The sequence below is a fragment of the Trachypithecus francoisi genome, unplaced genomic scaffold, assembly GCF_009764315.1.
Source record: "Trachypithecus francoisi isolate TF-2019V2 unplaced genomic scaffold, Tfra_2.0 Lachesis_group7, whole genome shotgun sequence".
Taxonomy (NCBI): Eukaryota; Metazoa; Chordata; class Mammalia; order Primates; family Cercopithecidae; genus Trachypithecus; species Trachypithecus francoisi.
The window spans coordinates 17,473,618-17,545,706 of NW_022681472.1; the positions used below are offsets into that span (position 1 = coordinate 17,473,618).

At 37.5% G+C, this 72,089-nt stretch overlaps 1 long non-coding RNA gene and 1 pseudogene across 2 annotated transcripts; both read right to left on the bottom strand.

Annotated features, from left to right (window-relative positions):
- Positions 1–19,918: 19,918 nt before the first annotated feature.
- LOC117079354 lies at positions 19,919–21,848 on the bottom strand (annotated as a pseudogene). The gene has a single exon (XR_004435382.1). The product of XR_004435382.1 is annotated as a serine/threonine-protein kinase PLK1-like (transcript).
- Positions 21,849–29,739: 7,891 nt separating this feature from the next.
- LOC117079355 lies at positions 29,740–58,793 on the bottom strand. Its single transcript, XR_004435384.1, has 4 exons — positions 58,569–58,793; positions 32,512–32,578; positions 30,570–30,685; positions 29,740–30,111 (listed from the first exon to the last, which is right to left on the bottom strand). It is a non-coding gene; the product is annotated as an uncharacterized LOC117079355 (long non-coding RNA).
- Positions 58,794–72,089: the final 13,296 nt, after the last annotated feature.

Sequence of the window (72,089 nt, forward strand, 5' to 3'; positions counted from 1 at the left end):
CAGGTGACCAGCAAGAACAGATGGCATGAGTAAGTGGCCACAGCAGCCACCTGCAAAGCCATGCTTCCCCGGGCATAGCAACTGTAAAAATTGCAATAATAAAACGAATCAAGCAGAAATCCACCTCAGCTGCAGCTGCTGTAAAGGAAGTTGACTGGGATGACTCTGGAACTTGGACCCCAAACAGAAAACAGCTGTTCCCATGAGAGGCGCTTGAAATGGCTGTTAATTCCATACCACCTAGAAAATTAATGGGAACACAAAGAAACCACCCAAGGCAAATAAAGGTCAAAGAGCTTTCTGATTGTAAAGACAGCTACAGAACCAAGCAAAGGAGGAAGCTATTTGTAGAATGATAAAACCACCACCACCACAACAAATTAATCTTAAAGATCCTCTTTGATGTCAATTCTAAGCATTTTCTTTTTTTTTTTTTTTTTTTTTTCTGAGACGGAGTCTCACTCTATCACAGGGGAGCTGAGTGCAGTGGCCGGATCTCAGCTCACTGCAAGCTCCGCCTCCCGGGTTCACGCCATTCTCCTGCCTCAGCCTCCCAAGTAGCTGGGACTACAGGCGCCCGCCACCTCGCCCGGCTAGTTTTTTGTATTTTTTAGTAGAGACGGGGTTTCACCGTGTTAGCCAGGATGGTCTCGATCTCCTGACCTCGTGATCCGCCCGTCTCGGCCTCCCAAAGTGCTGGGATTACAGGCTTGAGCCACCGCGCCCGGCCCAATTCTAAGCATTTTCTGATGGAAAGGCCAAGAATGATCTCTCTGCATATGGCACGAAGGACTCTAAAAGGGCTTAGAGAAGAGAATGAGCTTTGTGTTTACAATAGTGCTGTGGAATGGTAGTGCAACTATTATCAACTAACATTTTTCTCTGAAACTCCTACAGTGAAATATTTCTACATATAGGTCTTATTCAAACCTCCTTCCCCAAAGTGCAGATCGGTGGATCCTTTGTGTCTCAGGAATCTGGTCAGGCTCAGTGGGAAGTGGGTGTAGAAGGGGGTCAGTCCTCCACAGACTGTGCTTACATGACCCACGTAGTAGGTTCATGGGGAAGAATTTTCCATAAAAATCAGGCAGATCATCCAACTGATTTATTTGTCAGAGAAGCTAGAGAGGAAAGATCCCGGTATGAAGCAAAAGTACAGCTCTTAGGAAAATGGATGAGAGCAAGTGGATTCTGAGCAGAGGAAAGTCTGGAAGCCTGGAGGGATGCCCTGCCCCTAAGAAAGAAGCTTACTATTCAATAATCTTAAGCCTCAGGCTGGGCAGCTGAAAATGAGCCAGACTAAACCTGGACTGGAACCTTATCTTTGTGGGTGTGTACTATGTTACCTAAACAACCCAAATTCTCCTGTCTTTTGTTTGTCTAGCCCATGATTAACCCTTCAAGCATGCATAATGAAATGAGAAAGAGGGAAGAGAGCCAGCCTCACTCCTTTGTGAGTGACAGTGACTACCAAGGTGCCTTCAATTCAACCACCAGGTCTTGCAATAGTAAAATCTCACAGCATCTCAAATATCAGCTTTTTGTGTTCATATAAAGGGCCAAGGAATGTGCAGTTAGTTGGCATAAAAAAAAAAAAAAAAAAAAAAAAAAAAAAAAAAAAACTATGTGGACAGTTTTTCAATGCTGATTACAATAACTTTAATAACTTTCTATTTTCATAGTACTTAATTGTGGGAAGCACAAATTTTTTGGAATCCTTTGTGAGTTCTTGCAGTATTTTCCTGAGGCAACAAATACCTTCATTGCAGGTGTTCAGATGATCTATTGTAAGAAATTATACTGAGAAGCACCCAGCACATGTCTCGATCTACATGAGCACTGCCCTGCACTGATGCTGGGTGGTCCTAAGTGGATGTCCAATGCCTATGAAATCGCAACTGCCTTTTCCACAGCCTTTCAGAACATCTGCCAGTGCTAACCAAACAAATCCTGGTGTAATTAGACAGTTCTAATGTAAATGCTTAATACAAACATGGCATTCTCATCTGATTACTTTGCTGCTGCCAAAAAAAGGACGTAATTTAACATTAAGCCTATAATTAGCAAATAGTGCTCTTTTGCTAGGATAAACAAAATCCCTTGCATTTTGACAATAACTTTCATTCAGAATTTAAATTAAAATAACCTAGATACTCATAACCCTACTTTGAAGAAAGAAACTCAGTCAATATCATTTAAGTTACATTCAAAAAGTAAATTCGAATCACTACTTTTCAAGAGTTGATTTTACTGGGAGCTGTTACTTTGTTAAAAAATTGTTTTTATTAACATGGTAATCTTTATTAGTAACATGGGGATCTTCATTAGTAACATGAAAATTTTCATTCCGCCTTATTTTTATTTTCAGTTTCTTGGTGTATTTTTAGTGGTTGCAGAGTATATATCTGTGTATTAGAAAGTTTATGGATTTTATGGTTCACATTAAGATAGCAAAGGTATAAGTAGTATAAACAGTCTTAATACGCATCTTCTTCTGGTTGCTTCTATTAAGAAGAAGAGGTACCCAGAGGCTCCATCTTTTATGTTCCAAGTCAAGGGAGTCGATTAATCCAGTCTGGATTCTCAATGTCTTAGGGCACTTAGTCCTGTGCTGCTGTTGTACAGGTTTCTGTTGGTGTTCAGGGAAGCTGATAGCCCTTATACAGTGCCACAGATTAGGAGCTGAGCAGAAGCTGTCATTTTGTTCTACAGTGCTTAGCAAGGACAAGTTCCTGGCATGACCATGACAGTGAGTGCCTAAGATAGAGTGGGTGGAAAAGGTCCTGTGGAGAGCAGACCAAGCAACTCAGAGTCCAGTGTGTGGGAAGGATCAGCCACATATATACTGAAGTTGCCAAGAATCAAAGTAGAAGAGAGTCTCCTGTTTCATAAAAGGAATGTATCTTAGACTACCTGTACTGCTGTAGAAAAATGCCCAAGACTAAATAATTTATAAAGAAAGTCATTTTCACAGTTGCGGAGGCTGGAAGTCCAAGATCAAAAAATCGTGCCTTGTTACTGCATTCTCCAGCAGGGAGGAATGCCGTGTTCTCAGGCAGTGGAAGGGATGAAAGGGCAAGAGAGCTCAACAACTCCCTGTATCCAGCCATTCTACAGCAGCATTAATTCATTCTTGAGGGTGAAGTCCTCTTGACTTAAACATCTCCCAAAAGTCCCCAGCTCTCAACACTGTTGCACTGAGGATTGCTTCCAACACATTAAGTTCGGGGGACATATTCAGACTACAGCAGAATGATGAGAACCAGTAACTAGAAACAATAGAAATGAATGAAAAAAAAAAAAAAAAAAAGAAGTTGCAAAGAGATTGATTGGATATATGAGATTTAAATCTTGCAAAGCCTTTAGAAGAAAGAGAAGGATCAAAACTCCTAAGGTTATTAAAAAGAAGAAAAATCAGAGAAATCATGACAGCCAGGAGGAGCCTAAAGAGCTATGACAATAAAATGTAATGTGATAACCTGGATGGGACCCTGGAACAGAAAAAGGACAGTAGGTAACATCTAAGGAAATCTGAATAAACTATGATCTTCAGTTAACAATAATGTATCAGTGTTGGTTCGTTAAGTCATTGCCACTTAGGAATGTAAGATGTCAGTAGTAGAAGAAACTGGGTGTGAGGTATCGGGGGATTCTCTCTGCCAGTTTCTCAATTATTCTGTACATATAAAAATGAAGTCTTTTAAAAAAACAAATTAACTAAAATAAAGGATTCAATGAACATGTTTAGAGCAGACTATATAGAGTTGACAAAAAAATCAGTGAGAAATCAAAATATCAAGACAGATCAGAAGATAATGAGAATGAAGGATAAGGAGACAAAAAGATCTAAAATAAAGAAGAAGTTAACAAGTTAACAGGCAGGGTGAGAAAGTCTAAACACGAACTTCTGCAGGAGAGAAAAAAATGAATGAGGCAGCAGTAATATTACAAAAGATAATGGCTTAGAATGTTCCAGAAATGATGAAAGATCTCAATCCTTACATTTAAAATCCCAGTGAAGCCCAAGCAGGTTAAATAAAAAGAAATATATACTAAGACTCTTAGTGAAGCTGTGGGAAATCAAAGAAGATAATCAAAGTAACAGCCTTTAGACTAACAAGTAGCTTCTCTAAGGCATCCACAGCTGTTGAAAGAAAAAAGAATAATATCTCTGACGTGCTAAACGAAAAAAAAAAAAGGTGACTGCTAACCTTGAATTCAATGTGCAGAGAAATTATCTCTCAAGAATCAAAGCAAAGGGGGCAGTTTTTTCAGGTAAAGAAAAATCGAAAGTATATGCTACTTTAGGTCTTGTTCTCTTTTCATTGGTTAAATTGTATAATTAAACGAGGATGTGAGAGAAATTACCACCCCTAAATCTTTGGAGTCTTTGATGATTTTCCTAGCTCCTACAGTATCCCCTAACAAGAGAGATATAGAGATGCATGCTGTGCTGCTGTTTGGTAGATAAGGAGCTCCAGGAACCTCCCACTGGCTCTGTACACCTTTGGTCTTAGTCTGTCAGCAGAGACAACAGTGTAGAGATGCTGCCTTCCCCTAAAGATGTTAATTCCAAATATGCATTCGGGAGCTGTAAAAGCAACCATAAAATGGAATTGAAGCCTTTCAGCTTTTCCAGAAAGCTAAAGTGAAAACTCTAGTTTTTTCCTGATGCCCATAAGACCCAAGTAAGGCTGGTGGTATGTGGCAGTGTTTGGGGGTTCCAGGAATTAGATGAATTAGGTGAGACATGGTGCCTCACAGTTCTTAAACGATTTGATATTTTTATTCCATTGAAGAATTTTCCTAGTGGGTGGCTTTAGGGTCCTTTGAGTATGGCTAGGAAAATTCCACAGGTCATCACACATAGTGGATACACTGCAAGGTTCATTCTTAAGTCCACCCTGCCTTCCTTTTTTCAAGTTCTTTGATGCTAACTATTTCAGGATTGGGAATTGAGACAGAACTGAAACCATTTATTACGGTGGCTCACAACAGACTTTCATTCCCCAGACCTGAAATTCTTTTTTTTAGTTTTGATTTGCTTCCAGGAAACTAATGCTCAATTGACTCATGGCTTTGACTTGACATTTGTTACTCTAGAGTATGGAACATTTCTTAATTTTTATGGCAGAAGCACTGTAATCTCCCAAAGTCTCACCATAAATAGGAACTTGATTTTGGAGAAGCACAAGTGGGAATTTAATTAACTAATATAGTTGCCTCATTCCACAGAGTGCTATATTCCTCCCCAGGTTTACTGATGGGAATTGTCACTATCAACTGCCTTATTTTTTGCCTGGAATGAATTCCAGCTTTCTCTTATTTAACTAATGGGCTTTTTACCTGTACTATTGTTAACCCGAGTCAGTTAGGGTTTATAAATGCAAGCAATAGAAATGAATATTAATAGTAAGGGAAATTTATCGGAATATTATTAGATGAGTTCATAGAGTAATTAGGTTACTAGGCTCCATTTTCGGAAAACATGCTGGAATCAACGAGCTCTGGAGAGCTAGGTAGAACGGATGACAGGCGTCTCCAAGAGCAGAGTGTCTGAGTCCACCATAGTTTGCAGTGTAAGAGTTAGTATGCACTCAGAAATTATCATTGTTTTTGTCAACCATGATGTTTCTTTAATCCCATCAAACTTCTAAACAGAGCAAAAATTAGATTTTACATACAGCATATATTATTGGCAATTGCTCCATCAAAATTTTTGCAGTTTTATTGCAAGTTTATTTTGACAACATCTTTAAATGGACTTTTGCATTCAAATGTTTCAATCAGTCCACTAAGAGACAAGAGAACAAACATTTAAGAGAGTGAGAATTGTGTTATTTTAAAACCAGTTATAATTAGGCTACCTCTAAGCATGACCTTTTCAAATCAGCTTATAAATGTTCCGAAAGTAAGAAATTGAGTGGTAATTGGAACATGAGCTACTTAAACTTCTGTTAAAAAAAATTAACTATAGGTTATCTCTCATTAAAAGTACATTAGAATACCCTGGGGATAATTTTCTGGCTCAGGAAGCAAATGTCTTTATTAGTTTTGTAATAGGAAGCAAAGTTGAGTTATCCAATACCTAAAGCTAGACAATCACCACTGGAAAAGCTTTTACAAACTGAGTTCAGGATCTAAAGAAGTGAAAAACTTTGTAAATAAGAAAAAAAATTAAGAGTGCAGATTTGAGGAATTTAGGATAACGTGTAAGGACAAAGGAGACCAGAAGAAGAGGATACCCCAGATCTTAAAAGTAAGCAAATAATTCACTATTCCTCTTTTCTTTGTCTGCCAAGGACATATCAGGTAAAGCGGTGGATAAAAATTAATCCCCTAGCTGGTAACTTCACAAGGTGAAATACTCCATGCAAAACTTCAGAGGCTTCTGCTATAAGAAACAATTTCTTCCTACTAGAAAAAAAGAGTGAAACCCTTGAGTTGCTTGTATTATAAGGAGCTATATTTAGGAATGTCTTGTAAATGGATAGATAATTACAAGAGGTTGTCTTGATTGATTGAAGAAAAGTCAGACAACTCTAAATTTGAACTGAGTTAATAAAGAATAATTTTTTCCCCAAGCTCTTTCTGTGGTACCATTTGTTTGAGTAACTTGAATTTGACTGACGATTTCAGAACAGATAAGAAGTGTATCCATGTCTTAGTGGTAGCAGTGCTCAGGAGATGGTGATACAGGAATTAACAGGCAAAATTAAGACGGCATGTGGTAGCTCGTACCTGTTAATCCCAGGGATTTGGGGTCCAAGGCAGGAGGATTGCTTGAGGCCAGGGGATTGAGACAAGCCTGGGCAACAGAGCAAGACCCCATCCATAGGAAAAAAAAAAACTTAGCCAGGCATGGGACGCTAAGGCCAGAGGATCACTTGAGCCCAGGAGTTCCAGGCTGCAATGAGCCAAGATCAAGCCACCACACTCCAGCCTGGGTGACAGAATGAGATGTAGACTCAAAAAAAAAAAAAAAAAAAAAACACATATTTTTTTTCAAAGCCCAAATTGTCTTCCCACAGTTGTAAAACTAGTTTATGGCCAATGGAGAAGGTGAAAAACTGAAGCACAGCTTTGTAAACAAATTCAGACTAATTTTATGATCCTAATAGCTGTCAGCCTCAGATTTCCATTCTAAGAAATAAAAGTGTTAAATAATCTCTGAACACCTTTTGGATTTATGTGTCTGTGCTTGCAGTTTAACTCACTAAAAATGAATTATCTCATTATGAAAAAATATTGTTAAGTATTTTGTTTTACCCTTTTTTTTTTTTTTTTTGGTCTAATATTGTTGAACTTCACACTTATGTTCTGTTAACACTAGAGGTCAGGCTAAGAATAGTCCTGTTTCTTATATTATGAACCACATAAGATATTATAGATACTTCAGATATTTTGACTTTTTTTAGTTAGAACTTTTGAATTTCCACTATAATTGTTACATTACTCATTCACGCTTTGTCAATCATAAAGGTAATGAAAGTCTTTTTCTAAACACTAAAAAAACTAAAAAAATAAAAAGTTTACCTTTGTTGTGTGTGCTAATATTACAAACAAAAATTCAACAGATTTTTAAGTAAATCAACAACTTACATTTTCTTCACCTAAATATACCATTATCTACATTTTCCTAAACTTACTCATTTATTTTTCTTTTACTTTTTCATATTTTACCCCCCTGCAGAATTACAAGCACTATGACAAAAGTAACAATTTACCACAACCTTGAAATAACCTTGAAAATCAAACAAAAGCAAAAATAAAGATGCAAAATTAATAGCATCACTTTAAGTAAGCTTAAGGCTCTAGGTAGCCTTTTGAACTTGCCAGGAATTTGGGTGAACCTTATACATAACCAATCTCACACCCAAATGCACACAGAAATAGACTTAATACCATTTTACAGAGAATTAGTAAATTCTTTGATGTCACACTTGGTAATCTAACGTAAAGCAGGGGAAGGTATGAAAATGTGATTAAAACTCAGAAGAGAAGGTAAGAATACATTAAGCTAGGGCTTATGGGCCATACTAGGTAGAACTGGTCTCTACACAAATATAAACAGATAAAATATACTCGTTGCATTTCAGAAATAGAGAACTTCTAGCCATTGGGGGAAAAATAAATAAATGCATCGTGTGTGTGTGTGTGTGTGTGTGTGTGTGTCCCATTCATTCATTTAGTTCACACGTGCCTACATATTCGCAACTAAGTCTTTTTCTTTAGGCAGCGTAAGATATGCATGTAAATCTTCAAGACATTTTTACCCCTAAAACAGAAAGTTCTTCAAGAAATTACTGTATCTTCAAAGAACCAATGTTATCAACCATCTCCCTAAAAGAAAGTCTTTGCCTGAAGAATCACTAGATAAAAATCAAGATACCGTGCAGAGGACAGGGGCGATTTTCCTAATAAGGTTGTTGTGTTGAGATAAATGCACTGAGCTGCAGGTAGAGGACCAGCTTTCCCGATGAATCATTTCCAACAAGCCCTGACCAGCCCTCTGCACTCTCTTAGCACTCAGGGGCTGGCCAGCCTGGCATCCAGACTGTTTGGATCAATTGATTGAATCAATTGACCTTTTATGTTTTTTTTTTTTTTTTTTTTTTTTTTGAGGCGGAGTCTCGCTCTGTCGCCCGGACTGGAGTGCAGTGGCCGGATCTCAGCTCACTGCAAGCTCCGTCTCCCAGGTTTACGCCATTCTCCTGCCTCAGCCTCCCGAGTAGCTGGGACTACAGGCGCCCGCCACCTCGCCCGGCTAGTTTTTGTATTTTTTGTAGAGACGGGGTTTCACCGTGTTAGCCAGGATGGTCTCGATCTCCTGACCTCGTGATCCGCCCGTCTCGGCCTCCCAAAGTGCTGGGATTACAGGCTTGAGCCACCGCGCCCGGCCTTATGTTTTTTTTTTAATTGTTTCCACAATTTTATTGTTTCCCAAATTCCCCATCAGTGTTTCATTTTCTCCAGAGCATCTTTCCACACCAGACACGTGGAATACTTTTTCATCTATGGAAAATGAAGACTCCTCACAGGTAGAGCTTGGAGGTGAAGGGTTAAGAACAGGTCAGCTACTCCCATATCATTTCTGTTTCTGCCTAGTGAACAGGGGAAACCCCTACATTCACCTATGTCTTTTTTTTTTTTTTTTTTTCAGAAGACCTCTGCATTCTCTCTCCTAATGGCACGGTTAAAATAGTACTCCCCGTTTTTTAAGTCAAGAGTTCGTTTCTCAGTACTGCATTCACTCTTTTTTTTTTTCTTTGAGACGGAATTTCGTTATTATTGCCCAGGTTGGAGTGCAATGGCGCTCGCGCAACCTCCGCCTCCTGGGTTCAAGCAATTCTCCTCCGTCAGCCTCCCGAGTAGGCATGGGCCACTGCGCTGGCTAATTGTGTATTTTTAGTAGTGACAGGGTTTCTCCATGTTAGGCTGGTCTCGAACTCCTGACCTCAGGTGATCTGCCTGCCTTGGCCTCCCAAAGTGCTGGGATTATAGGCGTGAGCCACCGCACCTGGCCTGTTTTCACTCTTATTCACCAACCATACCGTATACAAGTGAGGCACTTTTCATTATCTTCGTCCTCTTGATCCTAAGCAGTTCTTCCCCTCAGGCTTTCTGAACCACAGGGTGGTTATGCTCCTGCCTCTAACTTGGAACAGCCTGGTCCATACCTCCCTAATGAAAAGAATGTGATTGTGCCATCTAGAGTTCACAGTAGAAGCAGATAGCAGCACCAAAAAAACACATTTTTTTTCTCTCTGTATTGCATCCTTGCCTAGCAAGATTAGTTTTGAGTAACTTTGGAAAGTATCAAGTTGGATTGTTGACATGAACATCCAAATACGTGTCAAGAAAGAAGCAAGTTAAATATATTCTTTGCCATTCTGCAACTGATTATACTCTAGAAGGCACAGCACTGATATAAATCATAAGATGTTCAGCTGCCTTAGCATTATTAAGAAGGGATGACATTACACAAATGTGATTTGTATATTCTTCATCTGTAAAAATATTCATTGCTGGGTTCTTTATATATATATATATATCTATTTATATGTTTATGAAAAGTGGCTTGGAATTTACTTATTAACAAAAAGTAAATCTACTGCAGTGGTTTACCATTTAAGAAGATCTTCCTGCGGATCCGTTTAGTGAGGTGAAAAAATCTCTTATTATTTATTTATTCTCTGGATATGTAGAGGATATGGGTTTTCGATACATTTATGTAACATGAATTATATAAACACAATATTTTGCATTACTAAAAGAGATGGGTTAAAAAAATAAAGGTGTAATCTATTGAATGCTGCCAAGTATCCAGCTCCATACCAAATATATCATCAAATTTTCAAAACAAAGGAAACAGGTTCTTATATGATTCTCAGTTTATAGGGAGTGGCACTGAAGCTCAGAGATTAACTCATTCACCTACAATTACAGTGAGTATAGTGCTAGGCAGAGCTGGGATTCAGAAACTTCTTCTATCTGACTGTGGAAGGCCAAGTTTGAAACCCCTCTGTTTATCTCTCTTTCTCTCTCTCTCTCTCTCTCTCTCACACACACACACACACACACACACATTCAAATAGAAGACTTTTCAAAACACTGATGGCAGTTGTGGCTGTGTAGAAAAAGAACTCTCAGTCCATCACTTTCCCTGCCATTCCAGGTGCACGTACTTAAACCAAAGATGACAGAACAGGGTAAACTGCTAGTGGGCAACATAAAAACACCAAGGGTATTTTTTCTTATAAGGAAATTTAATCAACATAAATTTAGTTGAAATTTTCTTATAAGGAAATTTTCTTTTCTTATTTTTTTTAGAGAGAGAGAGTCTCACTCTGTTGCCCAGCTGAAGTGCAATGGTGTCATTACAGTTCAACCCTGAACTCCTGGGATCAAGTGATCCGTCCTCCACTACAGCCTCCTAAGTAGCTAGGACCACATGTCTGCACCAGCACACCTAATTTTTGTTTGTTTGTTTTTGTGTAGAGATGAGGTCTCACTCTGTTGTTCAGGCTGGTATCAAACTCCCTGCCTCAGGCGATCCTCCTGCCTCAGCCTCCCAAAGGGCTGGGATTATAGGTGTGAGCCACTGCGCTCCTGACTGAAATTTTCTGTTTGCATTGGAAAAACAGAACATGCTAATGCATAACAATTTGGGAACTGGAGGAAAGGAGAAAGGCAAAAAGTCACCAAAAATATTACTGTCAACAATTCTATTTTTGAGGGTTTTTTTTTTTTTTCAAATCTAGTTGTTTTCTTTCCAATAGAGATATAATCATGGTTTAAAAAATTGCATTCTGATATTGTATATTCTTTGTAAACACCTTAAATTAGGGCATATTCATTCTCCAACTTTATTTTCAGTAAGTTAAATTTACTAGTTTTAAAAGTTAGTTTTTTCAACATTTTATTTTTATACTTTATTTCAAACTCACAGAAGAATTACAAGCATGGTACAAAGAACTATTGCACACCACTTACCAAGATTTCTTACCAAGCTTCACCATTTGTTACGTTTTGTCCCATATGATTTATCATTCACTCAATGTCTCTTCTCCCTTTCTCTTCCTCTTTCACTCCTTTTCTCCTATTCTTGTGTTCCTCCAACACCTGACGAAAAAAGTGGGTTGTGAAACCTTTAATTTTTGCCAGTTTCAGAGCTGAGTAATAGATCCAGGGTAGTTATTTTTTATTTTTCATTTTACAAGTGAAAGTGAACATATGTGTAAAGATCATTTTAAATATTTTCTTTGTAAATTCTTCATCTTTTTGCTCATACTTCTATTGCCTTTTTCTCTTCCCCTGGTTTTAAATATTCCTTGTATTATTAATATTAGTTCTTTATCTGCTATATGTACTGCAAAGTATTTTCTTTCAATTTGTAATTTATCTTTTAACTTTGCTTATGGTGATCTGGCCATATAAAAGTACTCTATTATTTGTTTTATTTGATTAAATTTATAGATTATTCTTTTATTATCCTCATATTTTCAGTGTTATTTAGAACATTTTTTCTGTACTCAAATTATACAGGTACTTATTCTTTTATAATTAACAATTTCAGGGGTAGATACTTTGAGAATATGTAAAATTCAGTTACTCAACACATTTTAGGTCCATTTATATCAATATAAAATCATAGTTTCCTCTTTTAATAAGTGAGCTGAAATATGTTACTATGATTAGTTATGTGATGCTTACATTGTAGTACACTGGCTTTTGTGCCTTTTTGACATGTCCCCATCATTATTTGGGTGCTTTCATGCTTTCTGGCACCCACACAAAAATGCCATATGTCCCAGCCTTGGATTCAGTCACTTCTTCAAAGAGCCGTGGTTGCTTTAGGTGGAGAATGTTCACTTCTCTCTGGATGTCATCCTCATTCCAGCAGCTTCAACTACTGACTCTGGGCCACCACGGCTGCCTCCCCTTTGTAGAATGGTCATCTGCCTTGTTCTGACGCACTAAAGAGCTTGCAATGAATCAATCTGGAAGGAAAAAAAGAGACAAGGGAGGAAGAGGAAACAAAAAAGAAAAAGAAAGTAGGAAAAAGTTAGTTCATTTATTTTCATACTTTACATTATTTTGCTAAAATGGTTTAAACCTATTAGTTTTCTTCTGATTATTGCTTTGAATATATATAATATGTAGTCTATTTTTATCATTATGTTAAGATATTTTGTATTTTAGTTTGAATTATCTTCATACATGGAGATTATTTCAAGGGTTTTAAAATAGATTTTCTTTTATATGTACATTTTTTAAGTGAAAGTAGATTATGGAGGTGTCAGTATTTTCTATTTTATTGCATTGCAGTCAGAAAGTATTGTTCATAATACTTCTATATTATCCAACTACAGATGTTTTCTTATGGCTCAGGAAATCATTCATGGAATTTATAATCAACTTTTAATATTCCATGTGCACTGAAAATAAAGGTGCATCTTCTGTTAAGTAGGTATACAGTTTGTTTTATATTTATACAGTGTACCTTATCTTATTGATTATGTTATTTAGGTCCTCAATATCCTTTTTATTTTAATCACTTGACCTGTCATACTGTAAATGATATTCAGGTCTTCTCGTATTACTGTCTTTCTATCTGTTCTTCTTTCATCTTTTTTCATCTCCTTTAATTTCCTGAAGTTTCTCCTCTGTAAAAGTAGCAATGTATAATATCATTTGGTGTGTAGATAGTCATAGTTGTTACTTCTATTAGCAATTGTGGTTTTTATTATAAAAAACGTCTTTGTCACACTTAATTTTTTGTTTATTTGACTTGACTTCACTTAACAGGATCATAAATCCTATTTTCTTGTTGTTTGCATTTGACTGATACATCCTTGAGTTGTCCTATTAGTCTTTTGAATCATGTTTTTTAGTTATCTTATGTCCAGAATTATAGCTTAGTATTTTTTTGTTAGCAAAACTCAAAGTTTTCTTTTAATAATTGAGTTAAGCCAATTCATACTTATTGAAATGACTAATATAACCCATTTTATAGTTCCTATAACTTTATATAATTATAATTGCATCATTATTGTATGTATTATATTATATTTGTTTTGTCTTCTGCATTAGTTGTATTTACTTTATTCTTTTACATTTTAAATTAAATTTGATGTTTAGAATAGTTAGTATTTTCTTCTAGTGGTTACTTTTTTACTTTTTACTTTCTAATGCTTTCAGTGTCTTGGTTTCTTATCTAAACATTTACTATCAGGTTTGTTGATTTTTAATAGTATCTTTTGACTCCTGCCTATTGCCTGTATAAAAATCAATGAGCTTATTCTATGTTCCTCTTTTGCTTTTTTCCATTATTTTAGTGCATTATTTTTACTTTATCAAAATACATAACACATAAAATAACACTCGTTCGCCATTATTTCACCTTCTTCCCCACTTTAGTCGTAATCTTAGTTCTATACTTCAATAAATAAGTGCTCATCATGATGTCTTTTGCTGATGATCCCCCCACCCCTCCAGTCATTCTTGGTTTTAAAGCTCTGATAGATTAGATTCTTCAAAAAGAACTGTGAGCACTGTACAACCTGGGTTGTTGAATGTTTACAATCATTTTCTTCACAGCCTTGATACTTAAATAGTAGTTTTGTTGAATGTAAAATATTTGATTCACTTTTTTTCCCATGAAAATGCTGCTATATTATTGTCTTGCTTTTCATGTTGCTTTTAAGAAATCTGATTATCTTGTCCTTTTAAATTACTGATCCTTTTGCCTATAAGTCAAAAGGATTTGCCTGGTAAGGATTTTTTAAATCATTACAGTCTTATAGATTTATTAACATACTTCTTGGGGCTGGTCATTGCTAAGGTCTAACCTTGCCACTTCTCTCCCCTTTGAGGGCATCCCATGTCAAAACACACCTCACCAAGGCCAGTGAGGGCAAGAAATTCAAAGGTTCATTACTCATTCAGGGAAACTTAAAGTAAAGGAGTCCCTTTAATGTCATTTGATGTCAAGATCAAGGGAGAGAGATGGAGATCCTGGATGGGTACACAAACACACGCACACACACATCCCGGGAATATATAAATAATGCCAAAGTAGATTAATTCTAGAATGGTGCTAGTGTGTGAGAAAACAGATAACAAAGATTAGCAGTAGTAAATAGGGCTAGGATAGTCTTTGGTTCTCTTTCCAGTAGGTGTTAACAATTTCGCGAAATGTCGTTTACTGTGACTTATTCCTTCCAACTTTATTTCTCCACAGTCATTTCAAGAAAAGTGCTCAGGAACCTATTAGGTGTCTTCCATATTTAAAAAGAGTTTCCGCCGGGTGCGGTGGCTCACCCCTGTAATCACAGCACTTTAGGAGGGTCGAGGCAGGCGGATCATGAGGTCAGGAAATGGAGAGCATTCTGGCTAACACGGTGAAACCCGGTCTCTCCCAAAAATACAAAAAAATTAGCCGGGCGTGGTGGCGGGCGCCTGTAGTCCCAGCTACTTGGGATGCAGAGGCAGGAGAATGGTGTGAACCTGGGAGGCAGAGCTTGCAGTGAGCAGAGATCTCCCTGCTGCACTGCAGCCCAGGCGACAGAGTGAGATTCTGTCTCAAAAAAAAAAAAAAAAAAAATCTTTATTTTATCTCCAGGAATTTTTATACTATGACTTTTTATATACTATTTTTATTTTTATATATGACTTGTTTGCTATTAGCCTGCTTTCTACCTATTTAGCTACTTTCCTTCTCACTCTTTTTATTTCTTATTATAACTCATTTTCACTCTCTTGGTAATTTCCGACCTTTCTCCAACGTCCCTTATTAAGTTTTTACTCTCCCCCGGGTTCCTAATAATTTAGTCATCACTACTGATGAAATGTTGTCTTCTCTCTCCTGCCCCCTGTTCCTCATCCCCTCTCATTCCCTTATCTGCTTCCTTCTGCTGCTTCTTAAAATTCAATCAACTTTCATTTCATTTCTTCCTTAATATATGAACTTCTTATTCTTGTTATATATATCCACAATTGCCTGTCTGAGGCTGTTTAATTTAGTTTGAAATATTGTGTTAGACTCTTCTGCTTTGTGGTTGGTTTCTTGAGAGAGAATTTTCATCAGGTAAAATGTCTGCTTCTCATTTTGTTTTTCTTTTGTAGTAACTGTGTAGATAAAGACTGTTTACATTTATGCAATTTGTGGGCAGAATGCCAGCAGGTTTGGTTACAAGTTTCCTGTATCAAGAGCATCTTCTTAAGTCAGTGTTGGCAAATGCACTTCTTTACGAGAACAGATGAGATTGGGCACGTTCAGGGTGGTATGGCCGTAGACTGCACATCTTTAATTATTGCCCTTGTTTAGTTTGTTATTTGGTTAGTGTGAGAAGAGCCTGAATGTCCTGGATTTTATTTTATTTTTTTCTAGCAGGATCACAATATTTTCCCTTTTGCTTCTTTTCCCCTTTTCCTTCCATTCTCCAAAGGATGCCTCTCCTTTTATTGTACTCTTATTCTTTGGAAGCGTTGCCTCTCAATTCAGCCACCAAGCATCCCGCACACTATTATATCCCTTCCCTGCAGCCAGTGCACTGATTTATCAGAAATATTTTTCAGTATTTTCACACTTACAGTGGACGCTTCCTTTCTTGCCGGGGGAGGGGAGTGGATTTTAGGTCAGTTGTAGTCTCTTTCTTCTCTCATTCCCTCTTCTTCAGCAGTGTTTCCAGCATCCACCCCTAGCCCCACCTTTCTGCAAAATTTGAGAGATGGCTCTGCGAAAATAGGCAATTTTTTTTTGTACTTACAGTGAATTTGAAGTTTGTAATGTTCTCCGAATTCTAGTTATGCTATTTGCCTGATTTTATATGTTATGTTGAGCAAAAGATACTACAAAGGAGTGGCCAGTGGGGATAATGCAGTGTCACAAAGCCAAGAAAAAAATTTTTTCAAGAATAAGGAAAAGATCAATATGTCAAGTGCTGCTGGGAGGTTGATTAAGTTGAAGGCTGAAAGCTAACCATTGGTTCAGGCAGCCTTGAAAAGTCTCACTGTTGAAAAGCCAGCACAAAAGACCTATTGACATGGGATCTACAAAGAAAACAGTGTGAGAAAGTGGATACAGTAAATGGAGCAACTACAGAACACTCATTTAAGAAGGCTTATTATAAAAGGCCAGATGCACATGTGGTAGTTAGAGGGCACTGTGGGGTCAAGTGTTTTTTTTTTTCACCTTTAATTTAAGCATATATACTTACAAACGTGCACATATTTTAAATATAGCTCTTGATGAATTTTCAGAAACTCAACAGGCTGCAGATCAAAGAAAAGAGCATTACTACATCCCCAGAAGCCCCCAGTGCTCCATGCAGTCAAAAATTACCCCCAAAAGTGCAACCCCTATACTGCAGTCCAACACTAGAGGGTTAGGTAATCTTTTCTTTCTGGTTTCCTTTGCCGTGCATTATTTTCTGAGAGAATTATTCATTTTGTTACAAGTAGCAATAGGTTTTTCATCCTCACTGCTATTTAATTTTCTATTGTCTGGATATATGTACTATAATTTGTTTATCCATTACAGTGTTGAAGGGAATTTGAAAAGTTCACAATTTTGGATAATTATGCATAGTGCCACTATGTGCTATTAATAATTTCTTAGTTACTAGTCATATATTTTCTAGTACATGGATTTTGGTGACTTATGTATGAATTTCCATGGGGCTTACACCTGGGAATCAAATTGCTGGATCACAGAAAAGACATATATTAAGAAACTATGGCCAAAGTATTCTAAATATTTTTTATTGAAACACTTTATAAGCATTTCAGTTGCTATTTTTGCTAAAACTTAGTTGCATTTTCATTTCATTTTATCAATTGTGATACGTTGTTATTTGCATTTTCCCGATGGCCAATGAGATCATATATTTATTGGCCAATTGGACCAGATGTAGTGTCTTTTAAAATGTGTCAATTGTCAACTTTTCTTTTTGGTTAGCTCTCTTATCCTTACTGATTTTTAGGGTTTGTAAACATTCTGTTTATAAGTGATTTACTGGCTGAAGTATATTTTGAGATGTGAAAAATATTAAAGTATGTTTTATACTAATAGCAGTAATTTGGTGATTCAAGAGACAGAGAGAATAACTGCAGCAGAAAAACCCTTGAGTTAACAATAGTGGATGGGACCCAGGATAGTCATAGCTGACTACAGAAGCTCTATAATATTTAAATTTTTGTTATAGCTAAATGTTTCTGATATTTTACTATTATAAATGTGATGAATATTTTAACTCAGCAAAATTTTACCTATATATTGGGTGATTGTCACTTTCTAAATATTGGAAATATTGATTAAAAAATGAAAAAATTAAGACTTTTGGTGCAAATATATAGGTAAAGGATTTTGTGCTGTGTGCATTTGCTTTCTGTTATAAAGACATTGCCACCAAGCCATGTTATTAATTCTTAGAATACTGTCATTGTACATTTCACTTTTACTTTTTAGTCTGTTTTTCTCCTTCAGGTCTTTTGACTAAATCCATTTTGCATTATTTTATTAATTATATTGTTGTATCTTTTAAACTTTTAACACTTTTGTTGAATGTCCTAAGCATATTCCAACCACTTCAACATTTTTTGTTTAATTTTTTACGTTTTACTTTTTGGGTTTATTTTAGCAAGTTCTAGTTTGTCTGAATTTTTACATTTCTCTTTTATTTCTTGTTTATTTTAATTATGGTCTTTACATTGTATTTTTATTTTTGCTAAATATACTTTTAGTTTTTCTTGACTAACAGAAAATATATTAGAGTAGCTATTTAAATAACTCATACCCTAGTTTTAATAGTTTTAATCCTTTATTTGGCCTTCATGGATCTTTGGCCCTTTATATCTCTTTTTGTAGCAAAAGACATAATGCAAAAATCCATGGTCTTTGCCTGTGTAATTATGAATCAAAAGACAGGTCATGCAATAGTTGGCTATTTAACAAAAGAGAGAGGTTGACTGATAATTCTATTGATGAAAGGTACCTCTCTCGTGTATAAATTTAATCAAACAGTAAGTGTTCAAAAGATACTTCAGATTTCTTTTATATTCCTATATGCTAAGGCAACATTGACTAGGGCAGGGGTTATACAATTTTGGAATAAAGACAGTTTACTCTTTTGGAGATTACCTAACAAACACAAAACAACTCTTAAAAAAGTAGCATGACCTTGGCTGTTATTTTAGAGCAAAAAGAATCCCGGCCTCATCTCTTACTTTAACCCTCAGTTGTACTAAAACAAGGGTGGACTCCTTAACAGTGTTGCTCGTGACTTTGGAAGAAGTTTTTTTTTTTTTTAAACAAGTCTTGTGTCTTTGCAGCCAGGTGCAGTGGGCTCATGCATGTAATCCCAACGCTTTGGGAGGCTGAGGTGGGAAGATCACTTGAGCTCAGGAGTTTTTGTCCAGCATGGGCAACATGCTGAAATCCCATCTCTACAAAAAATACAAACAAAAAGTAACCGGGGGGTGATGTGCGCCTGTAGTCCCAGCTACTCAGGGGGCTGAGGTGGGAGAATCTCTTGAGCCCAGAAGGTTGAGGTCAAGAGGCTGCAGTGAGCCAAGATCACGCTGCTGCACTCTAGCCTGGGTGACAGAGTGAGATCCTGTCTTAAAAAAAAAAAAAAAGCGGGCTTCTTTCATTGTTAGTCAAGGAGTATGGAGATAGGTCCTAGTGACCTAACATTGATTATCGTTTTTTTCTCAGTTTTACTCCAAGATTTCCAGTTTCCTTCTTCATTACAGAATGGTATTTGTTTCACCCTGCCTCACAATATAATTACCCTTTCAAATCCCCCCTTTCTGAACAATTATAGATGCTTGGTCTTCTACATTGCTCATTATCAGACACCCAAAGGTGGGAGCTGTATATGATTATTATTCTCAGCTGATTTACTTCTCTGTTTGCATGCATCTCCCTATAAAATCTAGTCTAGGAGCCAGAGGACTTTTCCACCACACACACACACGACAAAGTTAAACACGAGATGCAACCTACGTTAGGTCTGCTGTATCCAGCGAGCAGTGAGGTCTGTCAAGTCATGGCGATATACCTTCACTTTCCACATCTCCCTGAGGCAAATAATAGGTTATTTCTATACTGAAAAGACTGCCAGACTATACTTTCCAGTGGCTAATGTAATTACAAACAATTTAGGTTTTTTTTTAACTCCCCTCTTTGTCTCTATTTTATCCTTCTAAGTTGCCTGGATTATAAATAAACTAAACCCACTTTTTTTTTTTTTTTAGAAGATTCACATCTGTTTAATGTATATAAAACCAAGGAAAGGACAGTCCCGGACTCAACAGAAAAATATTCTGTGAAATTCATATGGTGGGATTGAGGGGGAAGGGACAAGGCTATAGAACCCACATCCGAACATGTACAAAAAATAACTTACACAGTAACCCCCATCCTCAAGGATGATGCAGATCTGCCCAGTCCCCGGGGCTCGGGGGCACACTGCAGACATGGCATTGTGGGAGACAACCAATGTGGGCGCCAGGTGCAGGTGGGAGTGACGAGGGCATCAGTCAGGAGGGGTGGGCGGCTATTAGGAGGCCCTGAAGCGGTTGCCGCCAGAGCACGAGCTCACCAGCTCCTGTCCACCTTAGTGTGGGCGTAGCAGCCAGCCCCTTGCAGCAGCCTTACTCCTCCACGAGACTCAGGTGGTTAGGTGTGGAAGTTCCGCTTCTCGTCGATGTAGGCGACAGCTGCCCTCGGTGGGCACAAGATGAGGTTGATGTGATCCTGGAAGAAGTTGATCTGCACGCTGCCGTTGCTGAGGTGCAGGATGATGGCGCTGCGGGTGCGGAACCAGGTCCGCAGGTAGGGCAGCCGGGCGAGCTCATTGCCTTCGCGCGGCGTGATGTTGGCACCTGCCTTCAGCAAGTGCTCCCTCAAGTAACTGCGGACATATTTAAAGAGTGTGATCTTCTTCATCAAGGAATTGGGATGGGGATTCACGGTGAAGTAGGACTCGGTGCCATCACACTTTATGTACTGCAGGCTGTCACCATTATTGAAGAGCACCTCCACGCTGTTATCCACAACTGATACCCAGGAAGGAATGTACTTGTCTGAATAGTCCATCCACTTGCTGACCCAGAAGATGGAGATGCGGGCAGGATCCTCAGCCTCCTCTTGCCTGACCAGCCCTCCCTCCGAGGGCTTGGAGGCATTGACGCTGTGCAGCATGCAGCATGTCATGAGGTGGCAGTCGACCACCTCACCCGTCTCTGAAACCGCTGGTTCTTCTTTTTCCCGGGGACTCTCAGGCAGGGTATTCTCCAAGAGTTTATTCGACCGTGAGGGGCTTTCTGTTGCTGGGGTTCGGGCTGCTGGGAGCGATGGAAAACCTCGGTAGAATGGTCAGGCAGGTGATGGGGAGACTGGCTGGGATGTAGCCAGAAGTAAAGAACTCATTGTTAAGCTGTTCGTTAATGGTTGGGCGGGCAGTGGGGTCCGTCTGAAGCGTCTTCTGGATGAGGAAGGCGACCACAGGGTTGATGTGCTTGGGAATACTGTATTCACTCTTCTAGATTCGGAGGTAGGTCTCTTTTAGGCAACAGGTGCCAAAAGGTGGTTTGCCCACTGACGAGGTATACATGATACACCCACTGGACTGCACATACACCTTAAAACTATGCCCTTTCTTGCTCAGCATCTCGGGAGCTACGTAATTAGTAGTTCCACACAGGGTCTTCTTTCTCTCACCGTCATATTCGACTTGGGTTGCCAGTCCCAAATCCCCTGTTTTCACCTCCAGATCCTCATTCAGGAAAAAGTTGCCCAGCTTGAGGTCTCGGTGAATAACTCGGTTTTGGCGCCGGTACTGGCAGCCAAGCACAATTTGCCTCAGACTACATAGTGCCGGGCTTCAAGTTCAGTTAGGGCTTTCCTCCTCTTGTGCAGCTCCAGGAGAGACCTCTGGCGGCAGAGCTCCAACACCACCACGAACACAAAGTCGTTGTCCTCAAAAAAGCCGTGGAATCCTACGACATGCTGGTGGGCGAGGCTGCGGTAAATGGATATTCCCATGGACATCTCCTTAGTGCAGCATGAGCAGCAGAGACTTAGGCACAATCTTGCCCGTGAACACTACCTTGGTGTCCGCCTCTGAGAGCTCGGAAGCACTTGGCAAAGCCGTCCTCGCCCAAAAAGCTGTCCCGCACATAGCGCTGCCGGCTGCGTGGGTCCACTAGGACCTCCGGGATCTCTTTCGCCGGTGGAGCAGCCTCTGGAGCTCCCGGAGCTGCAAATCCGGGGACCCCAGCTTTCCCAGGGATTGCCGGTGCCCGTGTCACTTCCCCGCAGTCACCGTTGCAGTCATGTTCCTGGAGCTGCTCAGCAGATGTGGATCCCAGCAGAGGCTCCTCACCGCTCCGCTCCTCCACGAATTCCTAAAACCAGTTTCTTTAAGGCTTTTGGCTCTTTCCTCTCTGGTTGTAATGGAAACAATATAAAGGACCTGGCCATGGCAAGCCTAATTAATAGCAGGCAGTGGCGAGAAGTGGAAGTTCATCACATCCTCAACTTCCACTCACAGGCTCAGGTAAACATTTCATAGGTTTCCCAGTTAGATTCTGACATCAGTAAGTTAGAAACAGCATGACTTCACATTGATAGACCTCTTGCCAAAATTGTCAACTAACTTGTTTTTACAAGGAAAACTTTTTATCCCTGATATCATCTAATTCCTAAAAACTGGCATAATTATTTCTCATGACAACACCTGGCTTGGTAAAGACATTGTTAAAGTCAGGATTTCAGGACTGGTCAGTCTAAACTTGGAGAATTGTCTTCCCTAGGCTGCTCATTTCCTGACAGTTTGTGGCTCCAGGAGAAACATGTCCGACCAATTTGGGTTTAATAAATGAATTCAAAAGAAGCAGCCACCAATCAAAATCTAACACAGAAATATTAATTGTTGCTTACTCAGTGAGGGAAAATGGTGCTTGCAGGATGCAATGTCTTTGAATAAAGCAAACTGCTGATCTTCTACAGGGTTTGGACAAGTGAGATTGATGGACACACAGAAGCAAGACCTGTTAGGGATGTGTCAACCTTTAACTGTGGAGAGTTAGTTATTTAGGTGTAGCTGTTGCACATTAGTAGACTCCCAGAAGTGTGGATCTATCACAAAATGCTAGGCATCCAGAAGTGTTCTTACTGATGTGAGGTTGTCACTGGTCAGTTAGAATTGTTTCACACCAGATCTGGTAGTTGCTTGTTACGACAGCTAAAGAATAATCAGTGTTTTTTTTCTAGATAATTAAAATGTTTTGCTCTCATTGAATATTTTACATACTACTGTGTACTAGCATTATACATGCTAATGTTTCATCTAATTGACCATATTTTAATACTTTGAGGGATGCTGTCTTATGACATTTTATCCCCATTTCCTATAGCATCTTGCATAATAAGTTATAATCACAAGCCCTAGTGGGGTAAGACATACTACGTGGCCAAACTCTTCAGGAATTTAGCAGTAGTGCTGCCAGAGGAAAGAGGTCCAGTATCCTTTTAACAGGTTCAAGGAAAATGGATGGGAAAATAAAACTACAGCCACAGAGATGGCTATAATTACATCATACATAAAATATAGTATACAGTAAACATATGGAAGGCTAGGATAGAAGTCAAAAGTGGAACCTAAAAACACTCTTCTGTAGACCCTTCTTTGCTTGTATGGCTCCTTAAACCTGCCTTCATCTGGGATCTCATCTGCACCTACAGGTCTGGTCCAATTCCCTTTTCCAAAACTGACCTTCTTTTTCTCTGCCCCATCAACCTCTCCCCAGGTCAGCAGCACTGCAACATTATTCACATCTAAAACCTGGCTGAGAAGTTCATCTTTTCCAGAACACAGGTCTCTTCTTCCTCTCCATGAGTCACACTAGGATTGAACACTGTGAACTTACAATTATAGCCCTTGAGTCTCTGCAGACCTTGCCCTTTCATTAATGTTAACTTAAAATATTAGGGATTTGCCAAGGTTCCAAACCCACCTGTGGTTCAGAGACTCATCTTAAGATTCTATACTCTGTCTAGAGACTCACCTTGAGCTCCAGAAATAGAGCTAAAACTGCGGAGACTTCATGAATATCTGAGAATACCTAGTGGTGTGCTCTGAGATCAGCCCCTCAGACCAAATAATCTTTCCTTAGGTCTTCAACTCTAGGAACACTAGAGGGTCCCAGGTTTTCTTTCATCATGCTACTTCTGTATTTTTTTGAGCATCCTTTTTATAGCCAATGCAAGCCTTCACAGGATATAGCTAGCTTTTATGAATTGAAAAGATTGACTAATTCGAAGAGGATACCTTGTTTTGGTGTTATGAGACATTACTACAAAGCATAATTTATAGTGCTCTGTAATGACGTAAGCATTGCTATAGTGAACATCTATCATAAATTTAATAGGGAGCAAGTTTGTCAAATAAATATAATCATTGATTAATGTCCAATTGAAAACAAATGGAAGGAAGGTATAGTAGGTATTGTCAAATATTTATATTCAATATGAAATATGTAAAGATGATATTAATAATGTGGTTTTGGACTAGAGTATAAGAAGAGAGTGTAAATTTTTCTTACAGCTTACTTACACTTTGTGACAGATGACGAGTAATGAGAAACCAAACCCAAAGTGAACTGGAGCAATAAAACATTACCAGTTACACATTATTGGCCCCTGGGATTTCCCTCAGGAATTCTAAGCACTAGGAACACACCAGAAAGCCAGGACTGCAGTACCTTTCTAGCACTGAGCACAATGAATATCTATTTCTTGGATGAATAAAAGAATGAATGATTTGAAGAGATTCCAAGATGTATTTCATTTTGACAATGAAAGAAGAAAAATATGGCAAACTGGGTGTAATGCAGAAGTTAGTATTAGGGAAGTTTTACACTTGGAAGAATTAATAGAGAAAGGTTTCTTTCATATATGTATTTAATGAAGCTGAGAAGATCAGTAAAAAAAAAGAGAGCTGGAGTCACTGCAGCTCTATAATTTTAAGAGTTTATAGACAAAACACAGTTGTTTTGGGAAATATGGATAAGGGTCTTTGAGCTAACAGTCGGTAGCATTTAGGGAAAAGAAATATGGTTGAAACAATAGTTTGTACATATAAGATCATGCACAAAATTCAGAATATTTTCATTTACTTTTACTAACATCTCTAGTTAATTACTGGGCTCTTGTTAACCCACAACTTTATAGTGGAACTAAACCCAATATAAGATTCTAATGGCTAAGATGAAAACAGTTCTAAGGATTTTTGCTATAGAGACGGTAAGCAAGAAAGTAAATGTCTGCAAGAGAAACTATAGTGATAATGTTAGAAAAAGTTGTAGTGAGATGGGCTCTCCTGTCCATTGATAGTGGAAGCAAAAATTGTTAAAATTTTTCTGCAAAAATAATTTGCCGAACAAATAAGTTATTAATGCCATTTGACCTGGTAATTCCATTTCTCAGCATCAATTCTGAAGATAAATTTAGACAAGAATTCAAATAAAAACAATATGAAAGAATGACAAAGTATCTTGATACAAAAGTTCTAAAATAGAAGTAAATTAAGTATATTATGTTAGATCAATACAATGAATTACTATACTCTTACTGACTTACATTTTTGAAGTAATTTTGGTAAAGACAATGACAATACTGTGAAGCTAAGAAAAAATATGTGTGCTGTATTTTTTATATGTGTGCTAATATGCAAACATATTGACACAAACATATATATCTACATAATAAAATCAAATATATATATCATCATGTTAACACTGATTGTTTCTGTGGAGATAAATGTTACCTTCTTTTTTTTTTCTTATTGTTTTCTAAGTTCTCTAAAATAAGCTTAAATTCTGTGTTACAATTTCAGGAAAGGAAGCATCAGGATTGAATGATAGCCTGAGGGAAAAAGGAACAGAAAATGATATGTCCTAGGGTTGAGCCTTCTTAAAGACTGCCTAAATTTCTCTTTCGGGAGAGGAAACATAGTTTCTACTCTCTGATATGACCGTTGGTATTTACTAAGATTAAAAAGGATAATATATTAGCGTATCCCACAAGTCACTAACCAAATGTTTTAACATCCCTAGAGATAGCACAATTAAGGCAGATTGGAAGATGATTAAATAATATCATCCAAAGTAACAGAAAAAAATGAATACACAGAAGTATTAGTTGATGAAAGTACTCTGTAAATATGATTTGAATGTGGAACACAGGGGTAAAGAAGCTATACAGCCTCTGATCCCAGCCAAGCATAGTACCAGATATTTTACATGAATGTTCATTTTGCTAGTAAGAGACAAAGGTTTTCATAACTGAAACAGAATTGAGACTCTGAAAGTAAGTATGTACAGAGAAGCAAATGTCCTCTAGCAATTGTCTTCAGACTTGGCATAGTTACAGGACACTTACCCTGATTACCAATTACATCCCCTCATTTTCACGACAGACAAAAAGTGAGCGTTACCTGCCATCGGGGTTCAGATAGGTACAGACAAAAATGTGGAGAGAGGGGAGGGTACTGGAAGTCGGTCATCACATGCTTTCAGTGACATTCTTGATGTAAGTGTCCAACAGTTGTATTGTTCTTAACACATGCAAAGGACATTCGAGAGCCCCAAAAGTGGCATTAATTATTTTATGTGTTAGTTCAAGAAATAACTGCATTACCCACACTGTTGATGGTAAAAAATAACCTTATGTAGAAAAATCATGGAACTAGAAGACTGTAAGTCACAAAATCATTCAGTCAAGGTGTACATTGAATGTGAAGGTGTTTTAGGGCATGTTAACACATTTATTATACTTATTATCTAACATATTCACAAACAGAATATATGATAAAAATATATTATCTTTTGAAGGAGGTGGTTCAAGACTAGATGCAGCTTGTATGAACCTCCTCCACAGAGAGGAACCAAAATAGCATGTATATATTCACGCTTCAAATAGATCATCTAAACCAGAACACTGGGGCTCAACAGAGAAGTAATGGGAAGTAAATAAGAAGAGGGAAGGCCAGGCGTGGTGACTCACGCATGTAATCCCAGCACTTTGGGAGGCCGAGGTAGGTGGATCACGAGGTCAAGAGATTGAGACCTCCCTGACCAACATGGTGAAACCCTGTCTCTACTAAAAATAAAAAAAAATAAAAAAAATTAGCCAGCTGTGGTGGCAGGCATCTGTAGTTCCAGCTACTCGGGAGGCTGAGGCAGGAGAATCGCTTGAACCCAGGAGGCGGAGGTTGCAGTGAGCCAAGATTGTGCCACTGCACTCCAGCCTGGTGACAGAGTGAGACTCTGTCTCAAAAAAAAAAAAAAAAAAAGAAGAGGGAAGCTAGGCAGCCTGCTTGGCTGGTTGGCTGGGATTGGCTGAGGACTGAGAAAAGTGCCCAAATGCTAGCAAAGGGCAGGCAAGAATCCCCCAGAGCTCCACATTCCCATTGCAAACTCTCACAATCCTAGCTATTGGAAAGCCCCCAACACGTGTAGGCCTCAACACTAACACAGAGAGTTGCCCAGAGGCTGCACAGAGGAACTACTCTAGAGAGGTAACTCATGCTGAGTCCCATAGACTTCCAAACCCTGAGCAGCTGCAGCCTTTTGCCATTCTGAAAGTTAAGCCCCCCCAAAACTAAATCCTATCCTGGGGCTGATGATACTGTTGCCGCCCCAGACCAAGGAAGGGGAGAGAAGGCTGGGCACCTTCTCACACTGCCAGAAAAAATGCCCCCATAGCTGCAGCCTTCAATAGGATCAAACCACAATCCCCACAGCTAACCACCTACAGAGCTCTCCTTGAGAATGGCTCCACCCTCCCCTATCTCAGGCCTGCAGCTAGTGTTATTCCAAGAGCCCAAACTGTAAAAGTCTGTGTCCTGCCCTAGAGCCAGGGCTGTTGCTGCTTTTGCCACTGCTTGACCAAGGAGGAAGATGGGAGGCTGGGCACTTTCACATGCCATGAGGACACATCGCACCATCACTGCTGCAGGCTGCTATGGGACCAAAGGGCAAGGAAACCACGCATCACAAAGCTACCTCCCTACATTGTCCCCACTGAGAATAACCTCACTCCACCTGGTGGAAAGCCCACAGTGTTGCTGCCACTGCCTACTGCTGAGCATTTGGCCAGTCTCCTGGGGACCACTCTGCCTCTGCCTATCTCTGCCAGCGCCTGAATGTACTACTAGGGTGCAAGAGGACAAGTCTGCTGGACCATCCCATTGCCCTAGTACTTGTGCACCCAGGGGGCTAGAAATTGTCCAGCCCAGTCCTCCACCAATTGCATCTAAATACTCCCCCCAGGGTCTGAGGTCAGACCAATAAAACCTGCTGATAACACACAGCTGGCACTCATCCACATGCACCACCAGCAAAAAAAGGTGAATGGTACACTAAACTTGTTGCAGCTACCATAAACACCAACAGAGCCTCTTGGGTGCCAGGGGGTTGCTCCACCACCACTACTGCCATTGTTCATATCAAATCCACTGCTAAGGGACCCAAGAACCCTCCAACATGCCTGGACCACCACTGACATTACTGACACCGGAATAAGTCACCTGGAGCCCCAAGAATCAGGTTGATTGAACTCACTGACATTGGTGCCAGCATATGCCACAGTGGAGCCCAAGGAAAAGCATACTCAACCCAATGCTATTACCAGTAGGGCCTGAAGACTGACTCACTTGGCATTATAATCTCCAACAAAACTTTACCACAGCTTCTACCATAACTGCACCCTAAGCTACTAGAAAAATCACAGATATCACTAATGCTCTTTATGGCTAAATAAATCATATAGAGAGAACACTACTGCATGCATCCAAAATCAAACCAAAATGCCCTACCCAACCAAAATATATTTATTCATATATATATGTGTGTATATATATTCTGAAAAAGTCCTCTCCTATGAAAGAAAATTTTAAAAATTAGAAGAAACAACTGTTATGCAAGATGCATGGATATCAACGAAAAGACACAGGAAACATGAAGAAGCAAGGAAGTATGACACATCCAAAGGAACAATTATTCTCCAGCAATAGATCCTAATCAAAATGGACTTTATAAAATCCCAGATAAAGAATTCAAAACATTGATTTTAAAGAAAGATAAAAGAGGATTGTGTAAAAAATATAGAGAAATTAGAAAACAATTAAGAATAGGAATTAGAAATTTACCAAAGAGACAGACATGTAAAAGACAACCAAATAGAAATTCTGGAACTGAATAATTCATCAAATTAATTACAAAACACACCTGAAAACTCCAGCAATAGACTAGATCAAACATAAGAAAGAATCTCAGAATTTGAAGACAGAACTTGTCAAATAACATAGTCAGACAAAAGTTTAAGAAAAAGGCTATATGGCCGGGCGTGGTGGCTCAAGCCTGTAATCCCAGCACTTTGGGAGGCCGAGACAGGCGGATCACGAGGTCAGGAGATCGAGACCATCCTGGCTAACATGGTGAAACCCCGTCTCTACTAAAAAATACAAAAAACTAGCCGGGCGAGGTGGCGGGCGCCTGTAGTCCCAGCTACTCGGGAGGCTGAGGCAGGAGAATGGCGTAAACCCGGGAGGCGGAGCTTGCAGTGAGCTGAGATCCGGCCACTGCACTACAGCCTGGGCGACAGAGGAGACTCCGTCTCAAAAAAAAAAAAAAAAGAAAAGAAAAAGGCTATAAAATAATAAGCAAAGCCTTTGTAAAATTTGGGAAACATTAAACAATAGAATATTAGAATTATTAATGTCTCTAAGAGCAAAAGGAGAACAAAGACATTGGAAAACCTGCTTAACAAAATAATTAATAAACTCGAATAGGCAGATAACACAATGAATATTGCCGAATGAATGGATATAATTAAGAACTTTTAGCAAGTGTCAGAAAGTCTCTGACAGAAGTCTGAATCACAAGACAAGGGCCATCACTCTTTAGGATCCGAACTCCCCCAAAGCTACCTAACCTATTCCCCAAATTCATCCAGGACCATGACTACCTGAAAGTACTTATGAAAACGAATACACCCATAAATTATATGTCTCAATACTCATTACTCACATGATTAGCCAGAAACTTAAGTCCTCACCTATTTGGTTATGTGAATTATAAACATGTAAATGTTCCTTGATACCTTAGGGTCATTGTGTCCTCTCACCAAAGATCTGTCTTTATTCCTAATATCAAAAATTCTATGTTTTATTCAATCATTACTTCCCTTGATGTAAATATGCACATTCCACTCAGGCTTCTCAATTCTTTCTAATTCCATTTCTTAGGGGGACATGCCAATTATCTCTTGCTGCAAAACTAATTATCTCAAAATATAGTGACTTGAAATGAAAGGCATTTTATTACATCGCATGATTGTGTTGATTAGAACTTGGGCAGGCCTGGCTGGGTGGTTTTCCCTCTTTGACATTGACTGACATTGTTCACATAACTTCACTTTCATGCCTTGTATTTGGAGAGTGACATCTGGAAGACTGGCTGCAGCTGGGCTCCTTAGTTCAAGTTCTCCTTTCCTTCCCCATGTATTCTTAGGTCTCCTTCATGTGGTGTTTCCACCTGGGAAATCAGATTTTTAAATGGTAGCTCAGAGCTTAAGAGATAAAGGCAAAGGCTTCTAATCTTCTTAAAATCTAGCCCTGCAACTGCCATAATGTCCCTCTCACTCCATCCCACCATGCCATGTGCTCAGGGGACTCTCAGTCCAATGGGAAGGAAAATAAATCCAACCATCCAATAGGAGAATCGTCAGAGAATTTGTTGACATCATTACCCTGCTACTCACTTTCCTACAGCCACAAATTATTTGTATTTATCCCACATGGAAAATGTGTTAATTTCCTGTATGATGCCCAACGTCTCATTCAACTTTCACATCATCGCAAAGTCCAGAATCTTGTTATCTAAATCAGGATCATGTTATGAATCTCCTCAAGAGGGGTTCCAGTCAACTAAAGAGACAAATCATCTACACTCCCCTACACAAAACATAAAATGTGAAACTGAGGTACAGCAACCTTTGAAATGTGGGAAAATAGGAGCCACAAAACAGACTTCTTCATAGCAGCTCTGAATCCAGCCAGCCACATGTTGACATGTTGACAGTTCCTTGATCAGGGCTCTGCCCTGGTTCCTGAAAAATATTCACAGTTGTATTTGGATTCACTCTGTGGATTTGAGTCATCCTTCCTTTTCTATTAAGAAATGCATCAGTTTTGCAGTTGAGTAGCCTTCTCAGCCTACTTCCTGTCTATGGAAGGTTAGGAGAATAAATATTATTTGTTTTTCATTTTGTACTGTGTATGTCTGTTTTAGGTCAAACTGTTAGTCTTTCTGCTAGAGCATAAATCTTAAAAATTTGTAGTTATCTAATATATCAAATTATATTTCATTCCATTAGACAAAAGCCACACCCGTATTACTTCACAAGACAGACACTTACCTGACTTAAGCATTTTGTATTTTGGAAAAAAAAAAAAAAAACTTAATATTCTTTAAAATACTATTGCTTAACCAAAAGAATCTGTAAGGCATACCCTTATATATTTCTGCGGTATTTAACAAGGGGCCTTACAGCCTCATTCTGACTTCAATTTTTCCCAGAGTTCTAGACTTACTGCCTTGGGCTTAACTTTTGCTCTATGGACATTGCTGACTTTCAGAATATTTTGCTGGCTAGAAAGACTTTCCTGGGCACTCTATATGTCCTCTAAATTATGTTAAAATAATGAGGCAGTCCTGGCCGGGCGCAGTGGCTCACACTTGTAATCCCAGCACTTTGGGAGGCTGAGGCGGGCAGATCACGAGGTCAGGAGATCAAGACCATCCTGGCTAACACCGTGAAACCCTGTCTCTACTAAAAAGTACAAAAAGTTAGCCGGGCGTGGTGGCGGGTGCCTGTAGTCCCAGCTATTTGGGAGACTGAGGCAGGAGAATGGCATGAACCCTGGAGGCAGAGCTTGCAGTGAGCTGAGATGGTGACACTGCACTCCGGACTGGGCAGCAGAGCAAGACTCCGTCTCAACAACAACAACAAAAAAGAGACAGTATCTAACTTTCTTCTTATATCATATTCTAGACTAGACTATTTTACCATAGTTAGAATAGTGAATATTTCAGCATTCTGCCTTGAAATCTCCTTAGCTAGATTATTGAGTTCATTAGTTAGGTACAATTTCATATTTCCTATATTACTTCAAGTCAAAAGGGTTGCCAAACTTTATACTATAAGACTAGGTCCCGTTTTCTTCAGTTCTAACAATGTCCTCTTCATTGTCTTTCAAGTATTCATGAATGATCTCCCCAAACTCTTCTAGCTTTCCTTAACCATCTCCTTGAGGCCATTCCAACATCTGCCACCAGTTTCAGATTTTTGTATTGAAATACTTCATTTCTGGTCACAAGTACTCTTTTTGTTATCTATTGCTTTGTAACAAAGTACCCAAACTTAGTGGCTTGAAATAGCAACCATTTACTTAACTCACACAATTTTATGGGTCAGGAATTTGGGCAGGGCTCAGCTGGGTGATTCTTCTGCTCTATATGTCATCAACTGGGGTCACTTAGTGGTGTCTACCTAATGGGGAGGCTTATCTGGAGGGTCCAAGTTAGTCTCATTTACAGGCCTAGTACTTTGCAGGGGATGTTGTTGGAAACATTGGACTTAATTGGGCCCCCTTTCATGTAGCCTCAGAGCCCTTCCTCTCCTGATCCTCCTGCATCCCCTCCCACTACCATAACTTTACTTGAAGGGTGGTCTGTGGGAAAGGTAGCTTATTGGATTTTACTGAAAGGTACCTGTTGCATCAGGAGTGAAAGGGAAAGGCAAAAACTAATCTTTTTTTTTTTTTTTTTTTTTTTCCCCAAAGAATTGGTTCTAAGTGGCAGAGATTTACTTCTACTACATGCTATGGTCAGTCTACAGATCAGGCCAGGTATAAAGGGAAAGAAAATACGCACCACATTTGATGGAAGGAGTGTTATCTTATTCTTCCTTCAATGTTTATTTGCATCATATGAGGTCTCGCTATAAATCAAACATACAAATTATTGGGAAGCTTGCACCCAAGGTACTAGTAGCTCTACTTTTGGAAGTTTGAATATCCAACATAAAAGCCTTTTTAAAAAATAGTTAGGCACTGTATAAGGATATATTGGTCAACAACAGACTTCATCTATGACAGTTGTCCCATACAATTATAACGTAGCTGAAAAACTCTCAATACCTAGTGATGTTGTAGCTGTTGTAACATCATAGCACAGGGCATTACTCACATGTTTGTGCTGATGCTGGTGTAAACAAATTGCACTGCCAGTCTTACAAAGGCATAGCACACACAATTATGCATAGTACATAATACTTGATTATGATCATAAACAACTATGTTACTGGTTTATATATTTACTGTACTTTTTATCATTGTTTTAGAGTGAACTCCTTCTACTTATAAAAAAAAAGTTAACTGTAAAACAGCCTCAGAGAAGTCCTCCACAACGTATCCAGAAGCAAATATTGTCATAGGAGATGAGAGCTCTATGCACATTATTGCCACTGAACACCTTCCACTAAGATATGGAGGTGGAAGACAGTGTTGTTGATGATCCTGATCCTGCGTAGGACTAGGATAATGTGTGTGTTTGCGTCTTTGTTTTTAACAGAGTTTAAAAAGTAAAAAAAATAAAAATAGGCCAGGTGCAGTGGCTCATGCCTATTAATCCCAGCATTTTGGGAGGCTGAGGCAGGTGGATCATCTGAGGTCAGGAGTTTGAGACCAGCCTGGCCAACATGGTGAAAACCTGTCTCTACTAAATATACAAAAATTAGCCAGACACAGTGGTGTGCTCCTTTAATCCCAGCTACTCGGGAGGCTGAAACAAGAGAATCGCTTGAACCTGGGAGGCAAAGATTGCAGTAAGCCGAGATCATGCCACTGCACTCCAGCCTGGGCAAGAGAGCGAGACTCCATCTCAAAAATAAATAAATCAATAAATAAAATAAATTTAGATAAAAAATAAGGATATATAAAATAAAATGTTTGTTGTACAGATGTACAATGTATCTGTGTTTTAAAATGGGCCATAATAAAAAAGTCAAGAAGTTTAAAAAACTAAAATGTTTATAAAATACAAAATAATAGTAAGTTAGGGTTAATTTATTATTGAAGAAAAATATCTTAAATAATTTTAGTGTACACTGTTTATAAAGTCTACAGGAGTTTACAGTAATGTCCTAGGCCTTCATATTCATTCACCACTCACTCACTGGCTCACCTAAAAGTCAGCAACTTGCAGTCCTGCAGGCTCCATTCATGGTAAATTCTCTATACATGTGTACCTTTTAAAAATCTTTTACATCATATTTGTACTGTACATTTACCATGTTTAGATGTTTAGATACACAAATACCGTTTTGTTACAATTATTTACCATATTCAGTACAGTAACCTGCTGTATAGATTTGTAGCTTAGGAGCAATAGGCTCTATAATCTAGCCTTGGTGCATAGCAGGTTACACTATCTGGGTTTGTGTAAGTATACTCTGTGATGTTCACAGAATGATAAAATAATGTAATGATGCATTTTTTTCAGAATGTATCCCTATCCGTCATTAACCCGTACATGACTGTGCAGTTTTGTGCTGTCTCATGCTCCTCCACTCTCCAAACTCAGTTCATCTCTTTCTCATATACAGCCTACTTTTTTCTTTCTCTTTTTTCTGTATGCTAAACAACATACTCTGCTTCATACTCGTCCATGTCCCTATTGTTTTTAGAGCCCATACTCCAGTCCCATCTCATGCAACTTTCCCCTTTGCTCGCTGAATTTTTTCCACATAATCTTGCACTTTGCAGATTTTTCTTGCCTAAAATATGTGTGAACATTTCCAACAATCCTCTGTTGTGGTTATCTGGACAATATGTCTCTTCTAGCGAATTGTAAGTTCCATGTAGACAAAGGCCTCATCTGTTTCAATACTATTATTTGCCAGCAGCCAACACAGTTACTGATATACATTTGATGTTCAGAAATTATTTATTCAAAAACTAATTAGAAATGTGAATACAAACAAAGTTAAGTGAAAAATTAGGAATAGAGATGTTATCTATCCACAAAAAAGTCAAAAATGTTAAAATGAAATAACTAGTTCCCAGTGTCACACTACTAACGCCTGTCAAAATGCTCAGAAATCATTTGAGGCATTTCTATATAAATGTTCTTCTACCTCCTCCAACCCTGATATTTGAAATGAAGACATGCAACACATAAAACCTATTTCCATTTAATTCATGCTTAATGTTTAAGGTTAAAGTAGTATTATTTTCCTTCATTGGGTTAAGCAGCCTTTTGGAGGCTAAACAGGACAATAAATCAACATTGCTCATAAAAAATGCATGGTTGTTTTTCAGATTTCCAAGTTTTGGAACACAACCACACTAAGTGGAGACCTGCCTAAATAATCTACGAGTATAGAAAAATAAATAGATTATGTGCCATTTTCCAACAGCATGGTACAATTTTTGACAGCCATTTATATCTTCAAATTCTTTTTCACTATGAATTCAGAGACAGCATTTTGGAAGATTTCTAACCTATCTCCTGTTTACTGAATTTATATAACAAATGAATGTGTGTATTTTGGGAGGATTTTCTCCATTCTCATTGCATGAGTTTTCAGTGTTACATTAAAAACTGTAGTTCCTCAACCCACAAGACCTACAACCTTCACAATCAGTGAAACTTTGTAAATGTCTTCTAAGGCAGCAGTATTGGTTTAGTACACTATAAATGCTTATCATTGCCTCTAGAATATTTTATGTTTGCTCTCTTCACAAAGTAATAATTTTTCTTAACACATATTACCGATTTAAAAGTATGAATCTTAGAATGTGAGCCCTGAAAAAGACCTTGAGAAGTCTTCTAGTCCACATCCTTGTATCCATATAGGTCAACTACACCCCACCCTGGATAATGTTCATTGATCCCATATTTAAATACTTCAGCAGGAAGAGGGTTCTCTTTGTTTTTGTCTGTGGTAGATTTCAATGTTTAATAACCCATAAAGCTCTTAGGAAAATTTTCCTTATATCTACCCTAAATTACCAATGGCATACGGATTTAGAGTTGAATCTTAAGTAACTAGAATAAATTACCTCTGCTATGGAAATAGACATCCGCTCTGAATTTGAAAAATTGTTGTCTGTGTGAAATAAACTGAAAGTATTACTTCTCAGGGATGGAGTACGTGATTTTCAATCAAGTGTCCCAACTCCACAAAGTGTTTGTGCTGTAGTAAGCTAAATGACTGAATGGTTTTGGTATAGCCTTCCAAGACACTTGTGAGCAGTGTAAACACCAGAGCCAAAACAGAGTGCAAGAGATGAACCATGACAAGGAATCAGACAAAATTATGGTCAAGCCATCTGGGTGATGGGTTATGCACATGCACAGGCATCCCACACACATCTCAGCAAACACTATGTTTAAGCAGATGAGGACAAGCTGAGCCAAGGTTCCTGTTCATATCAGTGCTTCATGTTGGTGAAGGGGACTTCACCAACAGGGACTCTTTTCTAGGATTTTATTCAGCTAATATCACTGTATTATTTGTGATTACACAACTTATTTATCTACAGGTGAAAATCTTTCTGTTTACTCATCCTCTAAGTTCATTTTGCCTAATGTTTGACCTTGACATCTGATGGCACGTGATGGTGGAAGGTCAAGGATTTATGTGAACAGTCAGCATACTCTAGGAATGGAAGAAGGTGAAAGTTAAAAAATAAGTAAGTAGTGTTGGCAAATTATTCAAGTTCTTATTAGTTGTGTCACTTCAGGTACATTATTTAAGCTTTTTAAAGCTAAGTTTCTTCAACAGTAAAATAGACGTAACCATATCTACATCATGAGTTTGCATGAGGATTAAGTGGGTGCCATAATTCATGAGAAAAGCTTGGTACTCTTAACTATTGTTTCTGACAGTTAATGCATGAAAGCATGAACATGCTAATATTAAAGAAGCTTCATTTATTTTTAATTCAATAAGCATTTGCCTATCATCTACCCAAGTATAAGATCTAGGTTCAGACTCGTTGGTGAAATTAAGAATGAATTAGAGAAAGATCCTAAATTCAATCCGTGAAAAAGAGATGTGAGCCTTATCTATCAAAATGTAGGTACTCAATAAATATTTGACAATATTGTCAATCAACATTTCCTCTTGCATAAAATGAAAAAAGTTATTATAATGCAATATATAACAATATTGGAGAAAAATCAAGCTAAAGGGTCATATAGTTCAAATGGGGGAAACAGGCTAAAAAGTGTCCAGATACATAGATAACATAGATCAGGAAGGTGTTACAGGGAATTTTGAAAGTGTATGTGGTTTGTGTTCTAGGAAAGTTATCTTTTGCACCATTTATCTTCTGAATATTATACATTATTAGCAGTTCTCAAGAACCCACAGAAATATATTACTTTTCCAGTTCAGATGTCCTAAAAGGAGAATGACACTGTCTTACTACATTTAAGGATCTTTACAGATAAGTAATAGAATGGGACATCAGTCTCCAAAGAGGATAATTTCACCGTTCTGGTTGAGGACATGTCTTCACCCATGCTAAAGGTTATGTTTACTCCTATCTGGTTTTCCATGTGATCTCCCTCTTTTTCTCTTTTCTCTACTTGCAATCTTTCCCCTCTATTGGCTCATTCTGTGCAGTTCAAGCCTCTAGCAATAAGGGAATAAAATCCTTAAATCTTTTATCTTTATTGTATTCTTTCACATCACAACTGAGCTGCTTTAAAAAGCATTTTGTGAGACTTTCTGTTTTTGGCCTAGCCTGTAAATAGTTTGGAAGTCACTACTCCATCCTAACAATAAGCAAAAAGCTGAACAAATGGAAAACTCAACAACTCTTCTTAGATCTGACAGAGAACTGAGGACACAGGGCAAGGTGGTATCTCAAAAACTGGAAAGAGAGATAGACAGGTGGATATAAAGAATCACAATTCACTAGAGCATAAAGCTATGAGCAGCAACCTCCATAGGGAACCAGAGTCAGATGAGGAAAACCTGAATTGTAATTGAGAAACTGATGAAGGTTCAGAGTAGACACATGATAGAGATGCAGACTCCAGTGGGACCCAGTCATTGGGGGCCCCCATATTTTTGTGCATTGTTTCCATCAAGAGTTCTGCCAACCTCTCACAGAGAAAACTGGATAAAAATTCCCTCGGACTTCCAGCAAAAGGAGGGGGAAAATAACCACTTTGAACTATACCAGAGCATTCTGTGTCTGTTCTATTTAACCAGATATTTTGCCAGAGCTTGACCTATTAGAATTTTTGTCACAGCCTAGCCGTTCTCGAAGAGAGGAAATACCAAACTCCAGTCCCACCTAGCTATCCTGTGAAACCTAGGAGAGTAGGAAAAAATAAATAAAAAGCATTTGTCAATATTGTCAACCAACATTTCCAGCCCCATGTTGCCATCCTATAAAACCTAAAAGAGATTCCCAGCCTAAAGGAACTTCACAGTCCAGGGCACAGGATTATTAAAATACTGAGACATAATCATAGGACTATAGAATGCTTCCTCTCCCTGGACACCTTACTGCTACATGATTAAAGGCCTATTTAACATAGTTCCTTTACCTAGTACATCATGTCTGCTTTTCAACAACAACAATGACAAATTATAAGACATACTAAAAGCCAAAACCACAATTTGAAGAGACAGAGTAAACACCAGAAGCAGACTCAAATACATCAGGGATATTGTAATTATCAGACCATAAATTTAAAACAACTATAATTAATGTGCTAAGGGGTCTAATAGAAAAAAGAAAAGACAACATGCAAGAACTGATGGACAATGTAAGCAGAAAGATGGAAATTCTGAGCCATTCAAAAAGAAATGCTAAAGATCAAAAACACTGTAACAGAAATGAACAATGTCTTTAACGGGATCCTTAGTAAACTTGACTTGGCTGAGGAAAGGAATCACCGAGCTTGAGGATATGTCAATAGAAACTACCAAAACTGAAAAACAAAGTGAAAAAGACTAACAAAAAACTGGAACAGAATATCCAAACCTTGTGAGATGATGACAAATGGTATAGCTTACATGTAATAAGAATACCAGAAGTACATAGATGAGAGAGAAAGAAACAGAGAAATATTTAAAGCAGTAATTACTGACAGTTTCTCAAAATTAATGTTGGACACCAGAGTACAGATCAAGGAAGCTCAGAGAACACCAGGAAGGATGAATGTCAAAAATAATACACTGAGACATATCATAAACTACAAAAAAATAGAAGGTAAAGAAATAATGTTAAAAGACATCAGAGGAAAAAAATATCTATAGAGGAACAAAGATAAAAATTATACCTGACTTCTCAGACAGGAGTAGAGTGAAATATTTAAAATATTGAGGTGAAAAACTCAACAACCTAGAATTCTGTACCCTGCAAAATTATTCTTCAAAAATGAAAAGGAAATAAAGTCTTTCTCAGATAAACAAAAATTGAGTGAATTTGTTGGCAGTAAACCTGCCTTGCAAAATCATTAAAAGATCTTCAGAGTTAAAGAAAATTATATAGGTCAGAAACTGTGATCCGCATAAAGAGAGAAAGGACACTGGAAAATGAATAAATGAAGGAAAAATAAAAACATTTACTTTTCTTAATCTTAATTGATCTAACGTTTAAAAATTTGTTTAAAATAATAATATCAATATATCCGATTATGCATTTCTATGTCAATGTAATTATATGTATGCTTGTGTACAAATGGAAAGAATACCAGAAATGATACAAGGCCTAGAAGGGAGAAATTAAGAATATTTTATTATTTTAAAGTATTTGCCCTACCCATGATATTTCTACCAGCATCCTATTTAATATTCTATCATTTTCTAAGAGGATATAAGCTTTATTTATCGTAAGTCTCACTTCTTCTGCACCCTCACCAGCAGCATATTTAAAGTCCATATCTCTAGCAACAATGTCTTTATGATTATTTAGATGATTACTATAATAACACCCCACTTATGATACCAAAATCTATGTTAATTTCCCATTCCTGCTGCAAAAGTTTACTATAAATTTAGTGACTTGAAAATCACGTTTATTTTCTTATAGTTGCAGAAGTCAGAAGATCAAAAACAGTTTCACTGGACCAAAGTCAATATATCATCAAGTTTAGTTCTTACAGAGGCTCTGGGAGAGGATTGGTTTCTTGTTTCTTCCATCTTATAGATGCTGCAGCATTCATTGGCCCCTGGGTATATCATTTCAATCTCCACTTCCATCATCACATTGCCTTATGATTGCTAAATCAATCATATGTTAGCATAAATGTATTGATTTCTCTTTGCAAAGGCAATCATCGTTATTTGAAAAGCCATGGAGAAATCAGAAATGAAAACAAAACAACAGAAAACTTGGATTACTCTTCCTTATATGCTTCATGGTTACTCTTTTCTCAAAGTTTGGGGGGTTAAAGGAGTAGTGTTAAAAAGGCCAAAGTTCCTAATACAAATTCAAGTGTGCAAGAGTAATAACTTTGTTGAGCTGTGTGCTATCCTAGAATTCAGTTTAGTTTTCTAAGGTTTTGATTTAAAATGTAAATAAGGACAGAACCTGTATAAGCTTTGTCCTATAAACTTAATTCTTTTTATTATATAAAAATTTATAGTATGAGAATGTTTACTCCATGAACTGAGATGGTTCTTGCTTGTCATTTAAATATTGTGGCCTTAACAACATTTCTTTGTAATAGTGCATTACGAACAGGCATTAGAAAACAGTAGGAAAAATTGAAGACTATTTGTCAGCAAACTGCGACACAGATAAAGAAACATGGCTAAACTTGTGAATGGTGGAGAAACCTGGGGAAGGGATGACTTACTGATTTGTTGCAGTGTGGCTTCAGAGTGGTAATGAAGATTATAATAGAATATAATGTTCACAATATTAGATTTCTGAAGGGATAAGAAAGAAATGTCCAGAGGAAAAAAGGTCAAAATCTGAAAAAGTGATGACTTAATAGAATGTCAAGCATTATTTCACGTGAGATGTTATACTTTAGTATCATTAGGATGAAGAGAGGGAATATAAACATGAGAGTCTATAGTAGAAAGAGGGAAACAAAATAACAGGTTATATAGTTTTTTGTGCTAACTTATATGTGCATTACAAGTGAATTCTACAGGAAGGATAAGGGGGAGGAGTAGGAGTAGGAAAAGAAGTAGGAGGAGGAGGAGGAAGGAAGAACAAAGAGAAGAATAGAAGAAGAAGGAGAAAGAGCAGAAATACAGCAGTAGCAGCAGTTCCAGCATAGAACAAGAACAAGAACAAGAATATGAACAGGAAGGTCCTGATAACAAGCTGGATTGCTTTATGTGGCTCTGGAGAAATTGAACAGATTACAGCTCTTGAGGCGGGAGACCCCTATCACAGTTAACACTTCAGCAAAAACTGAGAAGTATCAGAATATGGCAATGGCTACCCCTAGAAGCAAGGCTTCCTGCCAATAAAGATCAACACTTGCACAGAGCTTAATGTCTGCTAAGGACTACAATAGGTGCTATACATTTATTAATTCATTTAATAGTTATAAAAAGTCCATGAGATACGTGAAATTATTATCCATATTTTGCCAATTAGGAAATTCAGGAAAAAGAGGTTAAATAATTTACCCAAGCTAGTCAGTGTCCGAACTGGGATTTAAACTGAGACAATAAGAGAGGCCTAACATGAGCAACATGAAAAAGTAGGAGTTCCAGGCCTTCATCCCTCAACTAAAAGCAACAATTAGACATTTTTCATGAACAAAATAGCTCTCGGAGAGTGCAAGAGTCCAGTTACAAAGCTACAGGAACACAGTAGTACAAAGAGAGAGAAAGGGAGAGACTATTAACCACACAGAAGGGAAGGAAGAACAGTTTCATTCTGCCTTCATCATTCCATCCCTCAGGACTTTCCTCAGCCCACAATTTCCCTTCATAGGGGAAATGAAAGGCAGAGTGAATGACCAGCTTTTGGAGCACTGCCCATGTGACAAACATTATTTTCACCCCAACCACTGGAGAGATCAGCGTAACCAAGATGTCTAGAGATGGCTAGGAGCAAAGAAGAAGGAAGAGGATGCCAGTATCATCCACACAGTGGGAGCCACTGCAGTCCACAGTGTCCTGTTCCTCAGAGGACTCCCACAGCCTTCACTAATGAAGACCTCAACAGCCATCATGAATGCCTTGCTGTTTTTGCTACAAGGACCCTGCAGTTTTTCACATTTACAGACCTCAGCTGCCCAAACTCCTAAACCATCCTGCCAGAAACATTCCATCCTGTGCCACCACAGGTGTTCTAGCTCCAGAACCCAGTTTAGCCACCACATATATGTCTGAAACCAACTCCAACCCTTGCGACCAGTGTTTCCCTCCTCCCCACTGTTCATGCACCCATGGTTGACCACTTACACGCAGCCTATGCTGGCCGCACTGACAGTCCCCTCTTCCACACTCATGCACATTGCCAGTCCTGACCTCCACAACTGGGCATGCACAGACAGACAAACCCAAAGCCTGCCAACAGCCTCCACCACTGTGTATACAGACACAGCTGGTCACTGCAGCTGCTTGCACGCAGGCTGACAGCTTGGCCTTTGCAGGTGTTCATGCACACATGATTAGTCCCAACTCCCATCAATGCCAGAGCCTATCACCAAGCATATACATACCACTGACATAAGCATGAGATGCCACCTGCCTTAGTTCCTCTCCACAAAAAGAAGATCACTGCTAAACCAAAAAGTACCTCCAAGGACCCAAACAATTCTCTCAGCCACCACAGACATTTGTAGCTCTCACCCCATGGGTCATGGAGTTACTGCTGTTACAGACTGACCCCAGTTGCCCGATCCACGAGACTGTGTCCCCCTGCCACATTTGGTGTCCCATGATAGTATGCCCAGTGTCACTCTACATTTGAATGTGCCCCCTCAACGACACCCAAGGAACTCCACCCTACCTCTGTCAATGCTGAAGGTATTGCTGAAGGTCGTTTCTTACTGAAGCCAGTACATAAAGTCCTAAGCAAGTCTACAAGGGTTACAAAGACTCAGGGAAATATGACACTACCAAAGGAACAAAAGAAACTTCCAGCAACTGACCCAAAATAAATAAATATCCATAATTTGCCTGAAAAACATTTCAAAATATGTATGCTAAAGAAGCTCAGTGAGCTACAAGAGAACACAGATACACAATTTAACAAAATCAGAAAAATAATATAAGAACAAAATGAGACCAATAAACAAAAGTTAGAAAACGTTAAAAAAAGAGAACCAAATAGAATTTATGGAGCTGAAGAATATGATAACAACAACAAAAAAAAAATACAACAGAAGTGTATTAGGGTTCTCCAGAGGAACAGAACCAATAGGAGATGTGTGTGTGTGTGTTTGTGTGTGTGGTGTGTGTGTGTGTGTGTGTATGTATGAGGTCACTATGGAGAACTGGCTCAATATAATTGCAAAACAAAGTACTGATATAGTTCCAACGAGTGGAGGAACACCAGGGCTCTTGCTTCGTGCGAATTGGATAAAACGACATGGACACACATAGAGTGGCTTTAAGGAGTGGAGGGTTTAATAGGCAAGAAAGAAGGGAGAAGAAAGAAGGAAGAAGCTCCCCTGTACCGAGACAGACCAGGGTGGGGGGTGGTGGCTCCAAAGCCAAAAGAGGAGACCCCGAGTGTGTTTTTTTTAATAAAAAACCCTGAGTCAGTTTTATATGAAGGTTGGAGGAATCGGTGTCTGATTTGCATAGGACCCAGGGGATTGGTTTGACAAGGCATGTCATTCACATAGCCTTTGGAAAAAACTGGCCCTCCTACTCTAGCCTTTTAATATGCAAATACAAGGCTCCATGATGTTCTACGCACGTGGAGATACGTGGGGGTGGCATGTTACCAGGCACATGTGGTGACAAGGGCAAGAGGACAATGGTGGGAATCGCCATGTTGGGTGGACCCAATTTCTAATGACCTGCATTTGCATATCAAAGGTTGCTGGCCCAGCTCTAAGAGCCAGGACTTTCCTGCTAGACAAGAAACATTTCTGGAGCTGCTTTAAAAGAAAAAAACTTCCCAATGACCCCTTTCCTCTCTGTCTAAAATAATTTTTTAATAACTCCTACCAGAGTACCACTTAGTCTATCTGCAAGCAGGGGAAAGAGAATTTTCTGACACAATTACAAAAACAAAGTACCACATTAGGCTATCTGCAAGCAAGAGAAAGAGAAGCCAGTAGCATGGCTCAGTCCAAGTCCAAAAGCCTCAAAACCAGAGAGGCCAACAGTGCAGCCCTCAGTCAGAGGCCAAAGGCCCATGAACCTTTGGGAGGCACTGGTGCAAGTCTGAGTCCAAAGGTCAAAGAACCAGGAGTTTGATGTCCAAGGACAGCAGGAGAGGAAGCCAAGCATCCAACACAGCATGGGAAGAGAGAGAGCAAGCCGACTCAGCAAGCAAGCTACCTGTCCCCCTTCTTCTACCTGCTTTGCTCCAGCTTCTCTAACAATCAAATGGATGATGCTCACCCACATTGAGGTGGGTCTTTCCCAGTCCTTTGATTCAAATGTCAGTCTCCTCTGGCAGTACCCTCATAGACACACCCAGGAACAATGCTTTATCATCCATCTAGGCATCCCTCAATCCAGTCAACTTGACACCTAATATTAACCACCACAGACAGCTACAGTAGCAGATTCAATCAAGCAGAAGAAAGAATTCCCAGCAGACTCAAAAACAAATTTGAAATTACATAGTCTGAGGAGATCAGAAAAAATACATTTTAAAACAGTGCAGAAAATTTACCAAATTTATGGAACACCATTAAGAAAAATCAATGTACAAACTACAGGCATCCAGGATCCAGGAGGAGAAGTGAGAATGAAAGGAGCAACAAATTTATTTTTTAAAAAAGAGGGGGATAGGATTAAGATGGCATATAGGACGCAGGACTAGCTTGCAGCTCCCACTCGGACGCGCAGAGCGGCATGTGTTAACTCACATTGTGAACTTTTGCTCCAACGATTGCCACAGAAACATACCAGGAAAGCCAAGAGAATCCACAGACCCTTTGAAGGAACTGAATCACTGCTGCAGGCTCCCTGAGAGGCCAAAAACCTGAGGGTATGATTGCTTTCTGCTTGCTTTCTCAGCAGGGAGGCTTGTGGTCTGGGGCAAGTCCTCAGACCTGTTCATTGGCTACCTGGAAATAGACTCAGTGTGGTGTTGTGGGGGACGGCATGGTGGGAGTGAGACTGGCCTTTAAGACTGTGGGCTGTGTGGGTGTGGGGTGAGGCCTGTGACTGCCAGCTTTCTCTCACTTCCCTGGTGACCTGAATGACTCAGCAGAGGCAGCCAAAATCCTTCTGGAAACAACTCCACTGGACTGGGGACCACACCCCTATCCCCACAGCAGCCATAGCAAGCCCTGCCCAAGGAAAGGCTGAGCTCAGACACACCTATCTCTGCCCCCACCCACTGATCTTTCTCTACCAGCCCTGGTAGCGAAGATAAAAGTTATAATCTTTTGGGAGTTCCGTGGCCCTGCCCACTGCCTGAGAAACCTGAATGCTTAACCAGGTGCCCCTAGGGCAAGTTTACATCCTCGCTATAGGGGCTGCAGCTGATGCACTCTTGAAAGCACCACATCTTGCCTGGAGGCCAACGAACACAAAATCAGAGCAATAAATAAAAATACAACCAAGGACCCTCACAGAGTACACTTCACTTCCCTGCTACCTCCACTGGAGCAGGTGCTGATATCTACAGCTACAAGACTTGAAGATGGGTCACATCACAGGACTCTTTGCAGACACTCCCTGGTACCAGCCCGGAGCCCAGTAGCTCTACTAGGTGGTTAGAGCCAGAAGAGCAACCTAATCACTACAGTTCAGCCCTCATTCAGGAAACCTCATTCCTAGGGGAAGAGGGCAAACGCCATAAGGGAGCACTCTGTGGGACAGAATAAACAGCACCCCTTGAATCCCAGATCTTCACTCTGACGTACTCTAACCAAAAGAAAGAAACCCGAAAAACAATTCTGGCAATATGACAGAATAAGGTTCTTTAACAGGCTCAAAAGATCATACTAGCTCACCAGCAATGGATCCAAACCAAAATGAAATTTCTGAATTGCCAGAAAAAGAATTCAAAAGTCGATTATTAAGCTAATGAAGGAGACAGCAGAGAAAGGTGAATTCCAACTTAAAGAAAAAAAAATCATAGAGGATATGAAAGGAAAATTCTTCAGGGAAATAGATGGCATAAATAAAAAACAATCACAACTTCTGAAAATCAAGGACACACTTACATAAATGCAACATTCACTGGAAAGTCTTAGCAATAAAATCAAACAAGCAGAAGAAAGAACTTCAGAGCTCGAAGGCAAGGCCTTCAAATTAACCCCATCTGTCACAGGCAAAGAAGAAAAAATTCTTAAAAATGAACAAAACCTTCAAGAAGTTTGAGACTATGTTAAACATCCAAACCTAAGAATAATTGGTATTCCTTAGAAAGAAGAAAAATCTAAAAGTTTGAAAAACATATCTGAGGAAATAAAGAAAACATCCCCTGTCTTACTAAAGATCTAGACATCCAAATATGAGAAGCTCAAAGAACATATGGCAAATTCATTGAAAAAAGATTATTGTCCACACACATAGTCACTGGGTTATCTAAAGTCAAGATGAAGGAAAAAAGCTTAAGAACTTTTTTTGAGACAAAAGCATCAGGTAACCTATAAAGGAAAACCTATCAGATTAACAGCAGATTTCTCAGCAAAAACCCTACAAACTAGATTAACAGCAGATTTCTCAGCAGAACCCTGTGAGTTAAAGAGGTTATTTTTAGCCTCCTTAAACAAAACCATTATCAGCCAAGAATTTTGTATCAGCAAAACTAAGCTTCAAAAATGAAGGAAAGATACAGTCTTTCCCAAACAAATGCTGAGACAACTCCCCACTACCAAGTCAACACTACAAGAACTGCTAAAAGCAGCTTTAAATCCTAAAACAAATCCTCAAAATACACCAAAATAGAATGTCCTTAAAATAGAAATCTCACAGGACCTATATAACAATAACACAATAAAAACAACAACAACAAGGTATTCAGGCAACAAATAGCATGATGAATATAATAGTATCTCCCATCTCAATACTAACGTTAAAAGATACAGAATGAAAGAATGAATAAGAATTCATCAACCAAGTTTCTGCTGTCTCAAGGAGACTTGCCTAACACATAAGGACTCACATAAACTGAATGTAAAGGGGTGGAAGAAGATATTCCATGCAAAAGACACAAAAAAGCAAGCAGGAGTAGCTATTCTTTTATCAGACAAAACAAATCTTTAAAGCAACAGCACTTAAAAAAGAGAGCCATTATATAATGATAAAAGGACTAGTGCAAGAAGAAAATGTCACAATTCTAAATATACATGCACCTAACACTGGAACTCCCAAATTTATAAAACAATTACTACTAGACCTGAGAAATGAGATAGACAACACAATAATAGTGATGGAATTTAATACCCCACTGACAGCACTAGACAGATTATCAAGACAGAAAGTCAACAAAGAAACAATGCACTTAAACTATACAACTAATGGGCTTAACAGATATTTACAGAACACCCTGCTCAGCAACTACAGAATGTACATTCTGTTCATCAGCATATGGAACATTCTCCAAAATAGACCATATGGTAGGACACAAAAAAAGTCTTAGTAAATTTTTTAAAATTGAAATTATATCAAGTACTCTCTCAGATCACAGTGAAATAAAATTGTAAATCAACTCCTAAAGGACCCCTCAAAGCCATGCAAATACATGGAAATTAAATAACCTGCTCCTGAATGATCATTGGGTCAACAATGAAATCAAAATGGAAATCAAATGGAAATTAAAATGGAAATTCAAAAATTATTCAAACTGAACGATAATAGTGACACAACCTATCAAAACTTCTGGGATACAGCAAAGCAATGCTAAGAGGAAAGCTCATAACCTTAAGTGTCTACATCAAAAAGTCTGAAAGAGCACAAATAGACAACTTAAGTCACATCTCGTGGAACCCAAGAAGCAAGAATAATCAAACTGAAAGCCAGCAGAAGAAAACAAATAACATAGATCAGAGCAGAACTAAATGAAATTGAAACAACAACAAAAATGTACAAAAAATAAATCAAACAAAAATCTGGTTCTCTGAAAAGATAAATAAAATTGATAGACCATTAGCAAGATTAACCAAGAAAAGAAGAGAGAAGATCTAAATAAGCTCAATTACAAATAAAATGTGAGATGTTACAACTGATACCACAGAAATACAAACGATTATTCAAGGCTACTATGAACACTTTCATGGGCACAAACTAGAAAACCTAGAGGAGATGGATAAATTCCCGGAAATATACAACCTTCTTAAATTAAACCAGGAAAATATAGAATCCTTGAACTGACCAAAAACAAGCAGCAATACTGAAACGGTAATTTAAAAATTTGCTGACAATGAAAAGTCTAGGACCAGACAGATTCACAGCTGAATTCTATCCATTGACAATCTTACTGACACTATTCCAAAAGACAGAGAAAGAGGGAATCCTCCTTAAATCATTCTATGAAGCCTGTATCACCCTAATACCAAAACCAGGGAAGGACACAACAAAAAAATTATAGACCAATATCCCAGATGAACACAGATACAAAAATCCACAACAATACTAGCAAATGGAATCCAATAGCATATTGAAAAGATAATCCACCATGATCAAGTCAGTTTCATACCAGGGATGCAGGAATAGTTTAACATAAGTCAATAAATGTGATACACCACATAAACAGAATTAAAAACAAAAATCACATGATCATCTCCATAGATGCAGAAAAGGCATTTGACAAAATCCATCATCGCTTTATGATTAAAACCCTCAGCAAAATCAGCATAGAAGGGACATACCTTAAAGTAATCAAAGCCATCTATGACAACGCTACAGCCAACATGATACTGAATGAGAAGTTGAAAGCATTCCGAGAAACAGAACAAGGAAAGGATGCCCACTTTCACCACTTCTATTCAACATAGTACTGGAAGTCCTAGCCAGAACAATCAGAAAAGAGAAAGAAATCAAGGGCATCTGAATCACTAAAGAAAAAGTCAAACTGTCACTGGTGATGATATGATTGTATATATAGAATACTCATCCAAAAAGCTCCTAAAGCTGGTAAATGAATTCAGCAAAGTTTCAGGATACAAAATTTAGGTACACAAATCCGTAGCTCTGCTATACACCAGCAGCGACCAAGCTGAGAATCAAATCAAGAACTCAACTCCTTTCATGATAGCTGCAAATAAAATAAAATAAAACAAAATAAAATAAAATAAAATACTTAGGAATATACCTAGCCAAGGATGTCAAAGACATCTACAAGAAAAACTACAAAACACTATTGAAAGAAATCACAGATGACACAAACAAATGGAAACACATCCCATGCTCATGAATGGGTAGAATCGATATTGTGTATATGACTATACTGCCAAAAGCAATCTACAAATTCAATACATTTCCCATCAAAATGCCATCATCATTCTCACACTAGAAAGCAGTCCTCTAATTCATATGGAACCAAAAAAGAGCTTGCATAGCCAAAGCAAGACTAAGCAAAAAGAACAAATCTGGGACATCATATTACCCAACTTGAAACTATACTCTAAGGCCATAGTCACCAAAACAGCATGGTACTAGTATAAAAACAGGCACATAGACCAATGGAACAGAATAGAGAACCCACAAATAAGTCCAAATACTTACAGCCAACTGATCTTCGACAAAACAAAAAGATAAAGTGGCGAAAGGATACCCTATTTGACAAATGGTGCTGGGATAACTGGCAAGCCACAGGTGGAAGAATGAAACTGGATCCTCATCTCTCAACTTATAATAAAATCAACTCAAGATGAATCAAAGACTTAAATCCAAGGACTAAAACCATAAAGATTCTGGAAGATAACATCAGAAAAACCCCTCTAGACATTGGCGTAGGCAAAGACTTCATGACCAAGTACCCAAAAGCAAATGCAACAACAAAAAAAGATAAATAACTGCTCTTTAAAAATGAAGGGGAGACAAATTCTTTCCAAGACAGAAGGACTTTGTCACTACTTGACCTATCTTACAAAAAATGCTTAAGGAAGGTCTTCAAGCAATGTAAAAGCATATGAAGGTAGAAATCTCACAGGCAAGGTAAATATACAGTCAAATACAGAATAATAAACACTAACGGTGGTGTCTAAAATACTTGTAATAACTAAGATAAAGGTTTGGTTAAATTATTAAAAAATAACTACTAAGATTTGATAATGAATTTAGAATATAAATTTGATAAATAATTCACAATGAATGAAATCAGAGTAATCTCTGACTTGAACATGTAGTGTGAGTGGGGCAGGTAAGAGTGCGGAGTTTTTTTTAATACAATTTAAGTTGTTATCAACTAAACTAGAGGGCTGTAACTATAAGAAAGTTTATGTAAGTCTTAATCCCACAAAGAAAAACCTATAGTGGATACACAAAAGATGAAGTGAAAGTAATCAAACCAAACCATTACAAAAAAAATCATATAATAAAAGAAGACAGTAAAAGACAAAAAGAGAAACAAAAGAGTTGCAAAAGAGAAAGAAAACAATAAAATGGCAGTAGTAAGACATCAATAATCACTTTATATGTAAATGAACTAAACTCCTCCATCAAAAGGCATAGTGTACCTGACTGGATATTATTTTATTTTATATTTTTACATTGTCGATTCAGGGGGTATAAGTGCAGGTTTGTTACATGAGTATATTGTATGATGCTAAAGTTTGGGCTTCTAATCATCCTGTCACCCTAGTGGCTAACATATTACCTGATATGCAGTTTTTTTTTTTTTTTTTTTTTTTTTTTGAGGCGGAGTCTCGCTCTGTCGCCCGGACTGGAGTGCAGTGGCCGGATCTCAGCTCACTGCAAGCTCCGCCTCCCGGGTTTACGCCATTCTCCTGCCTCAGCCTCCCGAGTAGCTGGGACTACAGGCGCCCGCCACCTCGCCCGGCTAGTTTTTGTATTTTTAGTAGAGACGGGGTTTCACTGTATTAGCCAGGAGGGTCTCGATCTCCTGACCTCGTGATCCGCCCGTCTCGGCCTCCCAAAGTGCTGGGATTACAGGCTTGAGCCACCGCGCCCGGCCATATTAAACTCTTGCTCTCCTCCCTCCCTCTCCCCTTAAAGAATCCCTAGTTCTTACTGTCCTAATCTTTGTGTCTGTGTGTACTCAATGTTTAGCTTTCACTTATAAGTGAGAAAATGAAGTAATTGGCTTCTTGTTTCTGTGTTAATTTGCTTAGGATAATGGCCTCTGGCCATACCCATGTTGTTGCAAAGGACATGGATTCACTCTTTTGTTTATGGCTGCATCATGCCCCATAATGTATATGTATCACATTGTCTTTATCCAGTCTACCGTTGGTGAGCATCTGGGTTGATTCCATGTCTTTGCTGTTGTGAGTAGTTGTGTGATAAACACACAAGTGCAAGTGTCTTTTTAGTAGAACTATTTATTTTCCTTTGGGTAGATACCAAATAATGGGATTGCTGGATTGATGGTAATTCTATTTTTAGTTCTTTGAGAAATCTCCACATTACTTTCCATGGTGGCTGAACAAATTTGCATTCCTATCAACAGTGTATAAGCATTCCCTTTTATTCACAATCTTGCCAAAATCAGTTATTTTTTGATTTTTTAGTAATAGCCATACTGACTGGTATGAGATGGTATCTCATTGTGGTTTTGATTTGCATCTCTGTGGTGATTAGTGATGTAGAGTATCTTTTCATATATGTGTTGGTCACTTTTATGTCTTTTTTTGATAAGTGTCTCTTCATGTCTATTGTCCACTTTTTAGGGGTGTTATTTATTTTCTTGTTGATTTAAGTACCTTACAGATTCTGGGTATTAATCTTTTGCCAAATGCATACTTTGCAAATACTTTCTCCCATTCTGTAGGATGTCTGTTTACTTTGTTGATAGTTTATTTTGCTTGCAGAAACTCTTCAGTTTAATGAAGTCCCATTTATCTATTTTAATTTGTTACATTTGCTTTTGGAGCCTTCTTCATAAATTCTTTTCCTAGATTAATGTCTGGAAGAGTATTTCCTAGGCTTTCTTCTAGGATTTTTATAGTTTGAGAACTTACATTTAAGTCTTTAAACCATCTTCAGTTAATTTTTGTATACCGTGAGAGGTAGGTGTACAGTTTCATTCTTCTGCATATGGATAGCCAGTTTTCCCAGTACCATTTATTGAATAGGGTATCACTTCCCCATTATTTTTGTTGACTTTGCCAAAGATCAGTTGGTTGTAGGTATGCTGCTTTATTTCAGAGGTCTCCATTCTGTTCCATTGGTCTACATATTTATTTTTGTACCACTACTTGCTATTTAGGTTACTGTGACCATGTAGTTTAGTTTGAGCTTGGTGAGATGTGATGCCTCAAAACTTTATTCTTTTTGCTTAGAATTGTTTTGGCCATTATGACTCTTTTTTAGTTCCATATTAATTTTAGAATAGTTTTTCTAATTCTGTGAAAAATGACATTGATAATTTGGTAGGAATAGCATTAAATCTGCAGCTTGTTTTGGACAGTCTGGCCATTTTAATGATATTGATTATTCCAATCCATAAGCATGGAATGCTTTTCCATTTATTTATGTCATCTATGATTTATTTTATCAGTGTTTTGTAGTTTTCCTCATAGAGTTCTCTCACCTCCTTAGTTAGATGTATTCCTAAGGATTTTATTTTTCTGTGTGGCTATTATAAATGGATTGCATTCTTGATTTGGTTATCAGCTTGAACGTTATTGGAGTATAGAAATGCTACTGATTTGTGTATGTTGAATTCATATCCTAAGACTTGGCTGAAGTAGTTTAACAGATCTAGAAGTCTTTTCACAGGATCTTTATGGTTTTCTAGGTATATAATTGTATCATCAGTGAAGAGAGACAATTTCACTTCCACTTTTTCTATGTGGATGTTTTGCATTTCTTTCTCTTGCCTGATTGCTCTGGCAAGAACTTCAAGTACTATGTTGAATAGAAGTGGTGAGAGTGGACGTCCTTGTCTTGTTCCAGGTTTTAGAAAGAGTGCTTCCAACTTCTTCCTGTTCAGTATAATGTTGGCTCTTGGTTTGTTATCAATACCCCTCATTATTTTGAGGTATGTTCCTTCAGTACCAAGTTTATTGAGAGATTTTATCATGAAGGGATGCTGGATTTTATCAAAATCTTTTTCTGTGTCTTTTGAGATCATCATATGGTTTTATTTTTTATTTTATTCTGTTTATGTTGTAAATCTCATTTATTGATTTGTATATGTTGTATCCCCTTTTATGCTGGCAATAAAACCTACTTGATAATGGTGAATTAGCTTTGCGATGTGCTGCCGGATTTGGTTTGCTAGTATTTTATGGAGGATTTTTCATCTATGTTCATCAGGGATATTGGCCTGTAGCTTACTTTTTTGTTGTGTTTTTGTCAGATTTTGGTATCAGAATAATATCAGTTTCCTGGAATGAGTTAAGGAAGACTCCCTCTTCCTCAATTTTTTGGAATAAATTTATTATGATTGGTATCAGCGCGTTTTTATATGTCTGGCAGAATTTGACTATGAATCCATCTAATCCAGGGACTTTTGGATTGGTAGGGTTTTTTTTTTTTCCTTACAGATTCAATTTCATTATTCATTATTAGTCTGTTCAATATTTCTGTTTCTTCCTGGTTCAATCTTTGAAGGTAGTGCTTTCCAGGAATTTATGCATTTCCTTTAGGTTTTCTAGTTTGTGTGTACAGAGATGTTCATAATAGTCCCTGAGGATCTTTTGCATTTCTATGGGATCAGAAATAAACTCTTGTCATTTCTGATTGTGCTTATTTGAATCTTCTTATTTTTCTTCTGTTAACTTAGCTAGTGGTCTGTCAGTGTTGTTGATGAAATGAAAGAACTTTTCATTTCATTCATCTTTTGCATGGTTTTTGGGGGGTCTAAATTTCACTTAGTTCTTTCGCTTGTTAATTTTGGGGTTTCTTTTGTTTTTCTAGTTCCTTCATGTGTGAGGTTAGGTAGTTTATTTGCAAACTTTCTGTTTTCTTGATGTAGGTATTTAGTGCTATAAACTTCCCTTTTAACAGTGCTATTGCTGTATCCCAGAGGTTTCTGTCTGTTCTTTCTCTGTTTTCATTTGCTTCAAAGACTGTTTGATTTCTGCCTTAATTTTGTTGCTTACCCCAAAGTAAGTTGTAAGTTGTTTAGTTTCCATTAACTTGTGTGGCTTTAAGAGTTCCTCTTTGTATTGATTTCTATTTTTATTCCACTGTGGCTCACGAAGATGCCTGGTATAATTCATATTTGAATGTGTTGAGACTTGAGACCTGAGCATGTGGTCAATCTTGGTCAATCTTAGTCAGTCTTACGGAGTTTCATGTGCAGATGAGAAGAAAGTACATTCCGTGGTTGTTGCAAGGAGTATTCTGTAGATTTCTATGATGTTGAACTGCTCCATGTCAAATTTAAGTCCAAAATTTATTCCCAAAGTGCTGATATTACAGACATGAGCCACCACACTTGTTCCTTGTTTTCAATAATGAATAGAACATTCAGACAGAAAATCAGTAAGAAACAGCAGCCATGAGCAACAATAGACCAAATATACTTAACAGAAAAATGCAGACTTTCCACCCAACAGCAGAATGCACCTTCTTCTTAAGTTCACATGAAACCTTCTCCAGAACAGATCACATGTCAGGTGACAAAATAAGTCTTAGCAAATATAAGAATATTAAAATAATACCAAGTGTCTTCTCAGACCACAATGTAATAAAACAATAGATCAAAATTAGAAAGCAAACAAGAAAATTAGCAAATATATGGAAACCAAATGACACTCTCTTGAACAATTATTGAGTAAAAGAGAACATCAACAGAATACTTTAAAAAGATCTTGATACAAACAAAACTGCATATAAAATCATCAGAATTTATGAAATGCCTGTGAAAACATTATAAAGAGTTTATAGCACTGAACACCAATATTTTTTTAAAAGAAAGATCTGTATAAATCAATGCTACTTTACAACTGAAAGAACTAAAATAAACGGAAAGTCAGCAAAAAAAAAAAAAAAGAAGAAGAAAGAAAGGAAATAATACTGACTAGAGTAAAAGCACACAAGGTAGGAGTAGAAAAACAGAAAAAAAAAACAACAACCAAAAATTGATTTTTTAAAAGATAAATGAAATTGACCAACCCTTATTTAAGATAAAAAGGGAGAATACTCAAACAAAATCAGAAATTAAGGAGTAAACATTGCAATGCATAACACAGAAATAAAAAAGATCACAAGGCATTATGATGAACAATTATATGCTAACAAATTTGATAATCTGGAAGACTTGGATAAATTCCTAGAAACATACAATTTACCAAGACTAATTCAAGAAGAAATAGAAAGCCTGCACAAACCATTAACAAAAACATTAAATCTGCTCTCAAAACTCTTCAACAAAGAATAGCACAGTATCAAGTGGCTTCACGGGGAAAGTCTACCAAACATCCAAAGAATTACTATCAACCCCTTTTATACCCTTCCAAAAGATAGAGGAACAAACACTGTCAAATTCATTTTGTGTGGCTTGGTTCCAAAACCAGGAAAAGGAAATGCAAGAAAACTACAAACCATATCCCTGAAAAAAGCTGGAGTCATCACACTATCTGATCTCAAAATGTGCTACATAGCTATAGTAATCAAAATATCATGTTACTGGCACAAGAAAGACATATAGACCAATGGACAGAAGAGAGGACTAAAAAATAAAACCACACCTTTACAGTTAACTGATCTTTGACACAGGTGTCAAGAACACACAATGGAGAAAGGACAATCTCTTTAATAAATGGTGTTGAGACAACTGAATATATGCATGCAGAAGAATGAAATTAGACCCTTAATTCACTCCATATTTCACAAAAATCAACTCAAAATGCTTAAAATATTTTTTGTCTTATACTGGAAGCTAAAACTTGTAGAAGAAAACATGAAGAAAAACCATCTTGGCATTGATCTTGGCAATAATTTTCTGGATATTACCAAGCACAGGTATGAAAAGCACAGACAACAAAAGCAAAAATAGGCAAATGAGATTATGTCAGACTAAAAATCTCCTGCATTGCAAGGGGAACAATCAACAAAACCACAAGGCAATATTAATAATGGGAAAAATATTTCCAACCCATATATCTGATAAGAAGTTAATATCCAAAATATATAAAGGACTTATGTAATTCAGTACCAAAAGAAAAACTCAATTAAAAAATAGTCAAAAAGACTTAAATAAACACTTTTCAAAACAATATATTCAGATGGTCAAAAAGCCCATGAAAAGTTACTCAAAGTCTCTAAACATTAGGGAAATACAAACCAAACAAAAACTGAGACATCACCTCACACGTCAGAATGACTGTTACCCAAAAGACAAAAGATATCAAGCATTAGAGAGGATGTGGAGAAAAGGCAACCTTGTATACCGTTGGTAGAAATGTAAATTGGTATAGCCATTATGGCAAAAAGTATACATGTTCCTTAAAAAAAATCAAAAACTATCACATGACCCAGTAATCCTACTACTGGGTATACATCCAAATAAGTTGAAAACAGAATCTTTCCCATGTTGATTGTAGCATTATTCAAAATAGCCAAGATATGTGGCATATTATTTAGCCTTCAAAAGGAAGAAAATTATGCCATAGGTGCAGCTGGAAGCCATTACACTAAGCAAAATAAGTAACACAGAGAAAGTGAAATACTGCATGATCTCACATACATGTGAAATCTAAAATAATAGAGCTTACAGAAGCCGAAAGAGTAGAATGTTAGTTTGCAGGGGGCTGGAGGGAGGAAGATATGCAGTAGTGTTGGTCGAAGGATACAAATCTTTAGTTATGCAAGATGAATAATTTCTGGAGATCTAATATACACTGTGGTAATAATTATTACAACCAGTGGATTGCCAACTTGAAATTTCTTAAAAAGATAAATTAAGTCTTCTCACCATACATACATAAGTGGTAAATCTGTAAAGGCAATAAATACATTAATTAGCTGGAATTTACAATGTATATGTATATCAAAACATCAAACTGTACACTTTAAATACATAAAATATTGTCAATAGTCTCTCAGTAAACCTGTTAAAAATGTGAATTTGATTGTGCTGATAGTTATACAACTTTGTAGATATACCAAAATCTATTGAATCTGTACACTTTATATGGGTGAATTATATGTGAATTTTATCTCAATAAAGCTTTTTACAAAAAAAAACCCCACAAGACAGTCGTGTTCCAGAATCCACGTTCTGTTTGTTTTTCAGAAACCATATTTTTGACTATTATTCTGCACTGCATCTCACGCTAAATTAGAATAGGGAGAATTTTTCTGGCAGGGCGTGGTGTCTCACACCTGTAATCCCATCACTTTGGGAGGCCCAGGTGGGCAGATCACTTAAGGCCAGCTGTTTGAGACCAGCCTGGTCAACATGGTGAAACCCTGTCTCTACTAAAACTACAAAAACATTAGCTGGGCATGGTGGCACATGCCTGTGATTCTGGCTGCTGGGGATGCTGAGGCACGAGAATGGCTTGAACATAGACTGAGGTTGCAGTGATCTGAGATCGCACCACTGCCCTCAAGCCTGGGTGACACAGCAAGACTCTGTCTCAAAAATAAGAAAAACAAAACAAAAGAGTGGGAGCATTTTTCAATGAAAACCCTAATTAGTACATGTAAATTGTCTTGATTTAGCCATTTCACAATATACACATATTTCACCATATCATCTTGTATGCCATAAATATATACAGCTTTTGTCAATTTAAAACATTAGTTAATATAAAATAAAATAAGATTTTACATTTTTTAAAAAAGAAAATACTAATTAGTATATGCTCAGGTCACTGAACTGACATCTGGCCCACTAGTCAGGGTGGAGACACATCAGTGTATCCCATTTATAGGTACAATCATCAGAGCTGATCAAATTCAGTGAAAAAAGAAAACAAAACAATAATCTTGAGTCATTTTGAACCAGATATTTAAAGTTTTAGTTTTCTTAATCATGAAATATATATTTTTTAGTAGTAGTACCTTCACACAAAGAGAAAATAGTAAATGACAACTAGCAAACCACCACCGATATAAGAGAATAAAATTGTACCATGTCAGGCTTATAGAATATAAACACGGTTGCCGAGAACATTATGAATACAGTAAGTGCAAGACAAGCTACTGCATTTTTATCCTTATTGTCATGGCTGTGGGACAGGAGTAAGAAGAATTCTCCATTGTCAGGCATGTACCTGATCTGCTAATCCTGGAGACAAAAATCTCTGCTGGCAGCAATGCTCACAGTGAGTGCTGCCCAGTATGACTGCACAGTGGCAGTATCAGGTGTGGATTCCTCAGTGGGCTCCCTGCCAGGGTGGCTATGCTCAGAATTCAGTAAGTGTGCTGGGCTTCTTGGTTAAGTATTGATGGTGGAAAAGTGTGTTTGTTTTAAGCTGAGGCTGTATTTCAATATCACAGCCCGTTGTTTTCCTTATGTATTAAAAGAACCACCAGGTGATAAGCTGCTCTCCTTTGAAGCCTTTCATAACAACTTTTTCACCTTTTGCCCGTGTATCAGCTTTTCCTGCCTAATAAATCACCTCAAAACTTAGCGTTTTAAAACACCTAAAATGTATTTAAACTTCGCTGGGTGGTTCTTTGACTGGCCTGGGATATGCTCGTCCTTGTGCCTCTATCTCGCTGGCTTCCAGAGCAGCTCAGCGTTGGTTGCTCAAGGGGGCCTCACCTGGGGCGGCTGCTTCAGGCTTCATGGGTCTCTCATCATCCCTGGACTAGGCTGGGATTGTTCCTGTGGTCTCAGAAGGGCTTCAAGAGTTGCCTCTGAATAATGAAATCTCTCAGGTGTTCTGGCCTGGTATCCACCTTCTATTGTTACTGGAAGATCGCAAAAAGGCCATAGCTTCTATAAAGTGGACCCGGAAGCAGAACGCCACCATTCCTAGTCTCAACCCCTGGGATTCGTTTATCTGACCTTACCTGCTCCCAGGACCCAGCCTCGCCTAAGCGCGACCCTGCGCATGCGCACGCAGTAGCACAGCCTCACCCGCGTCCATCTTCCTGCCCGCTGCGGCGCCCAAATGGGGATGACTGTGCTCATTTTTCAGTTGAAAAATAAAATCTAAGTTTCAGTGACGTTGGAATTTGTTCAGCGCGATTGTTTCAGAATTGTAGAGAAGTTCTCCACAATATATCTCCCCTGTAGTCATGGTCTCTTCATAATGACATGTTGAAAATTAACATCTATTGAAAAAACAAGTGTATCAAGGAAAACATGAGGAATTTGTTTACATCCCAGGTAAGCATATTGAATACAATCATAAAAGCCATTGATGAGAAATGACAACAGAGGCCCCTCCCCAGGTCTGCTCTGCCCTGCTAGCGCTCCCGGGGACTGATTGTCCCTCTACCAGCAGTAGAGACTTAGGGTTATTTATGGATGACAGATAATTTCATTGGCTTTCTGCTTACTGAAACCTCTGATCTGATTTTAACTCTGAATTCAAAAATGAAGAAGTAAGACTCCTTAGTTCCCCCAACCTCTCCTCATCCTGTCAAAATCCTCTGGCTTTTGGAGGAAATTCACTATCCTGTGCTTTTAGAAGGTACATTTAAATTTTGAACACGTGGTATAGCACAAGCACCCACCAGTCACCCCAGAGGCTGGCTGTGGAGCCAAGCATCCGTCCTTTGGCTCATGGGAAGGTGCCAGGGCTCCAGGGAATAAAGAGGCTGGGGGAAGGGAGGAGTGGAGATGGAATTTTTGGATGGCTTGGTGTAATGACCAGTTTCTCACTGGAAAACAATATTTTAATATTTTAACACCAGTATGGCTCTACCAGTATGAATCAGTTAAGCATCAAGACTTTGTGAGTTCCTTAAGAGCAGAGACTGTTTTATTTTTCATTAAACACCACAGTTCCACAAGCATTTATCTGCAATTCTGAAATCTAAAAACTTGAAGAAAACAAAAATTGTCTCTATAACTTCTCTGACTGCAAAAACTGGTTTATTTTGACTTGAGACCATTTATAAACTTTATTATTCCTAAGTGAATAGTCATGATTTTCACTGCTGACACATTAATGTGTTTGATTATAGCATACTTCTCAGGGTCCCCCCAGGGGGTATTTTGTAATAGAAAATGCATGCACTGTTTTACTTTCCTAAAATTTGAAAAAAATTACATTCCGGAGCACATCTGCTCCCAAAGGTTTTGATAAAGGATTGTGTACAGATACTACACAGCTTGGTGTGTGCTCTGAGGCAGAGTGGGTAGTCAACAAATTCTGTGTTGTTCAGTGAAACTGCCTAGGTGCGTTTAAATTTTGATTGATTAGATGAAATGGCAAAAGGGATGAAAAAAACAGTTTCTGCCCAGACTCAGTTTTGTACACTTTTTTTTTTTTTTTTTTTTTGAGACAGAGTCTAGCGCTCTTGCCCAGGGCAGAGTGCGTGCAGTGGCACAACCTTGGCTCACTGCAACCTCCACCTCCCGGGTTCAAGCAATTCTCCTGCCTCCCAAGTAGCTGGGATTACAGGCATGCACCACTATGCCTGGCTAATTTTTGTATTTTTAGTAGAGATGGAGTTTCGCCATGTTGGCCAGGCTGGTATTGAACTCCTGACCTCAAGTGATCCGCACAACTTGGCCTCCCAAACTGCTGGGATTACAGGCACTGTGCCTGACCTGTACACTTTTTAAAATCTGTAACAGAGCCAATAGTATTCATGGATTTACATTACTCCATTGTTTACTCCACACATACAAAAAATAATGTTTTCTTATCATTTACAGACAGACCATGTCCAAATATAGGTCTTAAGCAACATACCCATGTGACTAATTCTTCACTTTTTTAATCTCTTAAGGTTATATGTGGAGACACATATGGAAAATATTCATAATCTTAGTTATACATTAGTAATAAAGTTTAAAGGAAGATAAATGTCAATTTATGAAACAATGTACTGCATTTTGCCTGGAAATGTTTTCAGTGTTCAAAATTACTCTGATGTCACTTTGTGAATAGTCAAATTGGCTTTTATACACTTAAAGTGATTAAAAACATATAAAATGTAGCCCTTAAAAGTATCAGAAATTGTCTCATAGGAATAATGTGAAAGAAATATTAAAGATTGAAGAGATATGATAAATCCCAATATTTTGAAATACAGATTCATATGAATATTTCTGTAAGATGAATTAACGTGAACCCACTGGAAAGCCATCAAGTTTTATCAATAAAGGATTCTTATCAAATCACAATCATACAACATGGATAGGAAATGTCATAAAGCCCAGAATCATAAAATGATGGGAAAGGAAAAGGAAGGAAAACCAGATAAACTTGAAGTCTAGGAATACTGAAAGTAGAATGAGGAGGGGAGATATTCCCTCCAGAAGGGATGGAAGTGGGTGTGGGGAAGGGAATCCCAAGCACTCAAAAGGCTTGGAAACCCTGGGCAGTGAGAGAGCTGAGTGCAGGCCTGAAACACTATCTGGACTGTGTGAAGAATCCATTCCGAAGGAAAGACACAGGAAGCAGGTAAATCAACTGTAAGATTACTGCAATAAATCAGCTTAGGCATGATGAGACACTGAACCAGAGAAGGGATGGTGAGGATGAAAAAATATGGTGAGGAGAGACTGAATAATAATACACTAAATTTCTTTTCAACTTAAATCCTAGAATCAAGCTAATGTGTTACTCATAAGCCTAGGCTGATGAGCTAGAAATTGATAGATCTTGCCTCTTTCAGCATATTTCTACATTTTTATAAAGAAAGTTTACTTAAGGTTAATGAGTACATGCAAGGCAATGGTTAGAGATGTTTTGTGAATGTTTCACGAGGAACTGAAGACATATAGCAGCCTCTGCACAATTGTCATAATCTGATGTATTTTACCACTGTTTTCTGTCACCTTCATGGGAAAAAGCATAAAGGAAAGACATACAGACCTGTCCTTGATGAGGTCTGACAATGGGCAATGGTAATGTTCCTTTTATTCAAAATATAATTCTTCTTCATGATAAACTCAGAAGTAATAGAAACTACATTGAGAAGGGGGTGACTACAATTATGTGAAGTTCCTTTTTGTTGTGCTTTAAACACATAAAAGATATCATTTCATAAAAATCACTTGCATTACACCATAATCCAATAGGATATTAAGCATTTCTTTGAGGATAAAATTCTAGGATTATTAATCTATATAAAACCAAATTCTTCAGCATTGAGGAAAGTAGAAGAAGTTTCCCAAAGGAATTTCGACTTTTCTCTAATCCTAAAAAAAAGCACCAGTTCAAATTTTTATCAATAAACTTTTAAATAAGATAATACATATGTTTTTTAAAAATAAAACACGCCTTCTATTAGGTTTATTTATGTATTCTGCCTCTTCGAGGAAGTTAGTTCTTAGAGTTTTTCTGACTTGACAATTTTATAAACTATAAAGAACTGAATAAAGTAACCACCCACACATTCACCTTAAATTTCTTCCATTATTTGCAACGTATTTCCTTTATGTTGATATTGAGCAGTGTTGCTCAGTTACACTTTATAGTGAATCTTACAAATACTTTATTAGAGCTAAGCTGTTTACCATTACTGATGATGTAAAAGTGAAAACTATTATTTCTTTCTTTCTTTCTTTCTTTTTTTTCAGACGGAGTCTCACTCTGTCACCCTGGCTGGAGTGCAGTGGTGCGATCTCGGCTCACTGCAAGCTCCGCCTCCCTCCCGGGTTCACACCTTTCTCCTGCCTCAGCTTCCCCAGTAGCTGGGACTATAGGCGCCACTGCACCCGGCTTTTTTTGTATTTTTAGTAGAGATAGGGTTTCACCATGTTAGCCAGGATGGTCTCGATCTCCTGACCTCACGCTCTGCCCGTCTCGGCCTCCCAAAGTGCTGGGATTACAGGCGTGAGCCACCGTGCCCGGCCAAAAACTATTATTTCTTGATGTATACTTTGTCAAAAAAATGAGTTTGCATATTTGATTATCGAGTGAACGTATTGCATACGGTAGTATGGGAACTAGCTTGTTCTGTGACTTTGGGCACTTTTCTATACCTAGCTTCAATTTCCTCATCAGTAAAATTAAGAACAAGTAAGAATGATTTCTATAATCTGGATATGCAATACATATTTTGAGAAAATGAATTTTTCCACCATTGTTAAAATATCAATATTTCATATCAAGTATATTAAAGAATACTTGTGCATCCATTTGTAATATTTTATAATATATTGTAGGTGACTAATAAGTATGTTTTCAAGAGTAAAGTATTCTGTTAACTTTTCGGGAGTTTGTCTTCAATAAACTGCCTATGTGCTATTACTGATATACTTCTGGACAAGGACAAATTTAGGATGAAAACTTAAAGACAAAATATCAAAACAGTAATAGCCTTTATGACTGAATAATCTAGCATCACCAATATGGATATTTCCTAATAAACTAACAGATGATTCTGGAAATGCAGGTAGATTTTTCTGTTAGGTCTCTTTTAGAGCGATTTTCTCTGAGCCTTTTGATTCAATGATAAAAATGAGAACTGAAGATTTCCTTGTCAATATTGAATCATAAAGTTCTCACCACCGGGAAACACTTCTGGAGAAGCTTGTCTAAGGAAGACAGAGTTGAGCAAAGAACTTAGGAAAAAGATCTTTGTATGTTCTCTAGTTACAGTGTCTTTACTCATTTGGAGGTGGTGGAATTTACATCAGTCATTGAAATGACTGTTTTTAAAATTTTAATTTAATTTAATTTTACATTCCAGGATACATGTGCAGGAAGTTCAGGTTTGTTACATAGGTAAACATATGCCATGGTGGTTTGCCGCACCTATCAACCCATCACTAGGTATTAAACCCCGCATGCATTAGCTATTTATCCTGATGCTCTCCCTCCCACTGTGACCCAGCTTGTGATGTTCTCCTCCTTGTGTCCATGTGTTCTCATTGTTCAGCTCCCACTTATAAGAGAGAACGTGCGGTGTTTGGTTTTCTCTTAATATCTACTCTTAATCGTTTTACATGAAAGAAACTTGTAAGGTATGTATACCTGAACATATTTACTGCACTGTATTTGTTCCAGTTTCAGATGAGATAGTCTTGTCATGCTGTCAGCTACCCTTTTCCACAAGACACTTGTTTCCCCTTGACATAAGGGTCCCACTTCATGCTTCCTGAAGCATTGCAATCTTTTCAAAACTTAAACATCTTTGTGGGGTCCCTGAATCTTGTAGCTTTTTGACCTTTTTAAGGAATAACATTCTACCTTGGTTGTAGAACTGACTTTCTTCCGTGTTGGCATCAATTAAATTGAATTTAATGGGCCTCCCCTCTAAATCCAGCATTGTGTTAGGTTTTCTAAGAGACTGAAAAGAAAAAATAATATGTGAGCCCGAGTCTTGGGCATAGTCCCTCCTCAGCTTCTTTCCCCTCACCTGAGTTCAAAGATTCCCTCACAGTGCATCTCCTGTCTTGCCCCAACTGTCAAGCCATTTCATGTTTTCAGCAAGAATATCAATAATTGAACAAGGAACCTGACCTCACCATTAAACTGTGCTCCTCAAACATTAGATTCGGTTGTCTGATCCCAATGGCTGGGTTTCTGCACACTTCGTCAAATACATATGTCACTAGTAATCACAGGCAGGGACTTGGGCAGAAGTGATACCATGTGCTTCCGCGGTCTTTGAATCAAAACGCTCACCACCTCCTTCCCAGGATGGCTCATTACAGTTAGGTAATTAGACTTCATCTGCCTGGTAAACTACTAAGTACATAAATTGCTTGGCATAAAGTTTTCCTTTGCCTTTTCCCCTCTGTGTGGTATAGTTTCTGCCAGAAAAGCTTCTGCCAGATCAGTGTTCCTCTCAGTTTGGATAGTTTTTGCCATTTTTCGAATCCAACATAAGTAACATTCCCCCTGATTCCAACCTTAACTTGTTTAACCCATTGAATTGATATGAATCACAGAAACCACTATTTTATATTGCTCCTGAGATTGGAGCTTCTCTTTCCAATGATCCCTGGAATCCCACTTTGAATACTACACATTGAACCATCTGATGGTTCTCGATGGGGATTCATAACCTTACAGTTTTCATTAACATGTGAGAAAAAAAATATTTTTAAGCAAAGCTGAAATGAAATCCCACCAACCAGAGCTTATTTCTGGGATGGTAGAACGAGAATATCAGTTTCTTACTTTCCAAACATTATCTTCCTTTACAAATCAGTCTGCCCACCCAACAAATTTCACCCTTTAGTAGCATTATAATTCTTCCAGATTTTAAACTTCAAAGTTTTCTTTTTATTTTCTTATCTTGTATCTACTTACTCTCTAATGCTTAATTTTCTTGGCTTGCCATTTTACACTGTATAATTGTATTACGTGGCTTCCCTCACCTTACATGTCACATATCATCTGAACTCCATGTTTTCTGCTTTAATCCATCTTGTATACCATGACCAGTCTTTATTAAGCATTACTTTAATAATATCAATCTTCTATTTAAAACTTTCCAGTGGCTTCAAATTTTTATAGATAATTAAGATTAACCTTGTTTTAGATATTGTGATTTTGACCATGAATTCTATCTTATTTCATGCTTATTCAAAATACACCTTCCTATCCCTGCCAAAGTTGGCTTATTTGCTGTCTCGTGAACATGTTATAACCATTCCCACTTTTGTCTCTGCAAAACTGGATGGCAAACTTAAATTGGATATTAGATCGATTTTAATAAAGGAATATTTTTGTATATACAAAAGTATGGACAGAAGTAGGGAAACTACCATAGAGAGTATAATTCCCCAGGGTTAGTATCAGTGCAGACTGTTAGATCAGAGGGGCCAGGAGATGAAGTGGATACTAGGAACTGCAAGAGGAGACTGGTGTTGATAGTATGACCAGGAAAGTCCTGATAGTCAGCGAAAGATCACAGCCAAGGTCAGGCCCACAGAGAGGGTTCGGGAGAATTATTACCCTAACATCTCCTTCCTCCTTCCTCTGATATCACAATAGGGGTACCATTTGGCAAAGTCCATTAAAAGACTGATGGTACAGAAACATGTTGAAGACTAAACATGTTGAAGACAGGTAAGCCTGTCACTAAGAAGTGTGAAGAAGGGGTGAGATTGATTTTGTAGTTAAAAAAAAATCCAACATATTTGTTTAATTTTAATTTTTCTTGAAAGTATTTTATCTTTATAGCTTTCCACTTCCAACTCACCTTATTCTCATCTTTATATTTACATACAGTAAACACACTCTTTTTAGTATACAGGTTTATGAGTTTTAACAAGTGCATAGAGTAGTACAACTACTATCAAAATTAAGATACAGAACATATCCATTACCTCCCCAAAATTTCCTCATGCAGTTCTTTGCAGTGACCTCTTCTGTTCCTCTAACCTGGCATCCAGTGCTATATTCTCACTTCATTGGAGTATTCTGTCTTCCAGAACCTCATATGAATGAAATCATATGACCACAAAAGGCAGTATATAGCATCTAAATCTGGCTTCTTTCACTTATCAAAATGTATTTGAGATTCATTCATGTTCTTGAGTGTATCAATAGTTCATTTGCTTTTAATCATAAAGAAATATTTTATTGTATGAATGCACCATATTTTTTAAAAATCCATTTACCAGTTGAAGGACATATGAGGTATTTCCCATTTAGAGTGATTATAAATAAAGGTGCTATAAACTTACATACAGACTTTGTGGTGTGAATCTCACCTAAGAGTAAGATCATTTGGTCATAGAGTAAGTGTTGTTTTACTGTACAAAGTGACAACATTTTGCATTCCCTCCTATGAGCAATGTATGAGAGTTTCACTTACTCCATATCCTCATCCCATGCTTGGTGTTGTCATTGTGCTTTGCTTTTGCTTTGCTTTGTTTTGCTTTGGCCATTCTAGTATATATAAAGAGCTATCTCATTGTGATTTACATTTGCAATTAGTGACTAATCATGATCAGCCCATTTTCACGTGCGTGTTTTGCCATCTTCTTAGTATCTCATCTCTCCATATATCTTCTTTGCACACCTGCCTGCTTAAAATTTTGTCCATTTTTTATTAGATTGCTTCTTTTCTTTTTGTGTTGTCAGTTCTTTATATACTTGGAGAAAAGGTCCCTTGTCACATGTTATTTACAAATGTTTTCTGCTGGTCTGAAAGTTTCCTTTTCATTCTTTTAATAATGACTTTTCAAGAGTAAAAGAGTAAATGTTTATACAAAAAGAACTAATCATTAAAATAAAATATATTTAAAACAAATGGCAAAGGACAATATTTTACAGCATTGTTTAAATACTAAATGAAATGCACAATTTTCTAGACAGGAAAGAGAATTCACCAAAATTTGACCTCAGTAGAAGGTTAGAACAGCTACCATAGAATAAATAGGGAAGTGGCAAGCCTACCGGCTTTGAGAGGGAATTCTGACAAACTTTTAAAGACTGTATAATCCCAATGTTCTTAAATTATTTGGAAACATAGTAAAAAAGAAAAAAAATTAATTCCATTTTAAAATTTGGTTCGAAATAATGCAGGAGGAGCAGGTGTAGGAAGTACAAATCAGACAAAATTGGTCTTGAGTTAAGAAATATTAAAGCTACCTGGCTGAGTGTGGTGGCTCACACCTTTAATCCCAGTACTTTGGGAGGCTGAAGCAGATAAATCACCTGAGGTCAGGAGTTCCTAGACCAGGTTGGCCAACAGGGTGAAACCCCATCTTCACTAAAAACAAACAAACAACAACAACAAAAAAAAAAAAAAAAAAGAAAGAAAGAAAGAAAGGAAAGAAAAGAAAGAAAGAAAGGAAAGAAAGAAAGAAAAGAGAAAAAGAAATGTCAAAACCACATGATAGGAACACAAAGGTTAATTATACTCTTCTCTGCAGTTTGTAATGTCTGAAATGTTGCACAGATACAGTTTTTAGTAAATCAAACCACCAACACACAAAGAACATAAAAGCATTTATGAATAGAAATGAAAAAATGACACAGCAATAACTTTCATAAATCTATAGGAAATAAACATTTTAAATAGAATCCCACCATTAATAAGAGATATGAAGAAAACATTGCAAGGTAAGTAATTGAAACAAAAATTAATGAGTGAGAATAGAATAAATCTCACTGTTTCATTTAAAAATAATAAAAACAACATTTTCTGATGATTATACATTAAACTAGAATTAATTTTTAAAGAGGTGAGAAATCGTTACAACCAGAATTTTAAAACTTCTTTAAGAACATCTCTGTACTAAAAGGAATAAACAAATCAAAATTAAAGAATTTATTTTAGAAATAATTACAACTGTACCAAAAATGCTTTATGGAATACAATTAAAACAACGCTCAGAGAAAAATGTGTGGTTCTTAATACAAATAGCAATAAGAACTGGGAAAGGGAGATGAATCAACTAACCATTATTTAATAAAGAAAGAAAGTAACAACTAAATAAATATAAGGAAAGCAGAAGAACAAAATAATAAAGATAAAACCAGAGAATAGTAAATTAGAAAACAAGGAAATTAAATAATATCTTTTTAAAAAGTTGATTTTTGATGAAATCAAAAAAACAAACCCGATAGCTAACAAAACCAAGAAAAAATGGAATAAACATAAGCACAAATACACACAATTAAAATTATAGAGAAAATGATTTTTGAAGTTACAATAATTTTAAAAATGTTCTTAGGTGACTTTATACAGTTCTTTGGAAATCAAATTGAAAACTTAAATGAGAAAAGTAAATTCCTAGTTAAAGTTTGCGAAAACAATCCTAGGAAGAAGAGAAAGTTTGAATTTCAATACCCATAGAGGAAATAGAGAACGATGTGAAAATGTTATACTCCCAAAAAGGCCCTCATTCAGATGTTTCCATACAGACTGATTTTAAATCTTCAAAGAACAATAATGGTATGCTATTTAAATTATTCCAAGGCTTATAAAATAAGGAAAACTTTCAAATTAATTTCATAAAAGGGCATTAACAATGATCCTCAAACCTGGCAATGATTGCAACAATTACAACCACAGAAATGACTGAATTACAAACTAATCTCTTATAGATATTGATGAAAAGTTATAAACAAATCATTAAAAAATAGAATTCAGCAATACATTTGTTAAAATGCATTACGAGTAAATTACACTTATCCCAGAAGACTAAAGACAAATCAAAATCAATATCTTAATTAACAAGGAAACATCTTTCTTGTTGTTATTAAAACCACAAAAAAAGCAAGAATGACTATAATATCCACTACTACTTAATATTATAGTGAATACTTCAGAAAAGATTAATAATTTGAGGCATAAAAATGAAAAAGAAGGAAGAAAAATTGTTTTTATGTGTAGGTTATATTATAGTATACCTTGAAACCAGAGGCAACCATTGAAAAAAATTAATACAAACAAGAGAATCAGTAATTTAGCAGGTTATAAAAGTTAAAATACAAAAATCAATAGCCCGTTTATGACCCAAAATAACCAAGTTTAAAATATATTGGAAGAGAAAATGCCACTTATTACAGAAACAGCAAGAACAAGTATTCATGAATATTTTTAACAAAATACATGGAAATATAAATGAGGGAAAATCTAAAATACCATTGAAAGACTGAGAAAGTAGGTTATTTCACATGGAGAACCCTTTTATGATCTTGGATAGAAAAACTCAACTAAAAGATGCCACTACTTCCCATGTTAATGTATACATTTAATGTAATACCAACACAATCTAACATTTAATTTTATTTTCTTTTTCTGGAGCTACACACAGTAATTTTAAAATTAATATTACAAAATAAAAAGGGACTGTCTGGAAAACCCTGAAAAATGTGAACAATTGAGTTGAAGAGAGTGTGTATATATGTATTTGTATATATGTGAAAATATAAAAATAACCAGTATATATAACCATAAATGATATATATTATTATATTATAACATATTAAATTCTAGCTATATCAATAATACGTGTTATATATTATATTATCTAAAATATGCTGAACATTTATATTTTGTTTTATATATAATATACATATTACAAAGCCAATAATACTAATAAAACAGAATAAAATACAAAGACAACTAAAATACATGTGGAAAACATTTATATAATAAAGATGTAATCTCAAATATCTGAGAAAAAGATGGAATGTTTAATCACTAGTGTTGGAACACTTAAATGGCAACTTAGTACAAGTTTATTTGAAAATGGTACTTCATGCAACCCACTTCAATAAATTAAAAATGGAGATCTAAATGTAAAAATTAAAACATGTAAGTATAACAAGTGGTGGAAAAAGACAAATGACAAACTGGCAAAAAAGTACTTGCAACTAATATCACACATAGGTGTGTCAAGTCTCTAATGTATTCAACAATGTTGAAAATCAAGGAAAGACATAGATTCTAGAAAGAAAGGCAATGTGAGAAGTTCCACAGAAGTACACCTTAGCAAGACAACAATAACTGGTGAAAATATTAATTTTTAAAAAACTAAAGTCTTTGCAAATTGTGCTAAGGGCATACAGAAAATAAAGAAACTTTTTTTCCCCCAAGAAAATGTACTCCACTTTGTTTAGAGCACAGTCTCTGACACTTGACCAAGACCTGCCCCCTCCCTCCCCAGCCAACTCTGCAAGAAAAACCGCCAGTCCAGATGGGATGGGTGTGGCCACAGCACCAATCTAGGACAATGGTATCTTCCCCAGGAGGCTCAGGCGGCCAGGATTTCTTACTGTCCCCCAGCTCCATCTTGTAGAGGCTAAATTTAGGCAGGTAAGTGAACCAAAGTGTTAGGGCTTTCTTCCTCCATCTGTCCCCACTCATAGGGCAGAGCCTCTATTCTAGTCATGGCTCCCAAGAATACTGGATCCTAATCATCTTCATCCTGGGATCCTCATAACGCAGAGGTTCCACGCTGCCAGAGATGAGCTGAAATGACCTGTGTCTGCTGCTTTCACCCAGCTACTCCTCATCAATCAGAAGTGTCGCTCTGAAAGAAGGGGACCACCATCCCGCCCCCGGCTCAAGAGCAGCAGCTCAGAGATTTTGCTCTGGTCACAAGAACAGAGCTCTGTAGCTTTTATCAAGGAAACTGACTTCATTTGAAATTGAGCGTGGGACTCTTCAAGTCTAAGGTTCCTATTAAAAAACAATGAAGATTTTTGTAGAAAGTTATTAAAAGGAAGCTGATAGCTCCATGAGAACAGCAAGCTAAACTGAAGGCCAACTATTTTACCAGAAAGAACTAGAGAAAGAGAAAGATTTTTAAATGTCTCCAAGGGGTCAGAGCAACACTCAACTGCTTACCTCAAAAAATATACCTGCAAAGGCTATCAGACCTTGAAGAAATTTATGCCTAAGGCATTGTTGAAAATACAGCAATTAGTCAGCTATTAGTGCAGCCTAACAGCTATAGGTGATACTATCAGAAGTAGACAGCTAAATAGAGAGATCAGAGACAGTGACCAAAAAAAAAAATCGTGTTAATACTACTGTAATCCCTGGAAACTGTGCATGCCCAACAGTGCACCCTCTGCGTGAAATCAGGGGCTTTCAATGTGAGCTGAGCAGTAGTATTTACTGGTGTAAGGTAACGATTATGAGGAGGACGTCAAGAGGATGTGCAGAAACCCTGGTCCTGGCATTGGAACACTGTTGAAGCAAAGCCAACAGTCACCTCTATGCAGACTTCTTGATATGAGAGGAAAAACATCCCAACTTGGATATGCTTTTATAAATCAGATGCCATGCATCTCGCTTGTGCAACCATGAGGATCAGGAATAAAATGTGCAGGGTTTTGTTTTTCCGCACTTCATAGGACTCAGTTCCTAAGTCACCTGGTGGTGAAAGGGAAAGTGGTAATGGAATTTTAAACTGCAGATACCTGCGCTCTGCTCTAAGACTTCTGATTTGGTTGTCCAAGGTGAGGTTCAGAAATCTGTATTTTTAATAAGAATCCCAGCGATTTGTGGGGTAAAAAAAGGTACTTGGCTGGCAGTGTTTAGTTACAAAAATTATGAGAATTTACATACCTTAATACAATTATCTTCCAAACTTCTTAGTTTTCATTAGATTCATCTGTGTTTAGAAACTTTATTCAGTTATTTGGGGACATAAATATGCCCAGAATTTCAAGAGTTATGTTTATGTGAAAAGATAAATTAAAATAATTTAATTAACAAATTTGTTGCAACAACA